This window comes from Barbatula barbatula, assembly GCF_947034865.1.
Source record: "Barbatula barbatula genome assembly, chromosome: 17".
In the NCBI taxonomy this organism is placed as follows: Eukaryota; Metazoa; Chordata; class Actinopteri; order Cypriniformes; family Nemacheilidae; genus Barbatula; species Barbatula barbatula.
In genome coordinates this window covers 19,328,102-19,379,421 of record NC_136780.1, presented here as the reverse complement: position 1 = coordinate 19,379,421, position 51,320 = coordinate 19,328,102, and the positions used below count along the sequence as shown (strand labels likewise).

At 42.3% G+C, this 51,320-nt stretch overlaps 1 protein-coding gene across 1 annotated transcript; it reads right to left on the bottom strand.

The window, feature by feature from the left end:
- Positions 1–16,754: 16,754 nt before the first annotated feature.
- smc1al (structural maintenance of chromosomes 1A, like) lies at positions 16,755–35,389 on the bottom strand. Its single transcript, XM_079478323.1, has 26 exons — positions 34,993–35,389; positions 34,697–34,885; positions 34,501–34,613; positions 31,942–32,145; positions 31,560–31,798; positions 30,910–31,168; positions 28,037–28,177; positions 26,728–26,810; positions 26,543–26,642; positions 24,799–24,906; positions 24,535–24,720; positions 24,272–24,451; positions 23,880–24,026; positions 23,653–23,790; positions 21,661–21,777; positions 21,324–21,430; positions 20,976–21,117; positions 20,751–20,896; positions 20,472–20,625; positions 19,806–19,919; positions 19,559–19,715; positions 19,304–19,458; positions 19,075–19,226; positions 18,926–18,995; positions 17,307–17,417; positions 16,755–17,215 (listed from the first exon to the last, which is right to left on the bottom strand). The coding sequence occupies exons 1-26, from the start codon at positions 35,099–35,101 to the stop codon at positions 17,135–17,137; spliced, it is 3,702 nt and encodes a 1,233-aa protein (XP_079334449.1). The 5' UTR covers positions 35,102–35,389; the 3' UTR covers positions 16,755–17,134.
- Positions 35,390–51,320: the final 15,931 nt, after the last annotated feature.

The following is a 51,320-nucleotide window of genomic DNA, read 5'->3' as shown; positions in this document are numbered from 1 at the left end:
GTGTATTGACCTTGGTCATGACAGTCTTAACTTCTTTAACCTCTGGGACAAACTATTCACATCAACCTTATTCACTGTGCCAATGACAGTGCTAGCGTACAGCACTACATCTACAGTACCAACATTAACTATGGGCACATATACTGTACCACTCTCCGCCCTTAAAAGAGAAGGAGAGGCGAGCAAACCTGCCGGTAGACCAGATACTGGTGGTTCAAACAGTACTGTAACGCTCAAATTTGTCATCGAACAGGTTGCAGCAACAAATTTCATGGTGCCACCCGAGATGTGACAGGCCCGACGTCCCAGAATGAGGGGACTGCCTACGGCAGAGGTGTACCTCAAGGTGAAAGAACAAACTTATCTATTAGACGTGGCGAACAACTTACCATTTCCGGTGGTGTTGGGTCATGACCTGCCAGTGTTCTAATAATAATAATAATAATAAATTGAACTTATATAGCGCTTTTCAAGAACTCAAAGTCGCTTTACAAAAAAAAAAAAAAAACAAGGGACAAGGGGCTATGGGTAGGCAGAGGTAAAGAGATGGGTCTTAAGGCGGGACTGGAAGATGGCAAGTGTCTCAGAAGTGCGTATGTCGGGGGGGAGGGAGTTCCAGAGCCTGGGAGCTGCCCTAGAGAATGCTCTGTCCCCAAAACTGCAGAGTTTGGACTTTTGAATGGAGAGTAGACCAGCTGAGGTGGATCTGAGGGACCGTGAGGGTTGGTACAAGGAGAGGAGGTCGGTGAGATATGTGGGGGCCAGATGGTGAAGGGCTTTGTAGGTGAGGACCAGGATTTTGTAGGTGATCCGGTGGGAAATGGGAAGCCAGTGCAGTTGTTTAAGAACTGGAGTGATGTGATGCCAAGATTTGGAGCGGGTGATGAGTCGGGCGGCTGAATTCTGGACCAGTTGGAGTCGGTTGAGGTGGGTGGAGCTGATGCCGAGGAGAAGTGAGTTGCAATAATCCAGTCGGGAGGAGATAAAGGCATGAATGAGTCTTTCGGCAGCTGGGAGTGTGAAAGAGGGTCTGATTTTGGCGATGTTGCGGAGGTGAAAGAAGGAGGTTTTAACGACTTGGCGGATGTGAGGCTGAAGGGAGAGGGTGGAGTCAAAAATCACGCCAAGGTTGCGGGCCTGTGGAGATGGGAAGACAATGGTGCCGTCGCTGGTGAGAGTGGGGTTATTGGTTTCTTCTGGGACTTGTTACAGCCAGTGCCCTCGTGTAATATGGTCATTACACGATCAAAAGCAAGTCAAGAGGAAGGGGGACAGTTGCTTAGGGCCCTACCCTTCTTTGACAATGAGGTGAAAACTGCGGAATCAGCAAAGCACGGGAATTCCTGTCGACAAAAAAGAATTAAAATTAAATATAATGCTTCTAGAATGCCAGTTGACTCCTTCTCTGAGTGTACCCCAGAATTTAGGCTGCCGACTAACATTGCTCAGTTGCAACAGGAGGATGCCAGTCTTGTCCCTTGCCGGGAAAGGGCAGAGCAAGAGGATGCAGAATATTATGCGGACTGTGACTTTGCCAGGGAAAGATTCGTCCTTCAACAAGGAATCCTTTTACCATCAGTTTGGGTCAGTGACACAGCTAGTGGTTCCACAGAGTGTCCACCACACTATCCTTAGTCTGGGCCATTCGATTCCCTGGGCCGGTCACCTGGGGAAATCTAAAATTCTCGCGAGGATTAGAAGACACTTTCATTGGCCAGGCGTGAAGGCTGAGGTAGCCCAATATTTAAGGAATGTCCAGTGTGTCAAAAAGTTTTTGCACATGGCCTGTGTCGGGTTCCTCTCCAATCATAGGCACTCCGTTTGAGAGGCTGGGGATGGATGTTGTCGGGCCTGTTGAGAAAAGTCGCTCAGGTAACAGATTTGTGATTGTTGTAACTGACTATGCAACCAGGTATCCAGAAGTGTTTCCCTTGAGGTCCATCAAAGCAAAGTATGTGGCAACCTGTCTTGTGCAACTTTTTCCAGGGTTGGATTACCTTGTGAAATTTTGACTGATCAAGGGACTAACTTTATGTCTTCCCTTCTGAAACAGGTGTACACATTGCTTGGCATCAAAGGTCTGAGAATAACTCCTCACCGAAATATTCAACCAGACCCTCAAACAGATGCTGCGCAAGTTTGTTTGTGACTCCGGTAAAGACCAATGGCTCCCCTAAATCCTGTTCGCCAATAGAGAATTGCTCCAAACACCGACTGGCTTTTCCCCATTTTAACTTTTTTTCCCTTGAGCAGGGATTCTTTATTGCATAATCCTGATTTTAACCTTTCATTCTCCAGACAGACGCTTCTGATAGAGGCCCGGGAGCTGTATTATTGCAGTGTGCTCCTGATGTTCGGCGACCCATTGCTTTCCTAAGCCGCAAGCTCTTCCCCAGAGAACTCTGTTATTCCATCGTGGAGAAGGAATGTTTGGTGATAAAATGGGCTGTGGATTCTCTGAAATATTATCTCTTAGGAAGGGAATTTTTCCTGGAGACTGACCACAAGGCCTTGAAGTGGCTCCAAACAATGAAAGACACCAACAGCAGAATAAACCGTTGGTACCTGGCCATGCAGCCTTATCGCTTCTCCATCCAACATGTCCCAAAGAGAATCTGACGGCGCACTTGTAACGGCCACCTAGTGTTTAAGTATTCATAATGTTGGATGTTGATGTCCCTTTAAGACGTATGTTAATATATGCGTGCTGTTCTTGGGAGCGCATGCGCGGAGAGAGTGTTCGCGCAACGGGCAGAGATGACCGCTCTACTGCTGACTTGATTTATGTTGATATGTTTCCGTTTATTTGATTTGTAACGCGTTTCGTAGTGTATTCCCCTGTTAATACTCACCCATTAACATGTGTGTGAAGAGTGGGTTTAACTAATGAAACCATAATATAAACGATCCGTGAAACTAACAGTCCGGTTGTACTGTCTTCTATTTTTCATCTGGGCAACCATCAAACTCTGCGAGACGTTACACACTACCTCTCCCGCTGTGCCAGTGACATTTGTAAAGGGAGGGAGTATGTGATGGCCCGCGATGCAGGCACACATCAGTGAGTGGTAATGTTACGCACACAACTGGTTTGGTATACAGTATATTAGTATTTCGGGTTCCCCACTTAATGATTTCTGCATTTCTATCATAATTTTTCGGTAATAAGACTCAGACACTTTATTCATCATTTACATATTTATTTGGAGTGGCAGTACATCATTAGCTGGTTGGAGTGCACACAATCTAGTTTATGTTGTATTGTACACTGATATTAATAGTGATTTCTTGGAGTTTAGGTTACCGTTGGGGTACTTTGGGTTACCGTTGGTCGGAGCTGTTGCGGACTGCTGATTAGCGACTTCCGATTTGCAGTTGACGTTCGTGGTTGCGCCTGCCGCTACCAATCAGCAGATTGACTGTGGGGGCAATATAATATTTGTACTGGATTTCTTATGCTAATTTCATGTTTTCTTGCTTTGTTTCCTTAACTTAAACTATGTGTGAAAAAGTCCACATTCACCCTAATTACCAATCAAGGCAATAAGCCCGCTCAAGTTGTCAATGGAATGAACACTTCAGACTGTGTGTTGGTACACAGCTTCAAATTTTAAACAAAGCAGCAGGATAAACACCTGTCTCAGGCAGCAAACAGACATGTAACAGAAAATCTGAAATAATTAACAGATAGGCTGTAGCCACCCCACAGTGTCGAACCGGCTAGGTTCTAGGCAGATACAAAACAACCACCCTTGGCCATTATTAGTACAAACCAAGAAATCAAATCACAGCACACACGTAATATCATCATCACCAATAAATCCACTTTGTGTCTTGACTGCAATACACCACCCTCTAATGGCCAAGGGGACTATTAACCTGGAAATGGCAGCTACAGCCAAAAGAACGAAACAAAGGAAACAAAAGAAAGTATAACAATGACCCAAACAAATACTACAGAACGTAATCAACAGAGTTCAAATACTGGAAAACAAAATTGAAGTACTGGAAAAAACAGTGGTCAACAAAACAAACTCCGATGACACTGTTAAAACCTAGCACTGTAACACAAAACACTCATTCCAATCATAATTATATATAGCTATAATAAAAACAAACAATCATTACCTTTACAGTTCTTCCATTCAAGAGCTACCATGTCACCAAGCAGCAGCTGCAGAACAACATTCTTCACCCGTTATGGGAAACCTCATGGATTGTGGAGAATCAATAAGAAAGGCAATAATAATTGTATATATCTATAATAAAAACAAACATTCATTACCGTTAAAGTTCTTTAATTCTAGAGCTACCATGTCACCAAGCAGAAGCTGCAGAACACGCTTCACCCATTATGGGGAACCTCATGGATCGAGGAGAATCACCAAGAATTGATACAGGATTTATTAGTCACCTACCCGTCACATCTGACATGCAGAATTTGCTACGGAACGATCATCGTCCTCACAGACCGGCAGTAAACGAGGGAGCGACTGGAAATTGCCACCGCATTTGTCTCAATATCCAACACAAAAAAACTAACTTGAACAAAGAGAAAAATGCCAAACTTCGTGAAGAGCCTCTTGCGAGTGTCGCGCTAGAAAGCCATGTACGCACTCCCAACCACACCATGCCGTCTGCCATTTTATCCTGTCTCCAGCAGAACATATGCATTTATTTTATTCTTATCACTGAACTGGCCCTGTTATTATTGATTTTCATTATATTTAAATAAGTTTGTCTTCCCCTTGTGTGTTAATGTAGACTAGTCCGTTTTTATAAATGGGTCCCTGAGGTTTCATTAGGTCAGTTCAGGTTGGTTCTCCCATGTATTTACTTATTTGAGGTTTGTGGTGTTCTGTTGACTGTTCAGTCTCTCAAGGTCCCCACGGACCTTTCTATAAAATTCCTTGTGCAGTTTATATGGCTGGTATTTCCATGGAATCAACCGCCCCTCCACAGGAGACGCAAGCGACCTCCATTGTGGAAATCTGATCTTTTCCCATCTTGCGGAAAAGCCGGGCTACTTAGTGACTTTGTTTAGGTGTTGGTTATAAATGTATTGTTTGAACAGTCAAAAATCAACAAAAGAGCTTTGAACATACATAAGTAAGCATATAGAGTTCAGGAGAGGGTTAAGGCAAATAAACAAATAAATAAATTAAGCTTAATGTGGCGCGAGGGGAATATAAATAACCTAATCAAGGGAAAGAAAGTATAAATAAACCACATAGAACTTTCCTGTCTTCCTCTCTAATCCATAAACATGAGAAAACAAAGGAGTCACAACTATGAACAAAAAAAAGTAAAATGGCACCCACCTCCCTACTGCTTCAGTAATGAACCAAAACAAGTTCTTAAGCAAAGGAAAGGTTACGTTAACAATAAAAATGTAACAAGTCTACTCACACACGTTGCTAGCACAATAGCTATAGCACCAGTAATCTAACACAGAAGACAACAACAGTAAATGGTAACTCAGTGTTTGACACGTTTGCCCACATAAGAGCATAGTCCAATAAAAACTGCAAATCCACTCTTTGCCTGGGACAGTGTAGAGTGTAACAATCAGATCAGATACCTATGGGAGGATAGTGAGAGGGACAAAAGAACAACAACTGACAATATTACACCAACATTTCTCTTTCAAAATAAAAGTAGGCCTAATGAATATCCAATATACACCTATAAATTACAAACTACCACTGTTAGTTGCAAAATATTCTGAACACAAAGATATTTTCCATAAGCAATTAACGAAATGTTGGGAGAATGAGTTCAGGATAAAGCATTGGCTATCACATTGTCTGATCCTTTTTTGGGACAGATTTCCAGGTTATGTTCTTGCACAAATGAGAGACTTGATTACAACTTGATTAGAATTATGCATACGAGATAGGAAGAACAGTGGGTAGTGGACTGTGTAGACTACAACTAGGGAGCAACTACATCCAACGTAGACTTCAAAGTGCTGTGGAGCTAAAAGGAGAGCTAAGTTTATAACAAGGGGCCACGTCTATTAAGTTGGTGGACAACCCCTTTTAGGTCATAATTCTGCCTTCGGTGAGTTGTTGCTAACATATGTATGTCTAATAAAGTGTACAAAGTAAATAACATGGTTGTTGAAGAATATCAATTATTATAAAGTCATAGTTTGTGAATGAAAACTTGTGTCCACCAACTCCATGCGTGAACCCCCATTCCTATAAACTGCAGTTTTACCAAATTGTTCACAAAGTCATACAGGAAGTAACCAGGTGCAGTTTATAAGAATGGGCCACGTGTATTAAGTTGGTGGACAAACACTTTAAGGGCATAATTGAGCCTTCTGTGTGTTCTTGCTAACATATGTATGTCTAATTATGTGTACTAAGTGAAAATTGTGGTTGTCAAGTCATATAATTGAATATAAAGTTACAGTTTTTGAATGAGCAACGCATCCACAAACCATATACACTCACCTAAAGGATTATTAGGAACACCTGTTCAATTTCTCATTAATGCAATTATCTAATCAACCAATCACATGGCAGTTGCTTCAATGCATTTAGGGGTGTGGTCCTGATCAAGACAATCTCCTGAACTCCAAACTGAATGTCAGAAAAGTTGATTAAAGCAATTTTGAGCGTGGCATGGTTGTTGGTGCCAGACCGGCCGGTCTGAGTATTTCACAATCTGCTCAGTTACTGGGATTTTTTTTACAGCGACGCACAACCATTTCTAGGGTTTAAAAAAGAATGGTGTGAAAAGGGAAAAACATCCAGTATGAGGCAGTCCTGTGGGCGAAAATGCCTTGTTGATGCTAGAGGTCAGAAGACAATGGACCGACTAATTCAAGCTGATAGAAGAGCAACTTTGACTGAAATATCCACTCGTTACAACCGAGGTATGCAGCAATGACATGCACAACCTTGAGGCGGATGGGCTACAACCGCAGAAGACCCCACCGGGTGCCACTCATCTGAACTACAAATAGGAAAATCTCTCAGTGCTATGGGTGTCTCTGGAATGGCGTTGCAATGGTTCGAGTCCTATCTCTCAGGTAGGTCATTCAGAGTATCTTGGAGAGATGAGGTCTCTGTGTCCCAACAGCTCAACATGGGGTCCCGCAGGGCTCAGTGCTTGGACCGCTACTCTTCTCCATTTACATGACATCCCTCGGCTCTGTCATTCAGAAGCATGGCTTCTCCTATCACTGCTATGCCGATGACACACAACTATACTTGTCATTTCAACCGGACGAACCGGGTCCGCAGCATGGTATCTCCACTCGCTGATGCAGATCTATGTTCCTGCCAAATCACTGCGGTCTGCAAAGGAACAACGACTAGTGTTACCATCCCAAAAAGGAGAAAAGTCACTCTCCCGTACCTTCTCTGGATCTGTTCCACATTGGTGGAATGATCTACCAGCTGCTACAAGATCAGCAGACTCTGTTGTCATCTTTAAAAAAACGCCTAAAAACGCATTTCTTCCGTCAACACTTCGCTGATTGATTTATCCTAATTCTTTTACCTTTCCTTCTTATTCAAAAAAACCTTACTAACCTCAATATTCTTAGCTTGGTATATTGTGCTAAGCTTAAATGGACTAGTTTTTGATGCACTTATGTATTCTGTTGCCTATGTTGTTATAATTGCTTCCTCATCTGTAATTCGCTTTCGATAAAAGCGTCTGCTAAATGATTAAATGTAAAAATGAAAAAGAGGCTGTAATGGAAATTTTCTAATCTAGCTTCTTGATGTGTCTGTCTATATGTTTACGAAGTGTTTATCTATGTTTTCTTTTAATTGTTATCATGTTTTTCTCTATACACGTCATACCACTCTGCCTTTGCCCTCGAGCAGAGGCCAAGATGTTCTGTTTGGAATAACGGGCATCAGTTCTCGTAAACCAGCTCGGGATTCTGGCTAGGGGGCAAAGGGAGGGGGTTTCACGTAATCATATATATACTCTGGGTGTAGGAGGAAAGAGCGCCTTTGCTCTGCACCATGCTCATTGCTTATGATGCAGATTAAACGACAATAAAATACTTTGCAAAGTACCTGATGTCTCTGTGTGTTGCGTTTGTCAAAATTGACTCACCTTGATTAAGGAATAAGAAAATTCCACAACAATTTGGCGACGAGGTATGGGATCACAAGGCTGACGGAGAACGGACTAGAGTTAACCGATCATCCTGGACATAGCAAATCCAGCTCTAACCCCATACAGGGACGAGAGAACTCTACTCCGGACCCCAAGCTGACGTGATCCCAAAAGAACTCAGTGCAAGGCACAAAAAGGAAAAGTGGTGAGTCAGATAGATTTCTAAAAAGTCTGTAGAGCAGGGACTTCTCTGAAATAGTAAATTTCAAAACAAATCTGTAGAGCAGGGACTACTCTGAATTAATAGATTTCTAAACAGTCTGTAGAGCAGGGATTAATCTGAAATAAAATAAATTCTAAAAAGTCTGTAGAGCAGGGACTACTCTGAAATAGAAAGAACATTTCTAAACAGTCTGTAGAGGGGGACTACTCTGAATCGTGAAAAATGGGACAAGGAAGATCCCATATGAATATGGATAAACCAACATACAGAGAAATGAGGAAAAGGTGGGGAACGGGAAGTTTACAAGGTGTACCCTATTTAATAGAAAAAGCTAACTTTCCAGAAAACGGTACATTTAGTACCACAAAATTAGAGAAAATAAGAGAACACATGGGGAAAAAAGACATATTTAAAATGTCCAAAAAAGTAAGGGAAAAATATGATGAAGCGTGTAAATGTTTAGAATTATGGGAAAAGGAAGCAAATAGACGTGACCATGTTTTTAAAGAAAAGGCTTTGGAAGAACTTCCACCGCCGTGTCATACACCCCCACCGCCGCATGCTCCATTGTACCCTGTTTTGCCTGAATATAATGATATAACCCCTCTGTCTTCTTTACCCCCATCTATGACTTGTTACAAACACCAACCGGAGGATGATTGTGTCCCTCCTCACCGACATCTGAACCCGATCGAGGCAGCTCCAGTGCCCCCACCAGTGTCTCCACCAGCACCAGTGCCACACATGCCACAGCCCGTGGTGTGTCAAAAGCAGGAAAGAGCGCAACCAGCACCGACGTATAAAGAACTTTTGACATTTTGCAAAGAATTCTCACCCTTAATGAAAGAATTATAGAGACTGTTGAAAGTCAAACTGAAACCATCTGACCTGAGAAAGCTACAGTGTAAATAGCCTGTGGAAGAAGTAATATAAAGAACATTCTGGACTTCAACCTGATGCAGACGGACCAGACATTGGTCCGTTCGAAGGACATCTCAGATCCGCTTTTCTGCGGAACCTCAGAGAAGAGCTGAGACGAGAAGTGGAAAAATCGTGCATCGAGCCAGATCGTGCGAGAATGAGTGAGATCGTCCGTCATGCTGTACACGCCGAAAGACAAACAGACAAGAAACAGTTTCAGAAGAAAAACACCCAAGATAAAGAACTCCACATGGCTCTAATGAATATCGGAGTAGAGCATGGAGGAAGAGGAAACGGGAGGAGAAGAGGTCAGTGGCGTGGAAAAGGGAGAGGAGGGTTTAAACCCTCTGGCATGTATGGAGAGAAGTGTTTCAATTGTGGAAGAACGGGGCACTGGCACAAAGATTGTACTGAGCCTCGGAGATCGCGGAGGTCAAGAGAAAAGGTAGATGGAAGTGAGGAGGTGAGGCATCATTCCGAGGGTGGTGAGTATGATTTCCCTTAGCATATGCAATGAAGAAATGCTTTTTCCTACTGTATGCAATGAAGATCTGCTTAGCTCACATTCCATGATGAATGAAACAGCTTTCTGAACTTTGCTAAAATGCACAATGCTTGTGTGCAACAAACCGCTTGAATTTTTGATAGATTCAGGGGCAACAAATAGCCTACTGTGATTCACAAGAAGTGTTTAAATTTGCCAGAGTCTAAACTAGCTGTGTTTTCCCTAAATGCTAGTGGCTCTAATGTAAAATAATTTATGTCAAAAGGGTGCAATGTGAGTTGGGGAGTGTCAAATTTCAACACAGGTTTCTCATGTCTGACTGCTGCCCGATTCATTTGCTGGGCAGAGTCATAATGTGTATGATGACAGATTGAGCATGATACCAACACGACCCGAGTGCAGCGCTCGTACAGCTGTACGATGTAATATTGAATTACGTAAGTATGATGTAGAAAGTATTGCCTCACAGAGCCTCATGACGTTGATTACAATGGTGTGGGGAGCTGTGGGTGTTTTGCTGACAAATATGCGCACGCCATAGAATGGGTTAAAAGGGATGACGTGCAATATTCAAATTTGTTGCACGCCCATCGTGAGAATCATGCCTGTCTGTCAGCAACAAGGGGACTTGAAGTGTTTTCACACACAAAAAGATTAATGAAGAAATTTTGGGAAGGTGCCCGTACAACTTTGGGTAACAGGAAAATATTATGTTGGGTTGATTAGGAACTATGAGCCTGTTCTGATAACGCCCAAGGGTAATTTTCATCCACGCAAACAGCAATACCCCCTCAAAACAGAAAGCCTCAAAACAGAAGCCCTAAATGGCATAAGGCCAATATTTAATTAGTTTAAAAAGATTAAAAAATAAAGGCATAGTTGTGCCATGCCCAAATTTATCGGTGCGCAGGCCTTTGTTTCCAGTTTGAAAAGATAAGAGAAAAGAACACAAAGTAAATGTCTCCAAAGTCCAGCTGGCAAAACGATTTGTTCATTTTTGGGTCACGAAATTACTGACCGCGGCAGAAAGCTGTCCGCAAAGCGTGTCTGCAATTACAGACATCGCAAGTCCAAAAGCAAAGAAGCAATTGATATCATTTCTAGGGACCATTTCTCTGCTCAGACAGCAGAGCTCATTGCACTCACACACGCATGCAAATTAGCAAAGAATAAAAATGTAGACATTCACACAGGTAGTAGAAATGCATTTGGTGTAACTCATGATTTTGGCACACTGTGGAAACACAGAAACTTTGTAAAAGCTGATGGTAAAAACATTCTTAATCACACACAGGTTGCTGATATGCTATCTGCCATTCTTCTCCCATCAGCCATTGTTGTGTGTGACTGTGGCACACACACTTTTTTATCAGAAACAATTTCTACAGGAAGCCGACGAGCTGACCGACCTTGCAGCAAAGCAAGCAACATCAGAGACAGACAGATTTTTTTTCCAGAAATCACTAACAAAACTCTTTCTTTTGCAGAGATGCAAACATTTTGCAGAACCAGCTGAGCGTGCACTCTGGAAGGAGTGCTCATGTAAATACACAGACAATGTTTGGGGGGGCCCAAATGGCCTCACCCGTTTGCCAGAACATTTTTTCCCTGCTTTTGCGATTTTGACGCATGGCCTAGACCACGCGTCAAAAGGGGGGATGTTACAAGGCAATGTGTTTTTGCTCTCAAAATATTTGTGCAGGTCAAAGGAGCAGTAGCAAATGGAGCTGACAAATCATTACACAGCTTCCAGGAAGTCGTAGGAAAGACATGCCTCCCACTGCAAAAAGGTGTCCAAGGAGTGGCAACTCCAACCGTAGGCCATCAAAATTGCATCCACAATGGCTCTTCGCAATGGTCGTGCTGACAAAGGGAATCAACTGTTCGAGTCGGGGACGCATCGAACCCCGAGAAATTAGAGATTATAGAATTTAGTTTCTGTGCAACACTATATTTCAAGTTGGATAAAATGGTATAGGGAGGGACAGTGTAACCCTAATTCTGCTAGGTACTGGGGAACAAATATGTATTTGTGTAGAGGTACGTGTACCTCAGGTGATGTGGTGGATAAGGCAACAAAATTTGAAAATGTGGGCCATTATGTCCCCTGGGACGGCCAAATAAAAAGGAAAAAGAGAAAGTTTTAGACTAGCTCTAACTCAGAAAAATTTTAGTTATGAGGGAACGGGAGCAATTCCACAAATGAGAGTAAGAATATGGAAAGTGACGAAGGCTGAAGCAGGTGGTGTTACCAATTCTAGTGGGATTTTAAGAACTGTTTAGATAGAAGAATGAAACCTGTAAGAGAAAGGGCGTTGCTCATCTTACATGGTCAAAGTATAAAGATTTTGGTTATCATATATGATAAAAGGGGGGAATGTAATGGAAATTTTCTAATCTAGCTTCTTGATGTGTCTATCTATGTTTATGAAGTGTTTATCTATGTTTTCTTTTAATTGTTATCATGTTTTTCTCTATACACGTCATACCACTCTGCCTTTGCCCTCGAGCAGAGGCCAAGATGTTCTGTTTGGAATAACGGGCATCACTTCTCGTAAACCAGCTCGGGATTCTGGTTAGGGGGCAAAGGGAGGGGGTTTCACGTAATCATATATATACTCTGGGTGTAGGAGGAAAGAGCGCCTTTGCTCTGCACCATGCTCATTGCTTATGATGCAGATTAAACGACAATAAAATACTTTGCAAAGTACCTGATGTCTCTGTGTGTTGCGTTTGTCAAAATTGACTCACCTTGATTAAGGAATAAGAAAATTCCACAACAAGGCTACAATTTGCACGAGCTCACCAAAATTGCACAGTTGAAGACTGGAATGTTGCATGGTCTGATGAGTCTCGGTTTCTGTTGAGACATTCAGATGGTAGAGTCAGAATTTGGCATAAACAGAATGAGAACATGGATCCATCATGCCTTGTTTCCACTGTGCACACTTTAGGCCCCTTAGTGCCACATGTCCATCCCTTTATGACCACCATATACCCATCCTCTGATGGCTACTTCCAGCAGGATAATGCACAATGTCACAAAGCTTGAATCATTTCAAATTGGTTTCTTGAAAATGACAATGAGTTCACTGTTCTAAAATGGCCCCCACAGTCACCAGGGGCCTCATTTATAAAACTTTGCATAGGATTTGCGTCAGAAGTGGCGTACGGATGAAACATAGGATGACCGTACGCACAGAAATATTCAGATTTATAAAACTTACGCAGTTTTCCCTTAATTAATCACAATCAATTCTAAATGCTTTTGTGGCTTCATGTCACGCCCATAGTTGCCCATAAATAGTCCGTGAAACGCCCACAAGTTAATATTCATCGATTGCGAAATCATGGCAACACAGAGAGGAAATCAAAAAAACGTAACTACACTCAATGTGAAGTAGAAGTTATCGTTGGCGAGGTGGAAAAGAGGAGACAAATGTTGTTTGGAGGGCACAGTGTGGGCACAAAAAGGCACTTGAGTGGCAAAAGGTTGCAGACGCCGTAACTGCTGTATCCTCACAACCTCGGACCGTGGCAGAAATAAAAAAGAAATGGTCGGACATCAAAGTCGAGGCAAAAAAGCGTCTAGCGCTCCATCGCCAGAGTGTGTCTGCCACGGGTGGGGGAAAAGGGACACTGGAGCTGATGAAGACATTTTTACTATGAAAACAACTTTCCCCAGTGGACAATTAATACATCTATATATTTATCTATCTGTCTGTCTAATTGCATCTATATCTGCTCCGCCAGACAGACACATTGACGAGAATATCAGTTTTGTACATTATTTCGTTCTGTTTACCATATTATTTATGAGGATGAATTGCATAACATGCCAAGATTATTGCAGAACACATTTCACTTATCTTTTTACAAATATGTGTTAATTTGCATTTCTGTTGTAATTTTCGTTAGATTTTCTTTGTTTTACACTGCAGATCGATCAAACGGGTGTTCGTGTAGGCCAGGGTTCCTCAATTAGTTTTCACCAAGGGCCAAATTCTACTAACAATAGCAAGTCAAGGGCCACCGACTATAATTTGATAACTACAATGTTTGTTCTGCTATTATTAATATTATTGTCATTATTATTATTATTTATTTATTTTACAGTTGTTTATTTGTTTTAAAAAAATCATCACAATATAAATATGTTTTTTATTAGTTCTATTTCCTCAGTTTTGATCAAACAGTAACAATATATTCACAAACTTTTTTCAGCACACGACGAGCTCGGAAACGACGATGTGGCAGACTCGAGCTCTCGCGAATAAAGTTTACCAGCCTCGTGACTGCATCCATCGTCTCTTTCATTTTTCAACACCGATTTATGAAGCTAGTGCTTATCATGCCTTTTTAAAGAACTCCGTTAGTTCGTTAAAAAGTATTTCACCGGTTGTGCGCCCATGCATCGGCAGCAAACAAAGCAGCTCTTCACGGAAATCCTTCCCATAAAAAAATCGGACAAACACCGCTGTGCAATGTCGGTTAAGTTCGCGAGACGAGTCTATTGCGAGTGATATGGCTTCTGCTTTCTTTATGTCTTATAACAGATTAGACAGGCACTCACCCGCCAATGGCTCCACTCTTCTTGTTGCTGTGCAATCAGATAATGGAACCTGCTCCGTTACCATTTTCTTTATTTTCGCGTCGTGATTTAGAAGTTAATCCACCATGTCAGTTGCACAGGTTTTAATTAATTCGGCCTCATTGAACGGTTTTTTGGCCTTTGCCAGGTTCCAAGCCACACGTAAGAATGCTGCGGTTACAGGCTTTCAGAATGTTCCGGATAACTGCATTTGAAATTTCTGCGCAATGCCCCGAAATGCCGTTTCAAGTTATCATTCTTGCAGACCGCCACTGTCTTGTGCATAATAAACACGTTGGCTTTGCATTGTGGTGGTCAGGCAAAATAAAACAAAACTGTTAAGTCCATTCGCTTTTAAATATTCTGTGTCTACCTTTCTCTTTTTTACAATCGCCATGATATCGCTGTCAACCCTTGTCACTAGCTGTCAATGAACCTGCGCCGTTTGCATTTTCGCGCCAGCATTGTGATTGGCTGATGGAGTACCGCGAGAGCTATGTGAGATCAGAGTGCTTCGTGTGTTTTCGTGCGGTGATGTCATGCCAACCCAAATGAAACTGAATACACTTTTATTGCATCAAGCGGGCCAAAAAAAATCATTTGCGGGCCGGATGTGGCCCGCGGGCCGCCTATTGAAGAGCCCTGGTGTAGGCTGTTAATACACCAGAGCTATGTGAGATCAGAGTGCTTCGTGTGTTTTCGTGCGGTGATGTCATGCCAACCCAAATGAAACTGAATACACTTTTATTGCATCAAGCGGGCCAAAAAAAATCATTTGCGGGCCGGATGTGGCCCGCGGGCCGCCTATTGAAGAGCCCTGGTGTAGGCTGTTAATTGTAAGACTTGCTTTGTGAAGTCTTCATGTTATTTATGAGAGCCAGTATTGCCATTTCTTTTACACAACGGTCTACAGTTACACACACTTTCACGTGTTTCTTGCATCTGCCGACTGTGACGTTTTTGTGCGTACACCTAGGTCAGAGCTTGCGTGAAGGACCGCACTTTTTCCCGACAAGTCTGCTTTTTATAAATACCAATTATTGCGTAGAGATCGGCGTACGCCTTCTTTTGTGCATACACAACGTTTATAAATGAGGCCCCAGATCTCAACCCAATAGAGCATCTTTGGGATGTGGTGGAACCCCTCAGGCGGACCACCGAAAAATCTGGAGGATCCCTCGCGCATAGTCCCAGGACCATTCCCACCAGCCCGTTAGCCTAGGGGGCCCCGGGTACCCTCCCTGAGAGTTTGGGATATCTGAGAGGAGGCATTATGAGGAAAGATTGACGGTATTTAGAACATCAAAAAGTTTAGCAAGTTTCTCATGCTAAATTCACATCGTCTTGAGGTGGCATCGTAAACATGCACAACATTTATTCCACACAGCTTTTTGGAACTGTTCCATGATGGTGGAATGACCCGTCTGTCTCTACAAGACAAGCAGAATCTTTAGCCATTTTTCAAAATCGTCAAAAGACTTTCGTCAACACCTGAGCCAATAATGAGGACTATCACTGGATCTGCACCGGCATACTTTCACACCCTCCAACACCCCATCAAGAACCCTGCGTTCAGCAAACCAGCGGTGGCTTGTAATGCCTTCTCATAAGGGCATTAAATCTCTTTCCCGTTCATTCTCCTTCACAACTCCTTCCTGGTGGGACAGTCTTCCTAATGCGTTCGGGTCAATCACATCTCTCACAACCTTCAAAAAACAACTCAAGACCCACCTCTTCTGTGAATACTTGACAGACAAATGAGAAGAAAGTACACTAACCCTCTTCTCTCAACAGGTAGTGGTCTAGCTTTTGTTGAAACTAGTAACTTTGTATTAGCACCTATTGTACTATTGCTCTTTTATGACATATCGCTTATTGCTCCCTGAACTCCCTCTTTGTAAGTCGCTTTGGATAAAAGTGTCTGCTAAATGACTAAATGTAATGAATGATTTCTATTTATTTACCACTTTTTACAGTACCATCTTCAAGCATTTTTGACTTTATAAGGTAAATGTTTGACTTAATAAAGAGAAAGGCAGACAGCTATTTTTTTAATAGCCTAACCGTCCTTTTTCTTCACAGTAATAGATTTTTTTATCATGTTTTCCCAATGCAGTTGTGTATTGAAATAAAAGTTATTATAAGGATTTAGAGATTTACTCACTTTTTTTAAACACACTGCTATTATTTCGAACACAACTGTAGATGCATGCATGTATGCATTTGGTTTTCTACCGATCAACCTACCTTTATTTATTCTGTGTATTGTAACAAGCTTTTTGTGTTTTGATATGTACAGCTGCTTTGATACAATTCAAATGGTAAAAAGCGGTATAATAAACTTGACTCGACCCGAGATTTCTTGAAAAATCATTAAAGCTACTAAAGATGTGTTGTGTGTATTATGATCAACTAAAACGTGCACAAATTATGTAAAGCAGTTTATTGTCCTAGAGAAAATGATTACAGTTAAAAGAGTACAACTGCATCTCTAATATGAATGTATTAAGCTTTAAAAGGAAACCATGCAAAGCGAAAGACAGTCTGGAGAGGTCTTTTTTCACCCGCAGTTTCAATGACATGCCTGATGATACACAATACAAAAACACACTGGTGCTTTGACTCACTAAGATGTCAAATAAAACAGTAAAAAACAGGCAGAAAATACTTTCTATCTGACTTGATAAAGGAGTAAATAAGAGACTAATAAGAATTGAATGAGAGAATTTAAGAAGCTACAGTGATCCTTACGACACTACATAGCAAAACAAACATGAGAACTGTTTCTGGAAATGTGAGGAACTCTTCACTCGTTGGGATTGGGGTTGGCATCAGGATACTGGGAGAGGTCAAATGTCAAGACCTTACTGATAACACAGTCTCCTTGCTGTTGTGAAAGCAGACAGACAGAGAGAGAGAGAGAGTAGTGAGTGAACTTGCAAGGGCATAATAAACATGATGTGTGTGTTAACTCTTACCTCAGGATAGACTCCGATCAGCGAGTCGGCTTTAGTATAAAATTCTTCTTTTAGGGAGATCACAATGGCCTGGAAGTTCTGAACCGACTGATCTTTGATGTAGTTTGCCACCTACACACCACAAAATGACAAACACCAGAGAACTGCAGTGTACTGAAAGTTTTACATTTCAATTTAATGTTCACATCATCACACTAAAGTGACTATAAGAAAAAATATTATGAATCTTAGACTGCCAAACAGACATGGAAGTATATCCACATCTGGCAAATCAGAAAATTCTTAAAAAAGAACAAAGTTCGTATTAACGTTGTTCAATAAAAACAACACGAGGAAGACTTTGTCATCAAGTCATTTGATCATCAAATTGTAAGTTATTTATGATTTATAAGGCCGCCGTGCCTCAATTCCTTCTGGTTGCTGATGTGCAGTTGTTTATGTTTCTTAACATTAGCTTTACTTGAGACGAGTGATTTTGACTGTGGTCAGTCTTAAATTTAACATTATGCATGCATATTTGCCGTTCTTAAGTGATATTTTATCAGATAAACGCTTAATTTACTACGTTTAGGTAACTGTACCAGTTTAAGATGTATTATAATCACAGTTTATTCGCTGGTGACTCTCTGTTCACTGTCTGCTAGTGTAGTCACCTGTGTTCACAGCTGAGAGCGCACTCACGAGGTGTCGCTTTTTAAACTGGTATTGTGTACGTTAGTCTGTGTTGGTTTTATGATCAGACTGGGAGGCAGTGTTGGTCATGTGGTCCATTATTCCGTTGAAGAGCACATACACGCGGCACGCCGGTCTTAATGCACATGTGTAATAATGGTTTGTCTTTGTATTGCGTGTTATTTTGGTGATAACTGTCTAGCTGAGTTTGGCTTGTTGTGTTTCAAATCTAGAGGAGCATTGTAACTGTATCATGTGGTAAGTGTGAGTGAACCACACATTTATATCCAGTTTCTTTTTCAAAAGACTTCATAGAAGTATGTGTTACCACCTGCTTAAATGTCTGTTTGTGTACATCCGTAATTATATATATTTTTAAGTTAATTTAATTCAGTAATGCAAAGATGTTCCTGTTATTTAATTTTATAACATTTTATTTTAATTTAAAAACTTTGTGCAATTCTAGTTCTTGTTGCTAGTTTGAACTGTATATCTAAGTTGATTAACACACTTATCTGTGTGTGCATTTTCCTTGATAGCAACCAAGTTGACTCATTATACCCAGTTTATCGTAATCGCAAATCGTAATTTTTACCTCAATAATCACAATGTGACATTTTCCTCAAATCGTGCGGCCCTAGTAAGTGTGTGAATGTTGAGGGGCCAAGGTTCAAACATCACAGTTCGCTACTGATCTGCAGTGAATTTTTCATTTGTGAAGAAATAAAGTCATGTCAATCTTGGGGAAGAGAATGTTCAAATTTTCAGCGTTTTTATTTGAAATCACTGGCTCTGCCATTCAGGTTGTGTTTGAAGAAAATAAACATATTCATCACTTTTGGCCTTTTCATTTCCTTCCAGTAACTCAGCACTTCTCCGTCCAACTTTACACATCTGTCCACGCAGCAGTACTGAATGTAGATGTGATGTCACAACAACAAACTCACCTTGCCGATGTTGGTGTTGTCGAGCGCAGCATCAATCTCATCCAGCACAAAGAATGGAGCAGGTTTATAGCTGTAAGTACGAGATGTGTGTCAGTCAGAAGAAGAGCAGTGGGTGCATTTCAAACGACAGAAAGGTGCTCCATGTGTACCTGTGAATGGCGAAGAGCAGGGCCAGTGCCGCCACAGTCTTCTCTCCTCCAGAAAGGTTGTCCATAGGCCTGAAACGTTTACCAGGAGCCACGCAGTTATAGTTGATGCCATCCAGATACGGTTCCTCTGGGTTCTCAGGGCCTAAGAACGCCTGTAACGACACACACAAACATATGTTCAAAACTGGACGAGATGCAGGCAGCGTTTAACACAGGTGAGCTCAGGTACCTGGGCACTGCTGTTGCGAGACAAGGCTTTATAGATTTCGTCGATGTTGGTGGCCACAGACTCAAAACAGGCATTGAAACGGTCAAATCTCTCCTTCTTGATCTGCTCGAACGCCTGCTTGGCTCTCTTCGCCCTCTTCCTGGCTGCTTCGAACTCTATGGCGTTCAATCAACAAAGCAAAAAGAGATCAATCATGTCAAAATTACAGGCAGTAGGTTAGCGATCTGTGAACACATGAAGAGCAGAGGGGCTGACCGTCGCTTGTCTCCTGGAACTTGTCTCGGACGCTCTCTAATTTCTCCATGGCCTTCATGTTAGGAGCGCTGATCCTCTGGAGAATGCTCTGCTGCTCATTCAGTCTCTGCTGTAAGGTGTTCATCTCCCCTTTCACCTCGTCCTCTGCCAGCGAGTCCTGCAGGAAATCCAGTCACGTGACATCAATCACACACACACAGGCCCGATGCGGGAGCCTCCACTGCTAACAGGTTTTTGATAGACGTACCTTCAGATCCTCAGACAGACTGCTGTAGTCAATCTCGATGAGAGCTTCTTTAGCCAGGACATTGCTGGAGGTCTTCTGACTGCTGCTGAGACTCTCTTCAGCCTGAGAGCTTCCCTACAACACATCACATACACCACACACAGCGGTTAAAGCCCTCCATGACATTACCATTATTTTAAACATGCCATAACGAAAAAAAAGCCCCCAAAAGATAAAGCCATGGACATTTGATCAGCACCACAGCAGTATCCCATAAAACGTGTAGTGATACACTTTCAGCACGCAAAACATCACAACAGTACATGTGTGGGGCTGTCTTGAAATATTAGTGTCTGACATCATGCTTCCAAGCTCACACACCTCTTTAATATTATCTTTTCTGATCTCCGATTGACAGAGTCGAACATCATTTGTGCCAAAAAACAATCTTACTGAATTTACGATTAGCCTTAGCCAGCACATTTAAATTTGATGTCGCGCTCCGGCTCCCGATAAACATGACTATGGTGGCTGGTGCCTCTATAGTTAAGGTTTCCAACAATAGAATCACTGATAACTAAGGCACTTCCTGTAGGTTTCTCAGTCGGTGCGTCGCTACTTGATTAATAAAATACTGGATAGTGACAGGCTTCTATACATGTACGTGTTGAGCAGGTGATGCAGTACCTCTTCCTGACTGATGTCATCCATCGTTCCCGAGCGCAGGGGTAGTCTGATGTCCTGCATCTTACAGGCCTGCAGCAGATTGCGTCTGTCACTGCGTTTCTGCTCCAGTTTGGTCTCAATGGCGGTCACCTCCTTCTGCAGCTGCGTCAACTCCCTGACAGAGCAGACACCAATCATATTCCATCCTGTCACCTTACATCCTATCCGCATACAGTCACATTGCAACCCATCGCATCACATTCCATCCCATACATCTGCAGGTGTGCCGACGGAACTTACTTGTTGGCACCTCCCAGTTTCTTACGGATCTCCTCCATCTCATGGTTTTTATCGTTCACCTCAGACTTCTTGGCCAGATGTTGGTTTTTGAGATCCTGCAGCTGTGCCATGGTCTCATCTATGATCTTCATGTTCCTCTGCTCTTCCTGTTGAAGCAGATGAAGTTGAGCGAGGATGCACTCGACCCCGGTTGGTCACAAGACAGACTGATCTCTATGCTCTTACCTTCTTCAATCTCTCAATCTCATTCTCGTCTTTCTTTACCGTCTGCTCCCACATGATGACCTTCTCTTGGTCTTCCTTCAGCTGGTTCTTCTCATAGTCCAGCTGGATGGCCAGACGCGTCTTCTGAGTCTCAAACTCGAGGCTAATGAGATCAAAAGTTAGCAGTCATGGATATCCATGCCTCTCACCATCAAGAAGCAGAGCGACAATAAAGATTGCAGCTAAAAAAAAACATAGCCTGTTTTTAAGGGTCATTCAATTCTCATTCAGGTGAGAGTGAGTTCATTGCCCTTTGGTTTCTTTACACACAATGATGAATGGATCTTTTTCAGGATTCAGGAATCTCACCGTTTCTTTGCGATCTCGTTTTGCCTCTTGACCTTCTCTTCCTCAAACTCACGAATGTTACGCACGCCAATCTCCTTACAGAACTCCACAAAGACTTCATCCTCTACCTGAAAGAACAAGACACATATCATGAAGAATGAGGACAGAACAACACCTCTTCACAGCACAACTAAAAAATACAGTTCCATAAGTCTGAGTGATTTGTTTGGCAGCTGATGCTTTAGAATAGAAAGAACTGGCACATTTCAAACGTGAAAGTGAGCACGCCAGCTCATGTTAACATCAGTTGCCTTGACACCGAATGGTATCTATATTAACACACAGTGCTGTTTCTCACCAGATTCATGCGGTCCTTTAGATCCTTCATATCTCGCTCACGTGATTGGACGATTCTCTTAATGTCATTGATACGAGGCCCAAAGTTGGCAAGCTCACTCTCCAGTTTGGACTTTTCCTGAAATAACCAAAAACACGTATTTTTTTAATACTACTGATGCATGTAATCATAGAAATGCTGTGAGGAAAATGTTTGATTCTTTTGATTCAATCTTTGTTTTATCAGACCAGAGAATTTTGTTTCTTATGGTCTGAGAGTCCTTCAGGTGCCTTTTGGCAAACTCCAGGCGGGCTGTCATGTGCCTTTTACTGACGAGTGGCTTCTGTCTGGCCACTCATTGGGAACTTCAATGCTGCGAAAATTTTCCTGTACCCTTCCCCAGATCTGTGCCTCGATACAATCCTGTCTCGGCAGTCAACAGACAATTTCTTGGACTTCATGACTTGGTTTGTGCTCTGACATGCACTGTTAACTGTGGGACCTTATATAGACAGGTTTGTGCCTTTCCAAGTCATGTCCAATCAGCTGAATTTACCACAGGTGGACTCCAATCAAGTTATAGAAACATCTCAAGGAAGATCATTGGAAACAGGATGCACTTGAGCTCAATTTTGAGTGTCACTGCAAAGGCTGTGAATACCTATGCACATGTGCTTTTTTCTTTTTTATAAATTTGCTAAGATTTCAAACAAACTTCTTTCACGTTGTCATTATGGGGTACTGGTTGTAGAATTTTGAGGAAAATAATGAATTGAATCCATTGTGGAATAAGACTAACATGACAAAATGTGGAAAAAGTGAAGCGCTGTAAATACTTTCCGGATGCACTGTATCTGTTGATCACTTGTGATAGGGCTGAATAATTTCCAATTCGTTCACAACAAGAATAAACGACAGGCGAATGCTCTTGTCAAGTTTATGCAAAGTTATCTTTATATTGTGTTAAAAAAAGTGGAAAAGTGTCCTCAATACACAATAAAATCATCATAAGAACGTATTAAGACGAGCCATTCGTTTTGCTTTAACACTACAAACAATAATATATACTTCATACACAATGACGTGCACATCTTCTGTTGGTTCAAATGAATTCAGTACTAGTTTGGTCTGGTGTATTAAGAGTTTTATCAGTCTCTTTACTGAGCGCTTAAAGCTTCTCTTTAGGCTTCACCTCTTTTTAAATGATGAGCAGAACCAAAACAGGTCACCTGCAGTTAATAGGCAGGTAGTATTTTAAAACTATTCTAACACATTTACATTTCTGTACGAATGTTAACGCATTAAAACTGTTCCACAGAATTCTGCAGATCTTTTCAATAGTTTAGCACAGAATTAACAAAAAAGTCTACAGATGCCGTAGGACCCCGGTATTGAGTGATGTCATATCCCTCTGAAATTAAAATAAAACTGCACATTGTCATTTCTGTGAGTTGAGTCTATCTATTATCAAAGGATTAGTCAGTAATACAGTTATTTTGGAGAACAAGATCAATAATTGCTTGCAGGATCCTAAAACTGTCAGTCTCCTACAGTGCTCCTAGTAAAACAAGTTAGTCTGGACCCTGGGCTTATATGTGAAAGGAAAATGAAAAATGAAACCGTGAAACAAGACAGATGTGTCGTTATACATTTTGAATTTAAGAATATGTGCTGTTGTAATGTTTTACAGTTAATGATTCACTTTTTGAAAAAAACTAATCTCCCCTTAAAGCCTCACCCTCCACCAATGAAATAGCTGAATATCTCTGATCATGTCCACTAAAGCCTCAAAAATCCCCTTTGGTCTAGCTTGAATATAAAATTGACATTTGTAAATATTTATAGTCCGTTTCCTAATGATGGCGAACAAGCTGCACATAAAAACATAATGGAACCAGGCATCGCGATTTATGGTTCTGCCCTTGAGTTTGATATGGAGTTGGTACTGAGAATGACGCTTGTGGTAGTTTGATCTATCAGTTTGCTCTATATGTCATGTAGTGTCACATGTACCTGCATGTTGAGGGACAGGTGTCTGGTCTTTGTTTGCTCTAGGTCACTCTGAGAATATTTCAGTCTCATCTGTAGGCCGTGAGCTTGAGACTGCACCTGACGCAGCTCCGCCTCCTTCCTCTTGGCCTTCATTTGCTCCTGATACACACACGAAACGTGACATTCATCAGTCGACCTCTCATCTGAAGTCTGTGTGTGTGTGTGTGTGTGTGTGTAAGTGCACTTACTTTCAGCTCGTCTGTGAGTTTCTCTTTTCTTTCCTTCAGTTTATCCACAGCTTTCTCATCCCAGCGGCGAGCTTTGGCCTTCAGATCGCTGGCACCTCCGGAGATCACACCAGACTTCTGGAACAACGTCCCATCCAGAGCCACCGTCTGACGGACAAATGGACACAATCATTACAGCAGCAACACATTTCAGATTCCCTCATTTTCTTACAACAAGGTTACATTATATAGACTGCATTAACTGACAACTGTGATTTGTGTGTGAATGTTCAGGATTGATGAGCACATCTGTGGAGCACATTTCTGTGTGGAGTTATTGTTCATGAAATGAAACGGAGTGAATAAAAACTCATTGCTGGTAGTAGAGACGAGTCGTGTCTTTCTCTTCATACCTTGTGTCTGTACGGTCCTCCGAAGGCGATTCTGCGAGCGTCCTCCACATTCTCACACACCAGAGCGTTTCCACAGGCGTACTGCAAAGCTTTCTTAATATGCGGTGGCTCGTAACGGATCACATCGATCACAAGTTTAGCACCGCGCAGCTCGCGCAGCTTCTCGTCTGTGGGTCTGACCTGTGGTGCACATCAGAACATACACGCCTTCATACACACGTGACACTCCATTCCATGACACACAAGCACAGACACATCCTCACCTCCAGGTAGTCCAGAGGAAGAAAGGTCTCAGGTTCTCCACGCTGCTCTTTAATGTACTGGATGCAGTCCCGACCCGTTTTCTCAGAGTCCACGATGATGGCGTCCATGTTTTTGCCCAGAACTTTAGTGATGGCGATCTGGAATTTCTTCTGCGTGGGCTGGCAGAGGTCAATCAATCGGCCGTACTGGAGAATGGAGAAAGACAAGTGAGCGAACGGTCAGTCAGCATGTGTGTGAGAGAGATGAGGGGTGTGATTCCTCACCACTGATCCAGGATAAAGTCTCTTGATGCTCTCCAGGATCTCAGCTTTACGCTGCTGTCTGCTGTTTTCCTGTCTGTCGATACGAGCATCGCCCAACTGCTCCATCACCTGCATGACACACATTATCACATCTCAATTTCATTCTAACATTTCTTTAGTGTTCACTTGGAAACATAATTCTAGAAATCTTTTTTGTTCTGTTAAATTGTGAAGAATTTAGCAAAACAAAATTTCTAGTAGGGATGTCCAATTAATCGCAAAAAAATTGCGATTTGAGCACATGTGATTTCTAAACCGCACAAAGCTGCGATTTTATTTATTAATTTATAACTCCGAATACTTAAACTGTGTTGTACACATGTTTAAGATGTTAACCTATCAGAGCTCACTCTGCGAACTGCGCAAAATACGAAAAAAGCTGAGAGGGACAAGAACAGAATAGGCGAACGGGAGGAATCGATATAAAATATGGATGCGCCGTATTAGAAAGGATCAAAACACCACAAAAATATTACCGAAGCGATCACCTATCACATTTGCAAAGACATGATGCCTGCATATAACATCATCAAGTAAAGACGGTATCCGAAGATTAATACAAACACTCGACAAAATCTACCAGCTGCCCTCGCGCACTCATTTCACACGAGTTGTTATTCCCGAAATGTAAGGCAGGCGTTGAATGCGAACTTAAGCAGGTAAATACGCCAAGACCACAGATATGTGGTCCAGCAGAACGATGGAGCCGTATATGAGCTTAACGGTGCATTATATTAATGACAACTTTGAAATTAAAAGTCGATGCTTGCAAACAGCATACTCTCCAAAAGATCACACTTTTGTGACAAGTTTATTTTAGGTAAGTTAACCAGAATTTATTTTAAAGACATTTATTTAAAGTTGTATTACTGTTAATACTATGTTATTCCATTGTGGAATGTTTTGTTATGCACTTCTGGTGCACGGAGTACATTTAGAATGTTACATGCTTGAAACGGTAAAACAATTACCAAAATCGCAAATAAAATCGCAAATGCAATATTCCTTATAAAAATCGCAATGTGATTATTTTTTGTCCATATTGCACAGCCCTAATTTCAAGCACTTTCATTTTCCGTGCTATGCTAGTCAGAGACGTCCCAGAAATCTGAGTTGCAAACATCTCCCCAAATATCTTTCTTTGTTTTCAGCAGAACAAAGACATGTTTACAGGTTACAGTTTTACAGAGAGTAATTCATGAGAGAATTGAAAATTGTGGATGAACCTATCCCTGGAGAGTGTTGTGTTTTAATAAGAAACCAGCATTAATTTTGTTTCTTGATTCTCATTCATTTGATCAACATTTATTAAATGTTATTATTCAGATAACCACTTTTGCAGCTCATATTGGAGAGAGGCGCCATTACGGTGGTCAAGACAAATTCAGGCCTGCTATCTCTGACTTTGGAAACCCCGGCTGTACATTATAGCCTCTGTTATGATGACGATTTGAATTCAATTCCTCCAGTAAATCTCTTCACATACAGTGGAACTTATGTTGAGAGAGGCGAAGTGGGTGTGGTTTCAGCACCAAGCCCCTGACATCATGCAATCAGACACAGCTGTAGGCGTTACAGTGATCCCATTTCCAGAAATAACAGCAATTAAATACAATAAACAAAACAATCGGTGGCTGGTCAAAGAATTATACTTTTCGTAGTGAAAAGGACTAAAGACAGCTATGACGTGAGCTCAGACTCTCACCTGGTTGAGCTCTGTGTTAATCTCATCGATTCTTCGTTTGGCCTGTTCCACCTCCTCTGTCAGCTCTTCCTCCATCCTTTTCTGCTCATCCAAAGACTGTCTGGAGAGCAGAAACCCAGATGAATGTGAGAGATGTCCATGTGCACGTGATACATGTTTATCAGATGTGTGATGTGTGTGTGTACCGGCTGGTGGTGATGTAGTCCTCCAGCTTCTCGATGCGTTTCTGGTTTTCCTCAATCTCTCTGATCTTCTGCTTGATCTTAGCCTGTAGAAAACAACACTTGTACTAATCCAGCTACTGTGTCGCTATTCTTCACTCTATACATGCAAAAATACATTTACCTTTTTAACTACACATTCAGATACGTTGGGCGGGGCTCCAGACAAAAAATCTATAAAGGAGCTATTGGCCATAGAGGAAAAGACAGCTAGCTCCCCTTCACGTCGGGTGGTTCTTGGCCTCCACGTTGTCCATTAAAACCCTTTAACGCTCGGCTAGCTGTGGGTTATCCCGCTTATATCATGGTCATTTGCCAAGTTAAAGCTTTTATTTAGGTTTACAGTGTCATTTTCGATCAAACGGGTGAAAATGACAGTTATTTTTTACAGTCATTTCAAATGTAATTAAACTGACTGGAGCTACCCGTGTGTTACAGGGTATTAATGCACACCCTCCAGCCAATCAGAATCCAGTATTCAAACAGACGATGGTATAATATAATGTTGATTTTAGTTTTTAATAGTGACATTTTTCCACATGTTCACAACACAATGTAAAAATAACCTAAATATTACATTTTTTTTATGTTGGATATAACACTAGAAAATTATCCAAATTGGCAAGGTCGCGCAAGTAGTTGTACAAATTGCTTTCACCCCCTCTCAAAAACTAGTTGCAAAATGCTACCATTTGGTCACAGTCTGGAGCTCTGTTCTAGTGTCTGTCGCAAGAGTACCTCTTGGGGTCGGGAAGTGAGTTTTTTCCTGCGCTCTCTCTCCCTCCAGCATTCGGTACACTGGTTTTTGTTTTAAAGCCTGCCGCTTCCGTTGGAAACTATTTAAAAACGGGTTAATTGACTTGGTCGCCAGTGGCGATCTCTGCAAAAATATCACTTGCAAATTATAATTTTTATTGGCAGTCTGGAGCCCTGTTGGGTTAAACCTGGATACACACGTGCGCAGGCATGACATCACCACTACTGGTCTGGCATGCATGATATAGCCTCCTTTTTGAGGATCTGAGAGAACATGGATTGTTTTAAGAACACTGTTGTATGAAAGTTTAACAAAGAATCAGTTGAATGTCACCTTTACATAAGTGTAGCATTAGTTAACAAAAACTAATTTTATTTTGTTAAAATTAGATATGGTAAATTTATTGTCATGGCTTGACACACAGAATTAAATTAGGGTGCACTTCCTTAAACAAGACATCAGACAGATGCTATGGATGTTCTATTTCACATCCCACAAATAAGACTCCATTTGTACCTCGGTCTCAATTTTCTTCCTCTCCTCCAGGTCCAGTCGGTCCTGGTCAGCTTTCTGGTCTCTGTTGAATTTCTCCAGCTCTTGGGCCAGTGTTGCTGCTCGCTTACTGGCCTCTTCCTTCAGACGGTGATATGCCTTCACCTAACACACACAAACAAACACACAGCACATTAAAGGAGCATTATGGGACACTAACCACATTTACATGCAAGCAAATAATACACTTGGCTCAATCCCAATAAGATCGATGCGGGGGGGACGAAAGCAATCCGATCAAGAGCACCAAGTTGCTTTACATAGCTGTTCGCTCTAACACAACCGTTAACTTGGATAAAGGAATGCTATTATAAGCATGTTTAAATGTTTATTTGTCCAAGGGTGTAAGAGTAACATGGTAGCTAAAAAACGAGGAATGCAATCCGGCGTTTGCCAGACATGCTAAGCACATGCGCTGCATCCCTTCCATGTCTCTGATATCAGTGCGGTTCTATAGGGGCAGCCCAGCCGCATCAGTTTTCCCGGTGGTGTGGACAAACTTGGGATCCTATGACATTGAATGTCAGTATACACCTTAAAGGAGCATAGAACGTGAATGGAAAGCACATCAATAAAGGATCACAGGAATGCAAAGTGCTGACACTTTGTCATGTTCTGGGCTTCCTATTTTATTTGCATAATAATCTTAAATATATGGTGGATACCGAACATTTAGTGTTTTGGAATATCACAGGAACAGGAGTTTGGCTGCCTTATGGGCAATGTTCCCTCTAAGCTGCGCGCTTGCTACAGAAGAACAAGAGGTGAAACTGGATGAGATTTTTTCTCATCCAGAGCAAGTTAAAATTTTCATCGACAATATTCTACTCGCCATCAAAATGAATGCTTCTATGCTGTCAGTTCAACAAATTCACGATCACATGGCAAAGTATGTGAGTATACCAGAAGAGTATACCTTTGAATTTGTGAACTCAATCAATGAGATTGCAGAATGAGACGATGTGCAATGTAAAAAATGCACCCTGGCATACCCTGATAGTAGATGAGAGCACAAAATGCTAGTCCTGTATATAAAATACAGGGAGGAAAATGACATCATCTATAAAACCGTGTTATATATAAAACCTTTGATGCGAGATGTGGAAACTCTTCTTAGAACTGTATATTCCACTTTAACTCGGTCCACTGTGAAGAGGGGCAAAATGGAGGACCTAGCAAGGATTCTTGATACACTCATTCAGGCCTCTGAGAGAAGTGCGATGGCTGTCGCGGCACCAAGCTGTGAATGCTGTTCTGAGGAACTACAGTGTGCTTGAAGAATACTGCAAAAGAGAATCCAGTGATAACAAAGATCCAGTGGCAATTTACTGCTACAAAAAGCTGAGAGATTCAAAGTCCAAGGTTACTCTCACTGCTCTGGGAGATGTTTTGGGCAAGCTGGCACAACTCTGCCTTTGTTTTCAAAGATGCAACCTGACTGTTATGGAAGGACACTGCAAAGATTGAGAAGTTGCGTTCCCAATACTTGAACGATGAGAAGGATGTTCAGTGGAGTGATCATGTCAAAGAGGTGATGAGGGCCTCAACAGCTGATGCCAGAAATACTGGTGAGATTATTCTTTTTATTCGTAAGATCTGTGATCACTTGCATGCTCGTTTTCCAGAGGATGAATTAAAGGAGTGGTCTGCATTTGACATTGAAGCAATAAGCTCGGACATCAGTTTTGAGTATGGATCAAAAGATATTGCTACACTGGCAAAGAAGTATGAGGCCATTCTCCACCACCCAAATTCTATGGAGTGCATTAACAGTGAATATGCTGAATTCAAGTACATAGGGAATCAAAATCTGAAACAAGGGTCAATCAGCACATTCTCAGAGATGGTGGCTGCACCACTTACATGTGAGGAGCTAAAGGAGATCTCATAGCTTGTGGATATTTGTGCTACATTTCAAGCATCCAGTGCAGATTGTGAAAGAGGCTTTAGTTTGATGAATCATATCAAAACATCATCCAGAAATCGTCTTGAAGTGGCACATTTGGGCCAACTGATGCGCATAAAGTCAAAGCAAGAAGCAGACGGGGCCATCAACCTGGACAAAGTCTACAACCACTGGAGAAGTGAGAAGGACAGACAGGAAAACTAAGGTGAAATTTAAGTCCCGGATCAGATTTGTACTTACAGTATTCTAGTTTCATTTATTAAGAATTTCCATTTGTGGATTTTAATCATCAAATGCTGTTACTAGATTATGATTGGTAAAATTCTAATAAAAAACTGTAATTATATATTTTACAGACCCATAGTTACGTGCTACAGCAAACACCTCATTGTGCAAAATGTGAATGTTTTTATGTGAACAAAATTTGATCTCTGAAAGGTGTACATTCAACACTCAATTCCTCCAGAGCAGGACCCTCACCCTGACATAAAACATACACACAGCTCATGAAATCAAGAATTTTGTCTTTTCATTCTTAGTGGCCCAAATCACTTATATTAAATGTAATCTAATGGAAATTACTTTTTTACAATTTTTTATTGAGCCATGTAACTTATGATCCCAGGTTTTTGAACAATGTTAGCAATGTTACATAAAATATATGTTTCATCCATGAAGCTTAAACCATCATTTGATATCTCCATTCCCCATGTATATTGAAATTAATATCATAAACGTGCGAATAGTCAACTAATCGCCTAAATTATCAACTAGTAGTTGACTACAAAAATCTTTAGTAGGGGCAGACCTTACTGTAAAAAAAATTCCGTTCAAATATTTGCACTGAACAAGCTATGGATCGTTGATAAAAGGTTAATTTTTTCATATTGTCTTGTGGCTCATACGAACTGTGAGTGGATGGTGTGTGTACCTGGTTCTCCTCCAGCTGGAGATCTTGTCCCTGACTCTGAGCCTCCTCCTCCATGCGTTCCTCAAACTCCTGTCTAGCCATCTCCACAGCCCCCTGCTCGCGGTCCAGCTCCTCCATGTCAGCCTTGCGCTTTTTGTAGCATTTCTGGGCGTTCTGAAGAGATTTGCGGGCAGCTTCCAGCTTTTTGATCTTGTGTGCCGTGTTTTCTTTTGCTTTAATGTAGAGCGGCCTCTTCTGATTGAGTTCTGCATCTTTCTCCCTGCATCAACATACAGCAACACTGACTGAAAGAGGTAAATTAAAGCCTTCTAGAAGGCAAAGAGTATATATGACAGCTGATCATCTGCGGCTCTTTCATAAAGTAATAAAAGGATAGTTATTCATTTCTGAAAGTCAAAGAGACACAGCTGAAGCAACTTCACATCAATGTGATTGACATTAATCATCATCTGTGTGTGCGTGCGTGTCTATGGTAAACAGCTCGGAGGGGCATACAAACTAGCCATCAGCGTTCCGACTGCCAATCTGATGATGCTGGAGGTTAAACACGGGCCTGCAAACAGGTCTGACGTAGCACCAGGGTGAGGAAGCTTGAAGGTGGCATTCTTCAGCATGTGATCTCACACATTAAGAATATATTTGTGACTCACTTGATCTCCTTCTCAATGGTCTGCTGGTCTCTCATCATTCGGCCCAGCTCTTTTTTCTTGTCCTTCAGCTCATCCTCCACACGGTCCATGCGCTTTCTGTCTTTATCGATCTCTTTGTTGCGGTGGGCAAGCTCTCGGTTCAGTTTGTCGATCTCAGATTCATTGTGGAAGAGTTTGAAGAGCTGTAACTGAACGTTAGCACGCACCACCTCGTCCTTGAGCCGCTGGTAACGCTCGGCCTGCACACAACACACACATGCAGTCATGAAGACACCCGCCATTTCACTCAATATAAGCTCCGCATGTAAACGCTCTGGCAGACACAGCGGGATACACAATGAAATACATGTCAAACATTTTGTGGAACACAGCCAGTGCATACCTCTTCTTTCTCCTGTTTGGCTTCTTTTCGTTCAGCAGCAATATTTTTTTTACGATGGTAGTTAAACTGCGTGTCCTCCTCAGCCTTCACCATCTCTTTCTTACACCTGTCGTACTCCTGTGCCAGTTCTCCGGAGCGAGAAATCTCCTCAAACAGAGCCGTCCTCTCTTTAGGGTTCTTCATAGCGATGGACTCGACGGCGCCCTGCAAAGAAACAGCACATGACAAACTCATCTTCCCGTCATCATCATTCAATGAAGATAGAAATACATCTTTCAGACTGACGTTTCAGTGCGACCAGCCTTTGCTCATCTTTCTGTGTGTGTGTGTGTGTGTGTGCGCGCGCGCTGGAGGGTCTACTCGCAAAGCAGCACACGGCACTGGAGAATATATTTAGGGGTTTTACAAGAAAGAGCTGCAACAGTTACAGCTACACTGCATACGAGTGGCGGGATGTCACAAAAGACCATAGAACTTATTATATACAGAACTCAATGTGGCGCGACAAACGCCTGGTTCTTAATGGTTTCTCCTTTGTCATGTTGCATCACACCACTTGCGTGTGGTGTGGACAGTATGTTAAAAATGTAAAGAAGACAAACCTACTTGTGCAGTAATATTTAAAATCTATTTGTTACCATTATAAAAGTAACTTAATAGAATCATGAGACGTTAAGGTGATAGTTCACCCAAATATTTAATTCTGTCATTATTTACCAGACCAGTCTTAACTGAATATAACTTAGCCAGAAATATCTTAAAATGTATCAGTGCCATTGTTTTGTCTTGAGATGCACACCAGTAATGTATTCTTCTAGGGAATTTTTATGAAAGCGACATAAATATTTTAATTCAACTCAAGGCAAAGATCTGGCTTAAGCTAAGCCGTGTCTGTGAAACCGGGCCAGAGGACATTTGATTATGAATGACATGTACCAGTTCATTCAGTCACATTTTGACCAAATTGAGTCATTCGTACGGTGAAGGGCGTATTCAATCAGTACATTCATTCTGCTCTGACAGTGCTCACACTCATCGCAGATATCGCTCAAATATCCCGATGCCGATTACAACAGATGATAATTGATAATAATGGAAAATACACGTTATAACATTATCATGCAATGCAGCGTGAATGTTCATGTGCCTAGGCAGTCAGTAACAGTGAAAGAATTTTGGAAACGGTGTTTTTGTTCTGTCAGTTTAATGAGCTGCTGTTTTCTGCCGGTCGCTGCACAGATAGACCAGGAGAAAGACGAGCTGTGTCGGCAAAGCAAAACCTGCAACATTTTTCTATTGCATAAAAGCTATGGTTTATCTATGCGAATTCCCTCCCGGTTCTCTAATCATAACTGTTGCTTAGAGCACTGGTTCCCAAAGTGGGTGTCGTGACAACTGGCTAGGGGTGCTGTAAGTGCTGGGCGGTATGACCATATATTTATATAACAGTATTTTCAGATTAATACAGGTTTCCAGTACATGACGGTAGGGCTGGGCGGAATGACCAACATTCTATTTCACGGAATGAATAGTTTTGTGTCACAATAACAATCTCCTATTTTAATTCTATATCTTACACTTCATTTTTCTTAAGATGTCTTATTTATTTATTATGGTTCATTTAAATACCCACCATAGCTAAAATTAAGTCAAGTTATGAAAATGTACTAAAGATATCAAATTTAGTTTTGATAATCAGATTTATTTTTTATTTATATTTATCTTCTGGCTATATCATATGTATACAGTAGGAAGACAGATAACAAGTATAACAATGAAATATGAATATATAGTGGCAAAGTCATGTTAAAAGGGCTCACGTGGCGAGCATCACGCATTGTTTCGGCTCGGCTCGCCTACAGTTCAACTTTATTCAAACTATTACGAGCTTTACAAAGCGACCTGATTTCTGAAATACGTGTGAGTTTTTTTATATGCACATGCAGATCACTGTCTGCTCCCCAGCATGAGCACTGCGGGTGAGAGAGAAAGCGTCGGACTGGAGCGGATCACGAAACTACAGACTGACAGAAGGTCAAAAGAGTATTTGATTTGTTATGGGCACCTTTTTGTTTCTTTTTCATAAGAACGCCCAACTTGCAGAGCACCGAGTTAACCATGCCTACTTAATAACATTCCGCTGAATAGACGGAATAGAAATATATCTTACTGTTGAACTTTTATTTCACGGTAGAGAGATATTCCGTAGTTCAGCATAGCCCTACATGACAGTATTTTTTACTCCACATTTTTGAATTATTGAGAAAGGAAATACTGCAGTTGATTGACTTAAATGCCATTTTATACGGTCATGTTCGAGAAAAAAATATACTGTAAATTGAAAAAATGTATTACAACTTCGTTATTTAAACTAATATGAGGTTTCGTACAGTTACTAGTACTCTACATTAATTAATTAAACAAAAGAACACTTTAAAAATGCATGTCTGGCCCCTGAATTTATCACTAACCCTCAGCTTGGCCCTTAATAAATTTGGATTTGACACCCCTGGTGTAGAAAGAGAAAGCAGCAGCAGCAGCAGCAGCCGCTCAGCCTACCTGAAACACCAGAAAGTTTCTGGCTTTGATGAGGATTCCCAGTTTCTCCAGTTCCTCGCTGTACTCGGACAGACCCACAACTTTATTATTGATGCGGTACTCGGACGAGGAACCTGCAGCACAGCGCAGAGACAAAGTGAGCACGAGCTTCTGTCACTCACACACAACACACGGCGCGTGCAGTAGTTAGTGTTACCTATGATGATTCTGGAGAAGGACAGATCCTGCCCGCTGTCCAGCTGGTACACCATCGTCACGAACGCCCGGTTGCCCGCGGGTTTACCCACCGGAGCTCCGTGAATCAAATCCTTCAGCGTCTTCACGCGCAGGTTACTGGTCTTTTCGGCCAGGACGAAGCTGATGGCGTCCATGAGGTTTGACTTCCCTGCACACAACATTCACATTTCACCTCAAAACACCTCGAGAGTGACGTGGAGACTGAAGTGAATCAAACAGAATGAAGCCAAACTGCGCGCGCGCACACACTCTCACCTGATCCGTTCGGCCCGATAATCGCCGTAAACTTGTGGAATGGGCCGATTATTTGTCGGCCTTTGTAAGATTTAAAGTTTTCTATCTCTATAAGCTTTAAATAGCCCATGATGAGTGATTTGGTCAGAGTTTAAAGAAAGCAAAGCTACCAGGACGCTCGCTGTTTGCACGATGAACGAGCGCGCGCGCCCGTTAACATCCAATAGAGAAAGCAGCACTTCTCCTGAACCGTCTGAACCTGACCGGAAGTATTATGTGTAATCCTGTCTTCGTAATATCACATATAAAGCCCTACGCACCAAATCTCAAACAAAACAGGACCCCGCAACAGCCCGCGCAATGGCTGCCCGTAAACACTGCAAGTCCCGCGAGATGTCGTGTAAACCAGGATGCGCGTACTAATCTCGCGAGAGTGTCACGTGAGCACAATTTTTTTTAATGCTGCACCACCGAAGCATACATAACAATACGCATAGGCTACATCACATAATATCAACCACAAGGAAAAGAAAACCACTCACAAAACATAAATAAAAATAAGAGGGCAATCATCTGAACTTAATAATAAGAAGAGATCAAAGGAAGAGCAAATCCTATCAGTCCTAATAGATTTCTTATTAGTAGATTCTGAAATTAAATTCAAATAATGTTCAATGTCTTTTAAGAAGTCAGGTCTGCAGTTAAAACATTTGCATTTGCTAATTTAAATCAATAACGAAACAGATATTTTAGGTTGTGGGGTCAGAGTCATAAAACCCAAATGTGGTTAGAGTGTTGGGCTTGTGATCAGAAGGTTGCTGTTTCTAATCTCAGTATCAGCAGGTCATGACTGAAGTGCCCTTGAGCAAGACACCTTACCCCTGATTGCTCTGCAGTAATGTGCCACTGTAAAAACTACTTGTAAGTCGCTTTGGATAAAAGCGTCTGCCAAATGAATAAATGTCAATGTCAAATATAATGTTTATCATATGTTCAATATTCATTAACAAATAAAGTTAGATAAAAAATTATGTTCATCTTTAGTTATTAATACAAAGATAGGTTACCCCTATTTTTGACAGCAATATCCTACATTAAAGTGAGAGAGCAATCTTTACTTGGTAGCAATTCGCATTTGTTAAAGTTTAAATTTAACCCCTAAGCTTCAAAAGAAGACTGAAGAATACCCAAGCCCTAAGTGTATCCCATCATGCATTACATTCTGGATATACATTGAAACCAAATTATATACGCAACACTTTTTTTTGCCCCCATTTTTCATGAGCTGAACTCAAAGATCTAAGACATTTTCTATGTACACAAAAGGCCCATCTCTCAAATATTGCCCAGGACCCCAGGATTCTCGTCTTCCCCTCTTGCCACCAAGGCTGACTGCGGGTGGGGAGACTGTAGGAGGTGGTGCGGTGGACGAGGTGGAGGTTGCGGAGGGTGAGGAGAGGCCCACAACCGGGTACGGTTGCAGGGTACGGCCCTCGGGGACGGCGGCCAGCGCGGGGAGAAGACTGGGTTGAGCTGAGACACTGGGCTCCGGCCAATTCATGGCATACCTGATCAGGTCAGTGAAACCCAGCGGTCTCAGCATTTGCATCTCCCACCCTGCTAGAGGTTGGTTGAGGCCGCCATTGAACAGGACCTGTATAACTGTATATAACAGTTATAGCATCAGATAAAGGTAACATCTCACTCCTGGTCCTGCTTGACCTTAGTGCTGCGTTCGATACCGTAGACCATAACATACTTCTAGATCGCTTAAACAATTATACTGGTATTGAGGGACAGGCACTACAATGGTTTAGATCTTACTTGTCAGACAGACATCAATTTGTCCATTTAAATGGGGAATCATCAAATCTAACGCAAGTAAATTATGGATTACCTCAGGGATCGGTTCTGGGACCCGTTCTGTTCTCCATATACATGCTGCCCCTCGGAAACATTATTAAAAAACATGGAATTAGCTTCCATTGCTATGCAGATGATACTCAGCTATATATCTCATCAAGACCAGATGATTCCTCCAAGCTACCCAAATTGGCAGAGTGCATTGTAGATATAAAACATTGGATTACCTGTAATTTCCTTCTTTTAAATTCTAATAAAACAGAAATATTACTTATCGGACCAAAGACACGCAAACCAAATATTTCTGATTATAAACTGCAAATTGAAGGATGTACTGTTACTCCAACAAATACAGTAAAAGATCTAGGCGTTATATTAGACAGCAACCTGTCATTTCAAAATCACATCTCAAATGTCACAAAAACAGCCTTTTTCCACCTAAGAAATGTGTCCAAGTTACGAAATATTCTGTGTGTTGCTGACGCGGAGAAGCTTATTCATGCATTTATAACCTCAAGACTTGACTACTGTAATGCGCTACTTAGTGGTTGTCCTGCATCATCAATAAACAAACTACAGTTAGTTCAGAATGCAGCTGCCAGAGTCCTAACCAGGTCCAGAAAATACGATCACATAACCCCAATTTTATCAACCCTTCACTGGCTACCCATTAAGTATCGTATTGACTTTAAAGTTCTTTTAATCACTTATAAAGCCTCAAAGGGTTTAGCCCCTACCTACCTAACAGAGCTTCTATCACACTACAACCCATCACGCTCTCTAAGATCTCAAAACGCGGGACTTTTGATAATACCCAGAATAACTAAATCCTCCAAAGGGGGTCGAGCTTTCTCATACGTAGCACCTAAACTCTGGAATAGCCTTCCTGATATTATTCGAGGATCAGACACACTCGCCCAATTTAAATCTAGATTAAAAACGCATCTTTTCAGCCAAGCATTCACTTAATGCAAATATGCTAAATAAATCAGATTTACATAGATATTATTTACTAGAATAATTTGATTTTTATAAAACACCATGTAGCGTGTTTTACCCTTTCTTGGGTTTTTCGTTTTTCCCCTGTAAAGCTGCTTTGGAACAATGCAAATTGTGAAAAGCGCTATATAAATAAAATTGAATTGAATTGAATTGAAAAACCCACAAGGGGGAAAAACAAGACAAGATAAGATAAGAAATAATCAGGACACGGACTAACTAAAACAAACACTAAGGACAAGACTAGACTAACTCACCAAGACCAGAACTAGAGACAGGATGCACGGATAATCAATACAAGGGGTACAGACGAGGACCGCATACAAGGTACAATATACAATGAACGAGCACAGGACAATGAACACGAGGATGTTTTATAGGGGAACAAACACAGGAGATAACAATGGGCAGGTGCGGGTACTGAAACACTCAGGGAAGGTTAACGAGACAAAAGGGCGGGAAACACTGACGAGACACGAGAAAGCACATGGCAAGTTATAATCAAAACAAAGCCATGTCTTTCTCACACAAAACCTAAGGCCATGCCATGACTCCGCTGCAAGACCAAGAATAAACATGACATGATGGCGGAATCATGACACCTACCCCCCCTCCTGGAGAAAAAGTCAGCCACTGCCATCTGCGTCGCCCGGCCTGTGGATCACCTGAAACTTGAAAGGCTGCCACCAATTAATATTCTGTGCGTTGGTATCCTTCATGCCATTGCAGGGACGCGTGGTCTGAAAAGAGCGTGAATTTGCATCCCAGGTAATAGCGGAGGGTGATGAAGGCCCACCTGATTGCCAAACATTCTTTCTCAATGGTGCTGTACCTCGTCTCTCTCTTGGGACAAGACCGCCACCACACTCCTGTCCGATGCATCGGTCTGCAACAGAAGGGGGAAAGAAAAGTCGGGAGGGTGCAGTAGATACTGAGTAATTACAGTTTTTAAGAAGCAAAAATGATCCGGAGGGGTTACCTCCCCACACTGCAGCAAATTATTAAGGGGAAATTGTCATTTGGAAAGAAATTCTGAGTACCTGAACAAAACTGCTTCACTAAAAATAAGGCATTACTGAACCAACTAGCATAAAATAGAGACTTATTCTTGAATAAAATGTTCTTATTGTTCCAAATAAATCATCTTTGTGGTGAAAAGTAAGGCTTATAAATTAGTGCCCATGCTAAGGGAACCTGTCGATGAAAGTTGGAAATTTTGATAGGGAGTTTCGAAATATCATAAATTTACATTGAAAGAAAGTGAATGCCACCGACTTGTGAAAAAACATTCCAAATAGAATATGGTTTGGCGAGATATTGACCCGCCACACAGAACAGCCTTCACATGGTTGAACGCCTGCTGGCACAACATTGGCCCCTTTTTAGTGAGTTTAGTCAGCGGGCTGGTGAGGTCCGAATAATTGGGTACAACCGTCTATAGCAGGGGTGTCAAACATACGGCCCGCGGGCCGTATCCGGCCCGATAAGGCGTCCAATACGGCCCGAGGGAAGATTTGAAAAATAATACAAATATGAAATAAAAGTTTATTATTATTTTAATTAATTTAAAGTTTATTAATACAATCAGGTTTTCGCTGCCATATTATGTTTTGTTTTATTAAATTTTTTATTTTATCATTGATCATTTAATTGGGCTTCTGCCGGAACCCCTAACAAGCATGCGCATTCTAAAGCGCCGCCTACATTTCGAAAACAAAGTCGGCTAAGTTGTGCGGCAAGGACTAGTGATTTTAAAATGTCCAAATAAAGAGTCGCAAAACGAGTAGAATATTAAACGGCACACACGCAGAGAAATATGATAAATACACTGGACAACTTCGAAAAGTCAATAATTTAACTTTAGCCTCGGAAAAAAGCAGTCAATGATCACAAAAACAACAGGGACTGATGAAGCTGTAACGCTATTTGATTGCCAACGAAATCGCAACGGGATCAAAGCCGTTTTCAGAGGGAGAATTCATCAAGAATCGGTAATGAACATTAACAAGTCCAACCTGCGCTCTCGACTCACAAACAGACAGCTAAATGACATCATGAGATTGATGTGGTTGAAGAAAAGAGATGTCAGGAATTAAAATCATAATGCAGATGCGATCTAGATCTTTTGTTGTTAAAGGAAATTTCTAGTATATATTTAATGTTCATATCCAAAGTGAAGTTGTACTACTGTACTAATTGTTAAATATGTTAAGGCAGTTTTTCCTATTAGTGAATTATATTGTATAGCTTGTATGGTTCATATTTAATGTGACCGTCTGTACACAAATAGAGTCTGTTGCATTTTTGTCATTACTAGTTTAAAAAGTATCTGACAAAAAATATTCATATTCAAAGGAAAAGGTTTTGATTGCCTTTACCTAAACAAAATAGTTTTTTCAAAGAGGAATAAGAGTGTTATTGAACCGTTCTGAGGATTTATTAAATGCACCTTTTACAGAACAGTATGTCTTTCTAGTTTTTTTGCTAATTCATTTGTAATTTGGTGCAATATGGTTTAAAAAAGGTGATTCGGCCCGCACATTGTCACTTTTCTCTCCATCCGGCCCTTACCCTAAAATGAGTTTGACACCCCTGGTCTATAGTATCCCGCCAGGCCCACGAACGGCGTGGTAAAGGCTGTTTTTTCTTTGACTAAGGGACATAAGGGGATCTGCCAATATCCTTAAGTAAAATCCAATGTCAAATAAAAGCGAGCTGAACCTAGTCGATCAAGTAACTCGTCAATTTGTGGCATTGGATAGGCGTTGAATTTCAACACAGCATTCAACTAAGACTATCGGGCTCGCCTAATCACTGCTGGACTCCTCTATTACTACCATAGCCTCTAATTCTTTCTGAACCACAATTTTCTTATGTTCGGGTAACCTTTATTGTCATTACACATATACAAGTACGGTGTAACAAAATGTAGTTTAGGTCTAACCAGAAGTGCAATTTACAAGTGCAGGATATACAGTGTGCATAAATACAGATGAGTAGATGAATAAATGCAGTTAATAAGGTTACAGTGCAGTAGATGAGTAATTGATGAGTAATTCAGTTATTGAAGCTACAGTGCACTAGATAAGTTAGTGCAGTTATTGACGTTACAGTGCAGTAGATGAGTTAATGCAGTTGAAAGTAGTTGAGTAGTGCAAATGAGCATTCAGTATAATATTTCTGGTGTGCAAGTGAGCAGTATAGAGTGAAAATGATGCTGTGTGTGTGTAAACAGTCCGGTAGAGCAGATAAACATGAAGTACTGGTGTGTACAGTTCAGTGTTGTGGAATTTTCTTATTCCTTAATCAAGGTGAGTCAATTTTGACAAACGCAATATACAGAGACATCAGGTACTTTGCAAAGTAGTTTTATTGACATTCAGTCTGCATCAAAAGACATATGCAGAGTGAAGGCCCCTTCCTGTTCATTTACAGGGGCTTTTATATGATCCCAGCATGACACCCCTTCTTCTCCCCTCCCTTGAGCAAGAACGTATCTTTGGTAACACAAATGTGTCGCCATCCCTTATCTTTACCAGAACCTCTTGGTCTTTGCTCAAGGGCAAAGGAACTGAGTGGTCTGCCACGTAGCAAAACATTTCTCAGGAATTTAAGAACAACAAGATAGACAGTCTTGAATAAATTTTTACAGAGATTAGCATGAAGAAACCCACGTCATGAAAATTTCCATCACATTCCCCCCTTTTATCATATATGATAACCAAACTCAAGATGCCTCAACCTGTAAAATGAGCACTGCCCTTTCTCCTACAGATTCCATAGGCCATTGTCATCGTACTCCCTAAATTCCCCTTCCGTGAGATCGATGGTCTGCATCATGAACCCTTGTGCAATTGCAGCCATGCTCCCTAATAGTATTTTATTTAAACACTTTTGAAAACAGTAAATTAAAACATGGTAACATAATTATAAGAAATAATAATCCCACTAGAATGGGTAATGCCACCTGCATCAGCCACGCCCCTCAACCTTGGCTATTCCACCATTTCAACAGACTGTTAGTCATATCATCCGGCTCCCTTATAGCATTCTTCCTGTGCGTTATGATGTCTATTACATTATCAGCATAATCCAGAATGTAGAAACAACAACTGACCCTGAGCTTTTTACACACACTGCTTTTATCTGCGGTGATCACATCTAAAACTAACCTACCCTGCAATCCTAATTCCCTACTTCCAAACGGTTCAATTCTGTACTTTACTTACCACCTGGTTCTCTGCACTCTGTCTTTTCTTCGGCCTTGTTGGTGCTGTTTGCAACTGTCAACAGGGTTGTGACTTTGCAGGGTGACCCTTCAGCCTTTTCCGGTCCTCTAATCTCAGAGGACTGACTTTCCATGCCTGCTCGAGTCGCATACACCACCAACAACTGTCATTCACTCCAACCTCTTTCTTTTCTATCAGTGCCAATGCACATGCCTTATTGCCTTTGCATTGGTATATTGCCATTCTCTTGTCTACCTTCTAGCTCTGCTTCTCCTGCCTCTTTTTCTGCCTGCTCTGCGGCCTGAAAATTCCTTGGCTGAAATTATATCTGAAGCTTCTGACCTGTGTCTTTCCCCTTCGTCCACCACATCCACCAATACTGACCTGCTTAAACCTTCATCACCTTCCATATTCTTACTCTCATTTGTGAAATTGCTCCCGTTCCCTCATTATTAAAATTTTCTAAATTAGAGCGAGTCTAAAACTTTCTCCTTTGCCTTTTTATTTGGCCGTCCCAGGGGACATAATGGCCCACATTTTAAATTTTGTTGCCTTATTCACAACATCAACTGAGGTACACGTACCTCTACACAAATACATATTGTTCCCCAGTACCTAGCAGAATTAGGGTAACACTTTCCCTCCCCATACCATTTTATTAAACTTGGAATATAGTGTTGCACAGAAACAAAATTCTATAATCTCTAATTTCTCGGGGTTCGATGCGTCCCCGACTCGAACAATTGATTCTCCTTTGCGAATCTCCTCCTGTCGTTTGAGTCAGCACGACCCTTGCGAAGAGCCATGTGGATGCCATTGTGATGGGCCTATGGTTGGAGTTGCCACTCCTTGGACACCTTTTTGCAGTGGGAGGCATGTCTTTCCTACGACTTCCTGGAAGCTGTGTAATGATTTGTCAGCTCCATTTGCTACTGCTCCTTTGACCTGCACAAATATTTTGAGAGCAAAAACACAAACACACATTGCCTTTGCAACATCCCCCCTTTTGACGCGTGGTCTAGGCCATGCGTCAAAATCGCAAAAGCAGGGAAAAAATGTTTTGGCAAACAGGTGAAGCACATTGTCTGTGTATTTACATGAGCACTCCTTGCAGAGTGCATGCTTATCCGGTTCTGCAAAATGTTTGCATCTCTGCAAGAGAAAGAGTTTTGTTAGTGATTTCTGGAGACAATCTGTCTGTCTCTGATGTTGCTTGCTTTGCTGCAAGGTCAGCTCGTCGGCTTCCTGCAAAAAATAGTTTCAGATACAAAAGTGTGTGTGGCATAGATGGGGGTGTGTGTGTCACAGTCACACACAACAATGGCTGATGGGAGAAGAATGGCAGATAGTAAATCAGCAACCTGTGTGTGATTAAGAATGTTTTTACCATCGGCTATTACAAAGTTCCTGTGTTTCCAAAGTGTGCCAAAATCACAAGTTACATCAAATGCATATCTACTGTCTGTGTGAATGTTGACACTTTTACCCTCTGCCAATTCGCATGCGCGTGTGAGTGCAATGAGCTCTGCTGTTTGAGCAGAGAAATGGTCAGGCAGGCGGCCTGACTGTACTGTTTCAAAATCAGACACAACAGCAAACCCCACGTGATTCTTTCCTGCCTCATCTTTTCGTGCACTGCCATCTACATAGAAAGTCAAGTCTGCATTTAGCAGAGGTTCGTCTCTGAGATCAACACGTGGCGAGCAGACTTGCTCTAAAGTGGCAACACAGTTGTGTGGGTCACCATTGTCAGTAATTGGCATCAACTTGGCTGGGTTTAGTGTGTTACATCTCCCTACCGTGATGTTTGGCAATTCCAACAACGTCAGAGTATATCTCAGCCACCTCGCTGTAGATAAATGTGACACTCGTTGTTCTAACAGAATCATGGCCACTGCATGGGGAACAAACACAGTAAGGGGAGAATAACCAACAAACTCCCAATAGGCCATCACTGCTTTCTCTGCCGCTGCTACTGCGCGCATGCACGGTGGGAGACCTTGTGCCACACCATCTAATCTGGATGAAAGATAAGCAACGGGGCGCAGCTGGTCTCCGTGTTTTTGGAGCAGCACAGAGAGCATTGTGCCGTCTTTTTCGTCTACCATTTGTGTGAATGGTTTGTCTGGGTTTGGGATACCTAGCGCAGGCGCAGATTGCAGAGCTCGCTTGAGATTACCAAAAGCCTCAACCCCTGCATCAGTCCATTCAAACTGCGCATTTGCAGTCATGGGCTTCCCGTGAATCAATACCGTGAGATGTTTTTCCATCTCTGTGTACCTCAAAATGAAATTTCTACAGTAAGAGGTCATCCCTAAAAATGTCATTAGTTGCTTCTTTGTTTTTGGGCGTGCGATGTCTGAAATTGCAGACACGCGCTTTGCGGACAGCTGTCTGCCACGGTCAGTAATTTCGTGACCCAAAAACGAACAAATTGTTTTGCCAGCTGGACTTTGGAGATATTCACTTTGTGTCCTTCGTGTGCCAAATGAGTGAGCAGTCGTACCGTGTTCTTCACATTGCGCTTTGGTGGGTGCACATAAAAGAATGTCATCCACATACTGAAGCAATGCCACCCCCTTCGGGAGATGGAATGGCTCCAGTGATTGTCGCAGTGCCTCGTTGTAAATGGTCGGTGATTCGCAGTACCCTTGGCATAGACGTGTGAATGTATATGGCCTGCCATCAAATAAAAAGGCGAACCAGTATTGTGAGTCTGGGTTTACCGGCACACTGAAAAACGCGTTTGACAAATCAATCACCGTATACCATTTCGTCTCAGGCGGAATTTGGCTGAGAATGGTATACGGGTTGGGTACGTTTGGTGCTCGTGGCTGTACTGCGGCATTAACTGCTTGCAAATCTTGTACGAACCGCCATTCAACGGGTGCTCCCTTTTCTCTGATCTTTTTAACTGGAAACAAAGGTGTGCGCACAGGTGAATTTGGGCATGGCACAACTATGCCTTTATTTTTTTAATCTTTTTAAACTCATTTAATATTGGCCTTATGCCATTGAGGGCTTCTGGTTTGAGGCTTCTGTTTTGAGGGGGAATTGCTGTTTGCGTGGACGAAAATTACCCTTGGGCGTTATCACAACAGGCTCACAGTTCCTAATCAACTCAACATAATATTTTCCTGTTACCAACAGTTGAACGGGCACCTTTCCCAAAATTTCTGGTATGTAAATACTCTTCATTAATCTTTCTGTGTGTGAAAACACTTCAAGTCCCCTTGTTGCTGACAGACAGGCATGATTCTCACGATGGGCATGCAACAAATTTGAATATTGCACGTCATCCCTTTTAACCCATTCTATGGCGTGCGCATATTTGTCAGCAAAACACCCACAGCTCCCCACACCATTGCAATCAACGTCATGAGGCTCTGTGAGGCAATACATTCTACATCATACTTACGTAATTCAATATTACATCGTACAGCTGTACGAGCGCTGCACTTGGGTCGTGTTGGTATCATGCTCAATCTGTCATCATACACATTATGACTCTGCCCAGCAAATGAATCGGGCAGCAGTCAGACATGAGAAACCTGTGTTGAAATTTGACACTTCCCAACTCACATTGCACCCTTTTGACATAAATTATTTTACATTAGAGTCACTAGCATTTAGGGAAAACACAGCTAGTTTAGACTCTGGCAAATTTAAACACTTTTTGTGAATCAAAGTAGGCTATTTATTGCCCCTGAATCTATCAAAAATTCAAGCAGTTTGTTGCACACAAACATTGTGCATTTTAGCAAAGTTCAGAAAGCTGTTTCATTCATCATGGAATGTGAGCTAAGCAGATCTTCATTGCATACAGTAGGAAAAAGCATTTCTTCATTGCATATGCTAAGGGAAATCATACTCACCACCCTCGGAATGATGCCTCACCTCCTCACTTCCATCTACCTTTTCTTTGACCCCATTGGTCTCAGAGGCTTCGGACAGTCGTTCCGCCAGTGCCCCGTCTTTCCGCAATTGAAACATTTCTCTGGATCATAGGTGCTAGAGGGTTTAAAACCTCCTTTCCCTCTTCCACGTCCACGCCACTGACCTTCTCTCCTCCCGTTTCCTCTTCCTCCATCCTCTACTCCGATATTCATTAGAGCCATGTGGAGTTCTTTATCTTGTGTGTTTTTCTTCTGAAGCTCTTTCTTGCCTGTTTGTCTTTCGCCGTGTACAGCATGACGGACAATCTCACTCATTCTCGCACGATCTGGCTCGATGCACGATTTTTCCACTTCTCGTCTCAGCTCTCCCCTTAGGTTTCGCAGAAAAGCGGATCTGAGATGTCCTTCGAACGGACCAATGTCTGGTCCGTCTGAATCAGGTTGAAGTCCAGAATGTTCTTTAAATACTTCCTCGAGCCTGGCCAAGAAATCCTCCACACTTTCATCCGTTTTTTTTCACACAAGCAGCAATCTTGTCCAGGTTCAGAGCTTTGTGAAACGTAGTTATTAGTCCTTCTAAGAATTCTTCCAGAATCCTCATGTACTCGGCATTGTCTGCATGCGACCAGTTGACATGTTCCCTTCTATAATCCTCCACAGGCCATTTACCCTGTAACTTTCTTAGGTCAGATGGTTTCAGTTTGACATTCAACAGTCTCTCTAATTCTTTCATTGAGGGTGAGAATTCTTTGCAAAATGTCAAAAGTTCTTTATACGTCGGTGCTGGTTGCGCTCTTTCCTGCTTTTGACACACCACGGGCTGTGGCATGTGTGGCACTGGTGCTGGTGGAGACACTGGTGGGGGCACTGGAGCTGCCTCGATCGGGTTCAGATGCCGGTGAGGAGGGACACAATCATCCTCCGGTTGGTGTTTGTAGCAAGTCATAGATGGGGGTAAAGGAGACAGAGGGGTTAAATCATTATACTCAAGAAAAACAGGGTACAATGGAGTTTTCGGTGATGGCAGTTCTTCCAATGCCATTTCTTTAAAAACATAGTCACGTCTATTTGCTTCCTTTTCCCATAATTCTAAACATTTACACGCTTCGTCATATTTTTCCCTTTCTTTTGTAGACATTTTAAATATGTCTTTTTCCCCCATGTGTTCTCTTATTTTCCCTAATTTTGTGGTACTAAATGTACCGTTTTCTGGAAAGTTAGCTTTTTCTATTAAATAGGGTACACCTTGTAAACTTCCCATTCCCCACCTTTTCCTCATTTCTCTGTATGTTGGTTTATCCATATTCATATGGGACCTTCCCTGCCCCATTTTTAATTCAGAGTAGTCACTTCTCTTTTCAGACTCTTTAAAATCTATCTCGATTTAGAGTAGTCACTTCTCTTTTCAGACTCTTTAAAATCTATCTCGATTTAGAGTAGTCACTTCTCTTTTCAGACTCTTTAAAATCTATCTCGATTTTGAGTAGTCACTTCTCTTTAACCAGACTGTTTAGCGCTAAGTAGTCTCCCCTTTCCTTCAGACTGTTCAGAATATTTTCAACTCACCGTTTTTCACTTTTGTGCCTTGCACTGAGTTCTTTTGGGATCACGTCAGCTTGGAGTCCGGAGTAGAGTTCTCTCATCCCTGTATGGGGTTAGAGCTGGATTTGCTATGTCCAGGATGATCAGTCAACTCTAGTCCGTTCTCCGTCAGCCTTGTGATCCCATACCTCGTCGCCAAATTGTTGTGGAATTTTCTTATTCCTTAATCAAGGTGAGTCAATTTTGACAAACGCAATATACAGAGACATCAGGTACTTTGCAAAGTAGTTTTATTGACATTCAGTCTGCATCAAAAGACATATGATCCCAGCATGACACCCCTTCTTCTCCCCTCCCTTGAGCAAGAACGTATCTTTGGTAACACAAATGTGTCGCCATCCCTTATCTTTACCAGAACCTCTTGGTCTTTGCTCAAGGGCAAAGGAGCTGAGTGGTCTGCCACGTAGCAAAACATTTCTCAGGAATTTAAGAACAACAAGATAGACAGTCTTGAATACATTTTTACAGAGATTAGCATGAAGAAACCCACGTCATGAAAATTTCCATCACATCAGTCATGCATGACAGCCCTATAGTGCAATGTAAACAGTGTTATAGCAGCATAAAAGTTAAAGGTATGAGGGGTAGTGGAATCAGTGGGGGGCAGAGTTCAATAATGAAACAGCTCTGGGAAGAAAGCTGTTTCCTAATCTGCTGGTTGCGCCTACCGGAAGGCAGGAGAGCAAACAGTCAATGAGCGGGGTGAGAGAAGTCCTTGAGAATGCTGCGAGCTCGACGCAGACAGCGTTTCCTCTGGATGTCCGATATGGAAGAAAGTGAAGTCCCTGTGATGCGCTGAACTGTTTTCACCACCCGCTGCAGTGCCTTGCGCTCAGCAACAGAACAGTTCCCGTACCAGACTGTGGTCAGGATGCTCTCTATTGTGCAGCGATAAAAGTTCACCAGAATAGTTAAAGACAGTAGGTACTTCTTCAGTGTCCTCAGAAAGAAGAGACGCCTGTGAGCCAGGACAGGTCCTCCGAAATATGGGTTCCCAGGAACCTAAAACTGGAAACACGTTCAACAGCCATCCCATTAATGTGGATGGGGTCATATGCACCTCCTTTCACCTTCCTGAAGTCCACGATGATCTCTTTTGTCTTGGAGGTGTTAAGGAGCAGGTTGTTGTCTGAGCACCATGTGGCCAGATGCCGGATCGCCTCCCTGTATGCCGTCTCATCGTTGTTGCTGATGAGATTACTCACTGTTTTATCGTCTGCAACCTTGATGAAGGAGTTAGATCCATTCACAGACCTGCAGTCGAGTGTGAAAAGGGAGTAGAGGAAGGGGCTCAGTACACAACCCTTTGGTACACCAGTGTTGAGGGTGATGGTGGTGGAGCAGATGTGGCCTGACCTAACAAGCTGAGGTCTGTTCGTCAAAAAATCCATAATCCAGTTGCAAGTTGAGTTGTTAATGCCTAGGTTTCCAAGTTTGATGATTAGCTTGGAAGGGATGACGGTATTGAATGCAGAGCTGAAGTCTACAAACAGCATGCGTGCATAAGTGTCCTTATTGTCCAGATGTGTTAGCACGGAGTGCAGCGCCATTTACACTGCATCATCTGTGCTCCTATTGCTACAGTTGGCAAATTGGTATTGGTCCAGTGTGTATGGTAGAGAGTATTTTAGGTGTGCCAGGACCAGCCGCTCAAAGCACTTCTTAAAAAATGGGTGTGAGGGCTACAGGGCGGCAGTCATTCAGGTACTTCGAGGTGGATTTAAAACATGCTGGAACCGCTGCTTGGGCGAGGGACAGGTTGAAGATATCCGTGAAGGCCCCAGCGAGCTGCTCTGCACATGCCCTGAGTACGCGACCAGGGATGCCGTCTGGGCCAGCAGCCCTTGCGCGTGTTGATCCGGCTTAGTGCAGTGTAAACCTCTGTGGAGTTTAGTGTGATGATCGGGTGGTCATTTGAGGAGCTTGGTAGCGGTTTCCTTATTGTGTCTCTCAAAGTGAGCATAAAAGTAACTGAGCTCGTTCAGGAAGATGGCATCAGAGGCTATAGGAGTTGAGTGGTTGGGTTTGTAGCCACTGATGGCCAGGATGCCCTGCCACATGTGTTGAGGGTCAGAATTGGAAAAATGCTCCTCTAGCTTCAACTTGTAGCAGTGCTTGGCCTTTTTGATGCCCCTCTTCAGATTTGCCCTGGAAGTACTACAGGCCCAAGCATCACCCAATCTGAAGGCAGTGTTGCGTGCATTCAACAGGAGGCGCACTTCCTTGTTTATCCAAGGTTTCTGATTTGGGTATGTGGTGATCTACTTCTGAATTGTGACACTATCAATGATGGTATTGTTGTAGTCCAATACAGAGGAGGTCTAGCTGTCTAAGTCTGTGTGAGAGACACTGGTGGCCTGAGAAGCAAACATACTCCAGTCTGTGTGTAGAAACATTTCCTGGAGAGGGAAGTCTGCCCCTGTAAGCCACACCTTGATGGTCTACACTGATGGCTTCACATGATTTATGAGAGGTGAATACTTGGGGTGAGGAACAAAGAAAGGTGATCAGATTGACCCAGATGGGGGAGGGGGGTTGCGACATAAGCTTCAGCCATGTTTGTATAGACATGATCCAAAGTTTTGTTTCCTCTTGTGTGGCAGCAAACATGCTGGTGAAATTTAGGGTGCACTGTCTTTAAGTTAGAGTGATTAAAGTCCCCCGTAACGATAAATGCAGCCTCCGGGTGAGCAGTCTGTTGTTTACTGATGCTGGTGTGGTGTTAGCTTTAGCTTAGCTCTTAGCCCTCCACGCTTCCCCCGCCTTTGTTTATGATCTGGACGCCGCCGGCGAGCACTTCCGCCCAGCCGTGTGGGGTGCGTTGCATCGGTGTTCTGGCGATCTCAGGGACAAGTTGAATGTTGCTGATAAAACTTCCGGAAATGCGCAAACCGATATCCAAAAGCTCATGCCGGGTGTACGATGTTAATGCACAACTATTCTGCACGAACAGACCCAAGATGAGCACGAAAAACACTATATAAACGGTCAGGCAGGGCGAGAAAACATCCACAAATACTGCTTGCAACTTAGCAACATCCATGATCTGGGAGGACGAAAGGTGACCCTCCCCCCTCTGGGGCCAGAGCGAGTGATTGAACTTTGTTGTTCACTTTTGGTCCAAGATCATCCATTCTACTCACTGTCGTCGTCAAAAGCATTTTTCGACGGCTCTTTGGTATGACTAACTGTGTTGTATCCGTCACAGGCCCCGGCTCCACCTCTCCCACCTGCACGACCGCCCCATCCGCCGCCCTTTGTTCGGCCAAGAGACTTCCGTGTACAATTATCCCAAATATGCCCAGAACATTGGCCAATTCGTCTCCAAGATTAACGGATGTCGGAGTGGCTTGTTAACAGACACCGCTACACCATGCTTTTGGCCCCGAAATTGTATGGTCAGTAACACTAAAGGGTAGTTCACCACATCCCACATCTGCAACAAAAAACTCCCTCGGGGTCCTGGGAAAGGGAACAGGTTTGGGGCGAGAGGTGGTGGATACAGAGGAAGAGAGAAAGATGGTAGAGGTACGCCGACCCCCTGGGCATGCCACCAACTGGTCCCCAGCCAGCCCGATGGCCTTGGTCAGTAATGTCGGTCGATGACACTGGACCCATTGGGCGGTCTTCCTGGGTAACCGCCCCATGAACTGTTCCAGTGTCACCTTATCCAGGATGGTCTTGACGTCGCTTCCTCCGGGCATCCCGGAGCTGGTGAGCAAAGGAGAAGGGTTGGCCGCACTCCCCATGCTCCAGTGAG

Bases quoted from the DNA above. Each gene is read 5' to 3' on its own strand.
- smc1al (XM_079478323.1), bottom strand. From the start codon at position 35,101: ATGGGCTATTTAAAGCTTATAGAGATAGAAAACTTTAAATCTTACAAA. The intron at 28,178-30,909 runs GTACACACACCA...TGTGTGTGTTAG, and splicing joins TCCAGCTGGAGGAGAACCAG to GTGAAGGCATATCACCGTCT. The intron at 24,027-24,271 runs GTATGAAGAGAA...TTTGTCCGTCAG, and splicing joins GAGGACCGTACAGACACAAG to ACGGTGGCTCTGGATGGGAC.